Source organism: Syngnathus floridae, chromosome 2 (assembly GCF_059516105.1).
Source record: "Syngnathus floridae isolate MCC-2025c chromosome 2, RoL_Sflo_1.0, whole genome shotgun sequence".
NCBI classification, from domain to species: Eukaryota; Metazoa; Chordata; class Actinopteri; order Syngnathiformes; family Syngnathidae; genus Syngnathus; species Syngnathus floridae.
The window spans coordinates 694,077-765,804 of NC_142414.1; the positions used below are offsets into that span (position 1 = coordinate 694,077).

The window sequence follows — 71,728 nt, forward strand, 5'->3', positions numbered from 1 at the left end:
TTATGCATTGGCATAATGGTGTGCACTCAAAATAGATTTAAATAAATTAAATATTTCTTCTGCCCACTCCCTTTTAAACAAGTTAACTCTGCCCACGTCCATTGACGTCTTGTCTGCGTCACGTGACCACGACGTAGCGACGTCATATAGTAACCGCTGTTTTGATCAGTAGACTTAGTTATTATGCGTTGACATAATGGCGCACTGGTTAGCATGGCCACCTCTTAAGCATGATGTTGCGGGTTCGACGCCTGATCAATGTTAGCATGGAGTGAGCTGAAGTGCATGGCGCTGAAGATTTGAATCTTTGAAATGCGCTGAGGTCTGACATATCAGGCAGAATGGTTTGCCATCACGTTCAACAAAAAATAGAAACTTTCCCACTCTGATTAAAACGTCCTGTGTTCATCTACGTATTTTCGTTTTGCTGTGCATCTTTTCCCTGCCATTTCGAGAGCCCAATTGACACTCATAGTTTAAAGAAATGTGTTTGCCCATCCTACTTTGTGGAATTTCACCACATGCGCTTATGACCAAAATACCAAATTGAACTCAAGTGAAGCCAACACGCACAACCCCCCCCCCCCCCCCCCCCCCACACACACACACACACAAATGTTGATATGAACATAAAAGAGCCGCATGCGGTTCGGGAGTTGCGGCTTGGCCAAACCTGTACTATACAACTTTATTTGTATAAAATTTTCACAACAGCTGTCACACAAACAAAGCGGGAAAAAACGAAGACGTGCGTGTTCCGCCCACGCTGGATTTATTTGCACCTTTGAAAAGACACCGTATTGCCGCAGATGTGGCAAAGAGTACTTTTGGGCATCTGAGACGGAAGGATGTCCAAAGCATCACGTCACCTGCTCTGGTAGGCATGGTGGTGGGACGTTGAGGTCAACCGCTTTGGGGTTGGCTGAATCTTTGATCGCAGGATGCCACACACTTGAAGACAGAAGCAGAAAAGCAGAGCTAAATGCAAAATGTACTCACCGGTGACTCCAATTTTTTTCCCCCCTGAAGAAACAGCTGGACGGGTGGCCCGGGCTGGCCAGTGGGACTCTTGTTATTCTGACCCTTTTTAGTGCGCGTTTGGGGCAACAACCGTTTTTTGTGGCGCTCTCTTCTGGTTCAAAAGTGCCCTGCATGTGAATTTGCTTTTCCTGCCTTCTGATTGGATGAGCGCCGGTGTGACGCGGTGCCTCTGTCACCGTGGCGGGGGGTATACGTTGGCATCGGAGCGTCTGCCAACGTCTGAGACCGGCTGGCAGTGTATCGGAGGTGTCGAGTGCGGTGCCGCTGGAGCTCACTCACCAGCTGGTGTTAGGGCCACAGAATGAAGGCCAAGGAGAAGAATAGAAAGAGAAACAGAAACTTCTCCTCCAATTGTTTGATTTGTCTCTTCTGAGCTTCGATGAATTCTTTCAGCTCTTTGTTCCTCTAGGACGGACAAATGGAAAGTGGCATTCAAAAGCCAGTAAGCGTGCAAGTAAGTGCCGGGCTGGCTTTGGGCCCTTACCTGTTGCGCGCTGTGCAGCAGATCCATTCTCTCTTGGAGGATGCAAGCGTCGCGCTCCCTCAACTCGCACATCAGGGCTCGCTTCCATTGGTCCACGGCGCTCCTAAGCTCTTCTCTCTGATCCGCCGTCAGCACGTCATTCACGCCAGCGTGGCTGGCTTTTTCGCCGTCCGTGGCGGGGCAGTCCCGCTGCGGTAGCGCCTCGTACAACATGGCCTCCAGCTCCAGGATCCTCTGGGCCGCAATCCTCGTCCATCAGTGGTCCGGCGGGAGATTTGAGGGCGGCTTACCTTATGAGCCTGGTCCATGGAACACTTCCTGAAGTCCAACTCTTCATCCAGGTAGCCCTTCTGCTTGCAGAACATAGAAGAGCCCAAAGGCACAGCGTCAACAAGCTTCTTTCAGCGCAAAGCCTTCCAAAAGTCACATTTGAGCCGCCGAGTCTCGTGGAGTGCGAACATAAGGAGTTCGACATACACTTACGGCGTTATAGCCCAGGATGTCCAGCTTCTTCATCAGATCACTGATGACGATGTCCGGGGGAAAGGCGCAAGGAGCAATGTAAGGTGTTCTGGGACCTCGGGTTAAGGTTAGGGTTGCGAGGGACGCCTTACGTACGCTCACGCCCTCGGCCTCGCAGTAGATCTGCAAAGGGCTGAGGCCGTCTGGGAAACGGACTTGCAGAAACTTCAAGACGGGGGAGCGCCACTCCCTCTCCTGAAAGGCAGAGGCATGCATCCGTCCGTCCGTCCGTCCGTCACATCTCTGGCCTCAACACGCTTGTGCGAGTCTTCCCACCTCCAGCTCCAGGATGCGGAACTCAAGCAGTTCGTTTTGGTCTCGGATATCCTGGATGTGCTCTTTCAGACGCGCTTCTTCCGCCTCCATCCGCCTGACCTGAAAAGACAGTCAGACCTCATCTGCGGGGCTTCCCGACGGGTGTGACGCCAAGCGACTCCGCCCAGCGCCTTTCTTTCCGTCACCTTTTTGGCCAACTGCTGATTGCTCTGACGCAGCAGCTGCTTCTCCTCCACCCACTTGACATTCTAGAAGAGACAAACGCGTGGACAGCTTTGGAATGTTGTGTCATTTTCATCCACAAATTCTTTGGTTGACTGGAAAATGACATTTGCTTTTCTCCGCATTTTCCCAGCCACATTCGGGGGGGGGGTTGGTCCAGTAATGCCAGACGAATGAGTGACTGAAGAATGTAGCTATTTTGTCTGAGAAAAAGGTGTGCTCATTGATGAGCTTACCTGTCCTTGTTGCTTCAGCGCTGACTCCAGATCTGCTACTCTGCTTTGATAGTGACCCATTTCTACCATCAGCTTTTCTCTGGTCTGAAAGGAGGAGGAGGGAGGCTCCTCCTCCTCCTTTCAGACCAGAGAACACCCGAGGCTGGGTGAGAACGGGGAGGCTGCGACCCGGCCGGGGGTTGCGGGAAGGGGCGCCACCTTGATCTCCTTCTCGGCGTCGTAGTCCCCTTCGCTGGTCTGGGCTAGCAGAGCGTAGGCTCGTTGCAGCGCTTGATATTCTTGCGTCAGCTGGCGGTAGCGAAGCTCCGCCTCTTCATGCACACACCAATGCAACACAGCACTAGTACCAGAATCAGTCAGACCGGCGACAAAGCACCCGCGACGCAAAGACGAGTCCGATTCCAGGCTGAAGAGGAATGTTTGGTGCCAATACGCTGGCAGAAATGGCGGGCTACCTCTTCGGGTTCCGTGTCGGGGGTTCTGTCGGTGTGAAAAGACAAGGACGATCCGTCCGAGTCCACCAACACGTCTTCGTCGTAGCCGTAAAATGTTTCGATGACCTGCGGGCGCGGAAGCAAACATCTCTCTGAACAAACTGAAGCGACACCTCACGATGAATCGACGAGAGGAACGATAGCGAGAAAAAGGCCATTTCATCTTGCGCAACACCAAGCAGCCGCAAACAAACAGACCCACCTTGCAGGACCTCACGCTTTGTTCCTCCTCAGAGATTCTCGACGTCGGTATCGTAGCAGCAAATCTCTCTCCTGTCGACACAAATAATCCGCCTTTGAGATTCTTTGGATGCAAAGGGAACGAACGGCTCCGGCGCAGAAACAAACGCGACTCACAATGACATTTCTGACATGAGCTCCTGTCTCCAGAGCCTGAAAAACACGTCACCGGCGATGATTGGAGGGACGCCCGTCTTTTCCAAAAGTGACAACTACAGGGTGTGTCAGGGTTTTCCAGATTATCTTTATCGTATCATTATGTTGCTTTGACTTTGACTGCAACCTGTAATAAATAATATTATTTATCCCTTATTTATCCCTATCGCTTATCCCTTCCTACACAAAGTCGTAAAACACCCCTTGCTATGTTTTGACTAGAGGTCAAGGGCTTCCTCTATTCAATCCACTCTTACACCCACCCTGTTTCTCTTAATTAAAATGCTCGTGCAGGAGCCGAGAGTCAGACTTCATTCGTACAACGGATGGACTCTCCACCTGCAGGTGTCCAAAAGAACTTACTTGTCTCCCGTGTGGTTCTTGCAAAATAAGTTGGAGCGAGCGCAACTCTAACAGGGTGCATTTTGCCACTAGCTGCCTACGGACAATGATGTCGCGCTCGCGGCTCATGGTTGACGGGCTGAGCAGCCGGGCAAGTCCGTCGTTTTCAGCGCACAGCGAGTGGCAAAGGCGCTGACAAAACGGGAGCTTTGAGCTGCTGAAAACGGCAAAACAAGTCTAAAGCGTGTTCAAACGCGTGCGCACAATGCTCCTGCTTGAAAGGTCGGAATTTAAGGGGCCAATTTTTTTGGATGGCGGCCGCCGGCCAAGCTTTGGACGCAAAAGGTTTCCTGGCGACAGCGAGCGAGCGTGGCGCTGCCGTACGTGCACCGAGTCGCCTGCCTGAAGACCTTGGACAAGTCGTCGATGATGTGCCGCTGCTCCACAACTTGAAGGAACTCCATTTCACCGTCCTGCTGGCCGCAACCGCGGTCCAGGTCATTGAGCGAACTAGGCCTTCTCTGTGGAACACAAATGCAGTGGACTCTGTTGGCACGCCGCCGTTGTCCGCGTCGACTTACCAAGCTTGCCATCTCCTCGTTCTCCTGGGTGACAAAGCGCACTTTGTTTTCAAGGCGACACAGCACCAGCGAGAGTTCTTCATTCTTCCTGCTCAGGCGTTTGTTTTTGTACAGGAGTGGCAGAAACTGGCTTTCTGTTTCTCTCAGTCGCTTTAGCTGCAAGCATGAAGTGCGGGATGTGAAAGACGCACAACACGCGGGCCAGAACGTATCCATTCCTTTTGCATCGGTTTGAACGGAATCGTGGCTTTGGCTCCCAATAAAAGACATCTACCAGGCAACCGACTCGACGCGCCGCTCAACTAATAAGCAAGCGCAATGGGTGCCTCGCTGGATGGCGCGCATCAAACGTAGCGCAAACCTTCAAGCGTGCCGTCAATAAATTACCAGTTCATTGCGCTCTTCAGAAAGCAGGGCGTTTCGATCCTCCAGGTTCCTGATGACTGCGCTGAGCTCAGCGATTTTCAGATGAAACCGTCGCGTGTCCCGATCCTCCTGAGACTGAAAACGCCCCGCGCAACACACACACACAAGCACTCGTTCAAAGTTCAAAACTGTTTTTGTGCTACCTTCCTCCAGCAACGAACTAAGTCATGCGTACTGCAAGTGTGTGATGAGGTGGCTTACGCAATGAAGAGGATTGCTAGTAGCGGCGTTGACCCCACTTCCAGGGTAGTTTAGGCCCGCCCTTTGGGAATCCCTCAGGGCAGCGATCTGCTGCTCGGCAGCCTGAGTCTGCAGCTGAAGGCGGTGGACGTGGCCGGCCCCAGGGCTTCATCCAAAACACTAACCGCTCTGTCTTTCAGCTTGATCTCATCCGTCTGGATGTACAAACGGGGAGCGCTCAGGCAGGCGGGCAAACTCATTTGCCAGAATTGTGACAAAAACAAAGAGAGCAACCGGCCAATTTTTTTTCTTGAATCGACTAGAACACCTTTGCTGTGACAAAAGCGAAGCGAGCAACCGGACATTTTCTTCTTGTGAAATAGAATAGAATATAATGCCTTAGGTGTCATTGCACTGCAGGTATACAACGAAATTGGGAACATAGCCACGCACCGCGCATCTGATCAGTCCTACCAGTCGGCGGATCTCCCTCTCGCAGTCTCTCTTGGTTCGGCTCAGCTCCTCCCGATGCTGGTGATGAGCCGATCGGAGCTCGGCCGCTCGGGACTGCCAGGCCTGCTGGGCCGCTGCCAGGGCTTCTTCCGCGCTCCTGGTGGAGGCGACACCGCTCGGTCTCCCGACACCGCCGCGTCTCCTCCACCTCCGCCAGCAAAGCGCCCCCCCTCCTCACCTGAGCAGACATTGCGCCACACCGGGCCGTTGAGACCGCAACGGAGCGCCGCGACGCTTACTGGGGACAAGCTACACAATACGGTAGCGGCCGCATCGAAGCCCGACGTGGCGTGCGGATAGTCAGACACGGATAGAGCGGATCACCTTGTCCATGGAGCCGTCCCTCAGGCTGAGGACCAAGGCATTCAGTCGCTGGATCTCTCCATCTTTGATTTTGATCACTCTCATCAGCTCCATTTCATGCTGCCGCAGTAATGTCTCCCTGGTAATGGCTAACTCTTTCTGCTTCTCCTCATGGAGTTTGCTTTTGAGTTCCGTCATGGCGGCGGTGGCACGGTGGTGCTCCGCCCGCAGGTCCTGACTTCTCTCTCTCTCCAGACAGCTGACCTGACATGACTTAGACTTAGACAAACTTTATTGTCATCTTGTCTGCACATGGTGCATACAAAACGAAATTCCGTTGCATACGTCTTACAACAAAGTAGTAATATTGCAGTTGAATAGAAGTAACATATCCTATGAAAATATATATATATACATATACTATATATATATATATATATATATATATATATATATTAAAAATAAGTATAAAGTGCAGCAGTGATAATTATGCAATAGTGCAAGTAGGCAAAACAGTATTCAAGAGTGTGCAGAGGAATGCTAAACCATGTATTAAACTTCTATTTAAAGGGTTTATACAAGTTCAGTAAAGTTGGTAGTGCGAGATAGTGCAAGATAGAGGTCCGTAGTGTCATAAAGTACAGTTCTGTGAATGTGTGATGCAGAGTTCAGTTTAGAGCTCAACAGTTCTAGTGTTCAACAGTCTGATGACAGCAGGGAAAAAGCTGTTGCAGAACCTGGTGGACCTGCAGCGGATGCTGCAAACCTCTTCCCAGAGGGCAGCAGGGAGAACAGTCCATGGTGGGGGTGTGATGGGTCATTGATGATGTTACGGGCACGGGACATGCAGCGCTGAGATGAAATGTCCTGAATGGAGGGAAGAGGAGCCCCTATGATCCTCTCTGCTGTCCTCACCACTCTCCTCACGTTCTTCCAATCGGAGGCGGTGCAGCCTCCACACCACACAGAGAGACAGCTTGTCAGAATGCTCTCTATGGTGCTCCTGTAGAACGTCCTCATGATGGGTGGGGGCAGGTGGGCTCTCCTCATCCTCCGCTGTAAGTACAAGCGCTTCTGTGCCCTCTTGACCAGTGCCGTAGTGTTCATAGTCCAGGTGAGGTCTTCTGTGATGTGGACCCCCAGGAATTTGGTGGTGCTGACCACCTCCACAGCTGAGCTGTTGATGATCAGTGGAGCGTGGTGAGGCTGTTTTTTCCTGAAGTCGACGATGATCTCCTTCATCTTCTCCTCATTCAGGATCAGGCTGTTTTCTCTGCACCAGCCCACCAGCTGCTCCACCTCCTCTCTGTAGTCCAGGTCGTTGTTGTCTCTGATGAGCCCCACCACCGTTGTGTCGTCTGCTGACTTCACGATGTGATTGGTGGTGAACCTGAGGACGCAGTCGTGTGTCATCAAGGTGAACAGCAGGGGGCTCAGGACGCAGCCCTGAAGGGAGCCTGTGCTGAGGGTGATGACATCAGAGGTGTTCTGTCCGACCCGGACTGACTGAGGTCTGTTGCTGAGGAAGTCTAGCAGCCAGTTGCGAAGGGGGGTGTTGAAGCCCAGGTGTTCCAATTTTCCTACCAGATGCTGTGGGATGATGGTGTTAAACGCTGAGCTGAAGTCCAGGAACAGCCTCCGCACATGGGTGTTCTTCTCCTCCAGGTGAGCCAGGCTCAGGTGAAGAACGGAGGAGATGGCGTCCTGAGTGGAGCGGTTTTGCCGGTCGGCAAACTGGAACGGGTCAAATAATAGGGGGAGTCTGGAAACGATGTGACCTTTAAGCAGCCTTTCGAAGCACTTCATCATAACCGGAGTCAGTGCAACAGGCCAGTAATCATTAAATGAGGTGATTTGAGGTTTCTTCGGCACCGGAATGATGGAGGCAGTCTTAAAGCACGCCGGCACTGTGGCTTGGCCCAGCGAGGTGTTAAAAATGTCTGTGATGACCCCAGCCAGATGACTTGCACATTCCCTGAACACACGCCCAGGAATGTTGTCGGGGCCAGGGGCCTTACAGGGGTTGACTCTCCTCAGGGTCTTCAACACATCGGCGGAGTCAAGGCAGAGTACCTCCTCTTCCTGATGGGGGACAGTTTTAACTGCTGGAGTGCCGTTTAGTGCCTCGAACCTCCCAAAGAAGTTATTTAGACCATTTAGAAAGTCAGCATCAACTACACCCACCGGGGGGGGGGAGAGTGAGTTGTAGTCTGTAATCGCCCGTATGCCTTGCCACATACTCCTGATGTTTTTGACGTCGTGGAAACGATCCTGAAATTTTCGACTGCGGTCTCGCTTCGCTATCCTGATGGCACGGTTCAAGTTGGCTCTCGCTGTCCTCAGTGTCTCCTTGTCGCCAGACTTGAAGGCAGAGTTCCGCGCTCGTAGCGTTTGACGTACCTCCTCAGTCATCCAGGGTCGTTGGTTGCCCCGGGTGATGATATTCTTAGTGGTGCTGACGTCCTCGGTGCATTTGTTGATGTAGGCTGACACAGTCATGGCACACGCATGTCTAATCTACATCGGGAAAACTGGGAGGGAGGGAGGGAGGCAGGCAGGGAGGCAGGCAGGGAGGCAGGCAGTGTCTGTCTGTTGAGGTTTTCACCTTGTTCTTCTCCTGCTGAAGTTCTAACTGGACGTCCATCAGTTTGGTTCTCAGCTCGTCATTGGCGGCCTGAAGGGCGTCCGTTCGCTCCGCCTTGGCCCGCCCTGCCGGAGCTCGTTTGGACATCTCTTACTCGAGTCTCGCCCGGTCGTCAGTCAGAGATCACAACATTTGTACCTGGAGAGCACAAACGCAGCGCTGTTTTCCACTGGCTTCGAACTCAACTTCAATCGGTACCGTAACTTACAACATCATAAACATAGAACTAGCTTGACTTATTCATTGAATAAATGCATTTGGTTCTTCAAAACTGCATCACGCAACATAGCGTGACCGAGACGGCCGTTATCCACCTGCGTGAAGTTATTTGGTGAAATGAATGAGATGTTTAAGACACCATCGTTCTGTCTCTATGTAGATGAAGGGAAATAATCGATTGCTGAAGGTCCAAAGGTGTTGTGATAAACAAATAAACATATTAGTGATTAGTGACATATTTGTGATAAACATATTAGGCAGGATAATCACATATGTTAACGTGACTGCCCACACTGTATTTATTTATGGTTATTTGTTAAATCGAGTACTGTTAGACATGAAATAGGAAGTGTTTAACATAAATGGAAGACGAAAGGGGTACTCACCATTGTAGCTCCTGCTGGTCAATGATACGAGCCTCTTCTTGCAGTGGAAAACATACAGCCAACAAACACCGTGGAACCTAAAGGAATGAAATTAAACATTAACATTTAGCCTCAACCAACATTCACAGATACAACGCAACGCAAACTACACAAACGTAAATCTTTTTAAACACAATGAGTTGTACTTACCGTGTACGCTCTAGACGGTCCACTTGCAAGCAGAAAATAAAGATATTTCTGTTGATAATCGTCGTGTTTGTATCCGGTGTCTCGCTCAAGGCCATTGCACCCACAGATTTGAATTTTGGCGAGAGTTCAGCCTATTGACGTCATTTCCGCGGTGTAATACCCGCATATCTGAAACGGCAAAGTTAAGAGTAGAGTTAAATAAAGTTTTTAGTCAACGCAATAATTTACAACCGTTGACCAGTCGAAATAATCGTCGAAATTTGGCGTCTGTGGCTGGAAGCAGACGCCGAGTTCGACATTCCTCCCAAACGCCACACTCCCTCGCTTTTCAGGGCTAAAAAAAAACAGTTGTAATTACCTTGTACGCTCTAGACGGTCAAGTTGCAAGCTGAAAACAAAAATATTTGCCTTGTTAGTCATCGTGTTACTAACCGCTGTGTCTTGTTTGCCAGAATTGCCGCTTTCCTACTTCCTGTTGCAAGCCACGCCCACGGATTATAATTTTGCCGTGAGTTCCGCCTATTGACGTCATGTCCGCGTCACATGACTGCGACGTAATATTATCTAAAACTGTTTGTGCGGTATTGTGTTGTTCTGTGCGGTATTGTGTTATTCTGTGTGGCGTCGTGTTGTTCTGTGCGGCGTCGTGTTGTTCAGTGCGACGTCGTGTTGTTCAGTGCAGCATGGTGTTGTTCAGTAAGGCATGGTGTTGTTCAGTGCGGCATGGTGTTGTTCAGTGCGGCATAATGTTGTTCAGTGCGGCATAATGTTGTTCAGTGCGGCATGGTGTTGTTCAGTGCGGCATGGTGTTGTTCAGTGCGGCATGGTGTTGTTCAGTGCGGCATAATGTTGTTCAGTGCGCCATAATGTCGTTCAGTGCGGCATGGTGTTGTTCAGTGCGGGATGGTGTTGTTCAGTGCAGGATGGTGTTGTTCAGTGCGGCATGGTGTTCTTTGCGGCAAGGTGTTGTTCAGTGCGGGATGGTGTTGTTCAGTGCGGCATGGTGTTGTTCAGTGCGGCATAATGTTGTTCAGTGCGGCATGGTGTTGTTCAGTGCGGCATGGTGTTGTTCAGTGCGGCATGGTGTTGTTCAGTGCGGCATGGTGTTGTTCAGTGCGGAATGGTGTTGTTCAGTGCAGCATGGTGTTGTTCAGTCCGGGATGGTGTTGTTCAATGCGGGATGGTGTTGTTCAGTGCGGGGTGGTGTTGTTCAGTGCGGGATGGTGTTGTTCAGTGCGGCATGGTGTTGTTCAATGCGGCATGGTGTTGTTCAGTGCGGGATGGTGTTGTTCATTGCGGCATGGTGTTGTTCAGTGCGGCATGGTGTTGTTCAGTGCGGCATGGTGTTGTTCAGTGCGGCATGGTGTTGTTCAGTGCGGCATAATGTTGTTCAGTGCGGCATGGTGTTGCTCAGTGCAGGATGGTGTTGTTCAGTGCGGCAAGGTGTTGTTCAATGAAGGATCGTGTTGTTCAGTGCAGCATAATGTTGTTCAGTGCAGCATGGTGTTGTTCAGTGCGGCATGGTGTTGTTCAATGCGGCATGGTGTTGTTCACTGCGGGATGGTGTTGTTCAATGCGGGATCGTGTTGTTCAGTGCAGCATAATGTTGTTCAGTGCGGCATGGTGTTGTTCAGTGCGGCATGGTGTTGTTCAGTGCGACATAATGTTGTTTAGTGCGGCATAATGTTGTTCAGTGCGGCATAATGTTGTTCAGTGCGGCATGGTGTTGTTCAGTGCGGCATGGTGTTGTTCAGTGCGGCATGGTGTTGTTCAGTGCAGGATGGTGTTGTTCAGTGCGGCATGGTGTTGTTCAATGCGGCATGGTGTTGTTCAGTGCGGGGTGGTGTTGTTCAGTGCGGGATGGTGTTGTTCAGTGCGGCATGGTGTTGTTCAGTGCGGCATGGTGTTGTTCAGTGCGGCATGGTGTTGTTCAGTGCGGCATGGTGTTGTTCAGTGCAGGATGGTGTTGTTCAATGCGGGATCGTGTTGTTCAGTGCGGAATGGTGTTGTTCAGTGCGGCATGGTGTTGTTCAGTGCGGCATAATGTTGTTCAGTGCGGCATGGTGTTGTTCAGTGCGGCATGGTGTTGTTCAGTGCGGCATGGTGTTGTTCAGTGCGGCATGGTGTTGTTCAGTGCGGCATAATGTTGTCCAGTGCGCCATAATGTTGTTCAGTGCGGCATGGTGTTGTTCAGTGCGGGATGGTGTTGTTCAGTGCGGCATGGTGTTGTTCAATGCGGCATGGTGTTGTTCAGTGCGGGATGGTGTTGTTCAGTGCAGGATGGTGTTGTTCAGTGCGGCATGGTGTTGTTCAATGCGTCAGTGCGGCATAATGTTGTTCAGTGCGGCATGGTGTTGTTCAGTGCGGCATGGTGTTGTTCAGTGCGGCATGGTGTTGTTCAGTGCAGGGTGGTGTTGTTCAGTGCGGCATGGTGTTGTTCAATGCGGCATGGTGTTGTTCAGTGCGGGATGGTGTTGTTCAGTGCAGGATGGTGTTGTTCAGTGCGGCATGGTGTTGTTCAGTGCGGAATGGTGCTGTTCAGTGCGGCATGGTGTTGTTCAGTGCGGCATGGTGTTGTTCAGTGCAGGATGGTGTTGTTCAATGCGGGATCGTGTTGTTCAGTGCGGCATGGTGTTGTTCAGTGCGGCATGGTGTTGTTCAGTGCGGCATAATGTTGTTCAGTGCGGCATGGTGTTGTTCAGTGCGGCATGGTGTTGTTCAGTGCGGCATGGTGTTGTTCAGTGCGGCATAATGTTGTCCAGTGCGCCATAATGTTGTTCAGTGCGGCATGGTGTTGTTCAGTGCGGGATGGTGTTGTTCAGTGCGGCATGGTGTTGTTCAATGCGGCATGGTGTTGTTCAGTGCGGGATGGTGTTGTTCAGTGCAGGATGGTGTTGTTCAGTGCGGCATGGTGTTGTTCAGTGCGGCATGGTGTTGTTCAGTGCGGCATGGTGTTGTTCAGTGCGGCATGGTGTTGTTCAGTGCGGCATGGTGTTGTTCAGTGCGGCATGGTGTTGTTCAGTGCGGCATGGTGTTGTTCAGTGCGGAATGGTGTTGTTCAATGCGGGATCGTGTTGTTCAGTGCGGGGTGGTGTTGTTCAGTGCAGGATGGTGTTGTTCAGTGCAGGATGGTGTTGTTCAGTGCGGCATGGTGTTGTTCAATGCAGGATCGTGTTGTTCAGTGCAGCATAATGTTGTTCAGTGCAGCATGGTGTTGTTCAGTGCGGCATGGTGTTGTTCAATGCGGCATGGTGTTGTTCAGTGCGGGATGGTGTTGTTCAGTGCGGCATGGTGTTTTTCAGTGCGGCATAATGTTGTTCAGTGCAGCATGGTGTTGTTCAGTGCGGCATGGTGTTGTTCAGTGCGACATAATGTTGTTCAGTGCGGCATAATGTTGTTCAGTGCAGCATGGTGTTGTTCAGTGCGGCATGGTGTTGTTCAGTGCGGCATGGTGTTGTTCAGTGCGGCATGGTGTTGTTCAGTGCAGGATGGTGTTGTTCAGTGCAGGATGGTGTTGTTCAATGCGGCATGGTGTTGGTCAGTGCGGGATGGTGTTGTTCAGTGCAGGATGGTGTTGTTCAGTGGGCATGGTGTTGTTCAGTGCGGAATGGTGTTGTTCAGTGCGGCATGGTGTTGTTCAGTGCGGCATGGTGTTGTTCAGTGCAGGATGGTGTTGTTCAATGCGGGATGGTGTTGTTCAGTGCGGGATGGTGTTGTTCAGTGCAGGATGGTGTTGTTCAGTGCGGCATGGTGTTGTTCAATGCGGCATGGTGTTGTTCAGTGCAGGATGGTGTTGTTCAGTGCGGCATGGTGTTGTTCAATGCGGCATGGTGTTGTTCAATGCGGCATGGTGTTGTTCAGTGCGGCATGGTGTTGTTCAGTGCGGCATGGTGTTGTTCAGTGCAGCGTAATGTTGTTCAGTGCGGCATGGTGTTGTTCAGTGCGGAATGGTGTTGTTCAGTGCGGCATGGTGTTGTTCAGTGCGGGATGGTGTTGTTCAGTGCGGCATGGTGTTGTTCAGTGCGGCATGGTGTTGTTCAGTGCGGGATGGTGTTGTTCATTGCGGCATGGTGTTGTTCAGTGCGGCATGGTGTTGTTCAGTGCGGCATGGTGTTGTTCAGTGCGGGATGGTGTTCAATGCGGGATCGTGTTGTTCAGTGCGGCATGGTGTTGTTCAGTGCGGCATGGTGTTGTTCAGTGCGGCATGGTGTTGTTCAGTGCGGCATGGTGTTGTTCATTTCGGCATAATGTTGTTCAGTGCGGCATAATGTTGTTTAGTGCGGCATGGTGTTGTTCAGTGCGGGATGGTGTTGTTCAGTGCGTTATAATGTTGTTCAGTGCGGCATGGTGTTGTTCAGTGCGGCATGGTGTTGTTCAGTGCGGCATGGTGTTGTTCAGTGCGGCATAATGTTGTTCAGTGCGGCATAATGTTGTTCAATGCGGCATGGTGTTGTTCAGTGCGGGATGGTGTTGTTCAGTGCGGGATGGTGTTGTTCAGTGCGGCATGGTGTTCAATGCGGAATGGTGTTGTTCAGTGCAGGATGGTGTTGTTCAGTGCGGCATGGTGTTGTTCAGTGCGGCATAATGTTGTTCAGTGCGGCATGGTGTTGTTCAGTGCGGCATGGTGTTGTTCAGTGCGGCATGGTGTTGTTCAGTGCGGCATGGTGTTGTTCAGTGCGGCATAATGTTGTTCAGTGCGGCATGGTGTTGTTCAGTGCGGCATGGTGTTGTTCAGTGCGGAATGGTGTTGTTCAGTGCGGCATGGTGTTGTTCAGTGCGGCATGGTGTTGTTCAGTGCGGCATGGTGTTGTTCAGTGCGGCATGGTGTTGTTCAGTGCGGGATGGTGTTCAATGCGGGATCGTGTTGTTCAGTGCGGCATGGTGTTGTTCAGTGCGGCATGGTGTTGTTCAGTGCGGCATGGTGTTGTTCAGTGCGGCATGGTGTTGTTCATTTCGGCATAATGTTGTTCAGTGCGGCATAATGTTGTTTAGTGCGGCATGGTGTTGTTCAGTGCGGGATGGTGTTGTTCAGTGCGTTATAATGTTGTTCAGTGCGGCATGGTGTTGTTCAGTGCGGCATGGTGTTGTTCAGTGCGGCATGGTGTTGTTCAGTGCGGCATAATGTTGTTCAGTGCGGCATAATGTTGTTCAGTGCGGCATGGTGTTGTTCAGTGCGGGATGGTGTTGTTCAGTGCGGGATGGTGTTGTTCAGTGCGGCATGGTGTTCAATGCGGAATGGTGTTGTTCAGTGCAGGATGGTGTTGTTCAGTGCGGCATGGTGTTGTTCAGTGCGGCATAATGTTGTTCAGTGCGGCATGGTGTTGTTCAGTGCGGCATGGTGTTGTTCAGTGCGGCATGGTGTTGTTCAGTGCGGCATGGTGTTGTTCAGTGCGGCATAATGTTGTTCAGTGCGGCATGGTGTTGTTCAGTGCGGCATGGTGTTGTTCAGTGCGGCATAATGTTCAGTGCGGCATAATGTTGTTCAGTGCGGCATGGTGTTGTTCAGTGCGGGATGGTGTTGTTCAGTGCAGGATGGTGTTGTTCAGTGCGGCATGGTGTCGTTCAGTGCGGCATGGTGTCTTTCAGTGCGGCATGGTGTCGTTCAGTGAGGCATGGTGTTGTTCAGTGCGGCATGGTGTTGTTTAGTGCGGCATGGTGTTGTTCAGTGCGGGATGGTGTTGTTCAGTGTGGCATGGTGTTCAGTGCGGCATGGTGTTGTTCAGTGCGGTATCGTGTTTCTCAGTGCGGTATCGTGTTGTTCAGTGCAGTATCGTTGTGTTGTTCGTATTGTGTTGTGTTGTTCGTAATGTGTTGTGTTGTTCGTATTGTGTTGTGTTATTCATATTGTGTTGTTCATATTGTGTTGAGTTGTTCGTATTGTGTTGTGTTGTTCGTATTGTGTTGCCTTTAACACTTAGCCTCTAACACTTAGCCTCTAACACTTAGCCTCTAGCATCTAGAAGGTAAATAAATAGGAAGGAAGGACTCACCGGTGACGTCTTCGCCCACGTCCAAGCGTTGTACTTTGTATTTTCATCCTTCTGACAGTGGAAAACATAGCCAACAAACACCGTGGAACCTAAACGAATGAAAGAAAACTATCATTTGGCCACAACCAACATTCACAGATACAACACAATGTGACGTGCGGGGTTGAGGTTAAAGGTTGAGTGAAGGGCCCTCGTTTTAAACTACTTTTTTTGAAAAGGATTGGGAACAAGTAAGACGTATTTAATTTATTTAATGGGAAGTAGTAAGAGCTATTGAATTTAATCTATGTATTATATTCTATTGTATTGTATTCTGTTGTATTCTTTTGGATTGTATTCACACTAACCCCACTAAAACTTCAGCCCACAAAAACTCGCCTCTGGCGCCTAGCCTCTGGCACTTAGCCTCTAACACTTAGCCTTTAACACTTAGCCTTTAACACTTAGCCTTTAACACTTAGCCTTTAACACTTAGCCTAGAAGGTGAATAAATAGGGTTAAAGGTTGAGTGAAGGGCCCTCGTTTTAAACTACTGTTTTGAAAAGGAGTGGGAACAAGTAAGACGTATTTAATTTATTTAATGGGAAGTAGTAAGACTTATTAAATTTATTTAATCTACTTTTCTTCCCAGGCAAAATTTGATGTGCTGCAATTCCAAATTTCCAAAGTGAATGAAGGAATGAAGTCCTTTAAATTATGATTTTGTATAAATACTAGGCATTAACACAAAATCGACGGCACAAAATGGGCAGACTTTACTTGTTTGAAAAGGACTGGTTACAAGACAGACTTTTTTAATTTATTTAATGGGAAGAAGACTTATTTAGTTTAATTGATCTATTTTTGTTCCCTGGCAAAATTCGATTTGCTGCAATTCCAAATTTCCAAAGTGAATGAAGGAAAGAAGTCGTTTAAATTATGATTTTGTTTAAATACTAGGCATAGACACAAAATCTACGGCACAAAATGGGCAGACTTTACTTGTTTGAAGAGGACTGGTTACAAGACAGACTTTTCTGATTTATTTAATGGGAAGAAGACTTATTTAGTTTATTTAATCTATTTTTGTTCCCTGGCAAAATTGGATTTGCTGAAACTGTATTTTGCCAAATCTTGCCTTGAGACCTGATAGGAAGTATTAAACGCTTAGTTAAATCAATACAAGTTGGTAATAAGAGCGAGTAATGTTGGTTGAACCGATGAATGAAGGTTGAAAGCAATTTAAATTATGACTTTGTATAAATACTAGATATTAACAGAACATCTACTGCGCGAAATGGGCAGAGTTTACTTGTTTGAGAAGGAGTGGCTTATTCAAAACTAAGATTTATTTAATCTGTTTGTTCCCAGGCAAAATTGGATGTGATGCAATTCCAAATTTCACCACATGATGGTGCCCAATTTTGACTTCATAGGACATATTAAACACTTAGCTTGTTATTATGTTCAAGGTAATCAGATTTGTTTATTATTCTAATGGCCTCTTCAAAACTATTCTGGATTACTACTTTGGATCTATTCTACATTACTTGGCAACAACATACTCTGTAACAGATTAGGCAGTATAATCATATATGTTAACTTGAGAGTGCCCACACTCAATCTACTTATCGTGATGTGTTAAATCAATTACTGTTAGACATTATTTGTCTGATAATCTACCAAATCTTTGAATTGAAGAATTTGTGATTTAATTAATAGCTTGTTCAGGGTAATCAGACTTGTATATAATTCTAATGGCCTTCTTTTGAAAACTATTCTGAATTACAACTTTGGATCTTATATTACTTTGCAACAATCTACTCGGTGACAGATTAGGCAGTATAATCACATATGTTAACTTCAGTGCCCACACTGTATTTATTTATGGTTATTTGTTAAATCAAGTACTGTTAGACATGAAATAGGAAGTGTTTAACATAAATGTTATGGCTACTCACCATTGTAGCTCGCTCCTGGTCAATGATACGAGCCTCTTCTTGCAGTGGAAAACTTGCAGCCAACAAACACCGTGGAACCTAAAAGAATGAAATTAAACATTAACATTTCGCCTCGACCAATTTTCACACGTACAACGCAACGCGGCTACACTTCTGCTATTACAAACGTAAATCTCCTTAAACACAATGAGTGTTACTTACCGTGTACGCTCTAGACGGTCCAGTTGCAAGCAGAAAATAAAGATATTTCCGTTGATAATCGTCGCTGCTCAGTGGCTCACGGCCATCGCGCCAACAGATTTGAATTTTGGCGGAGGTTCGGGCAATTACGTCATATCCGCGGCACATGACTGCGACGTAATACCCGCTTATCTGAAACGGCAGTTAAAAGTAGAGTTACATCAAGTTTTCTTGGAACCTAAACGAATGAAAGAAAACTATCATTTGGCCACAACCAACATTCACAGATACAACACAACGTGCGGGGTTGAGGTTAAAGATTGAGTGAAGGGCCCTCGTTTTAAACTACTGTTTTGAAAAGGAGTGGGAACAAGTAAGACGTATTTAATTTATTTAATGGGAAGTAGTAAGACTTATTAAATTTATTTAATCTACTTTTCTTCCCAGGCAAAATTTGATGTGCTGCAATTCCAAATTTCCAAAGTGAATGAAGGAATGAAGTCCTTTAAATTATGATTTTGTATAAATACTAGGCATTAACACAAAATCGACGGCACAAAATGGGCAGACTTTACTTGTTTGAAAAGGACTGGTTACAAGACAGACTTTTTTTAATTTATTTAATGGGAAGAAGACTTATTTAGTTTAATTGATCTATTTTTGTTCCCTGGCAAAATTCGATTTGCTGCAATTCCAAATTTCCAAAGTGAATGAAGGAAAGAAGTCGTTTAAATTATGATTTTGTTTAAATACTAGGCATAGACACAAAATCTACGGCACAAAATGGGCAGACTTTACTTGTTTGAAGAGGACTGGTTACAAGACAGACTTTTCTGATTTATTTAATGGGAAGAAGACTTATTTAGTTTATTTAATCTATTTTTGTTCCCTGGCAAAATTGGATTTGCTGAAATTGTATTTTGCCAAATCTTGCCTTGAGACCTGATAGGAAGTATTAAACGCTTAGTTAAATCAATACAAGTTGGTAATAAGAGCGAGTAATGTTGGTTGAACCGATGAATGAAGGTTGAAAGCAATTTAAATTATGACTTTGTATAAATACTAGATATTAACAGAACATCTACTGCGCGAAATGGGCAGAGTTTACTTGTTTGAGAAGGAGTGGCTTATTCAAAACTAAGATTTATTTAATCTGTTTGTTCCCAGGCAAAATTGGATGTGATGCAATTCCAAATTTCACCACATGATGGTGCCCAATTTTGACTTCATAGGACATATTAAACACTTAGCTTGTTATTATGTTCAAGGTAATCAGATTTGTTTATTATTCTAATGGCCTCTTCAAAACTATTCTGGATTACTACTTTGGATCTATTCTACATTACTTGGCAACAACATACTCTGTAACAGATTAGGCAGTATAATCATATATGTTAACTTGAGAGTGCCCACACTCAATCTACTTATCGTGATGTGTTAAATCAATTACTGTTAGACATTATTTGTCTGATAATCTACCAAATCTTTGAATTGAAGAATTTGTGATTTAATTAATAGCTTGTTCAGGGTAATCAGACTTGTATATAATTCTAATGGCCTTCTTTTGAAAACTATTCTGAATTACAACTTTGGATCTTATATTACTTTGCAACAATCTACTCGGTGACAGATTAGGCAGTATAATCACATATGTTAACTTCAGTGCCCACACTGTATTTATTTATGGTTATTTGTTAAATCAAGTACTGTTAGACATGAAATAGGAAGTGTTTAACATAAATGTTATGGCTACTCACCATTGTAGCTCGCTCCTGGTCAATGATACGAGCCTCTTCTTGCAGTGGAAAACTTGCAGCCAACAAACACCGTGGAACCTAAAGGAATGAAATTAAACATTAACATTTCGCCTCTACCAATTTTCACACGTACAACGCAACGCGGCTACACTTCTGCTATTACAAACGTAAATCTCCTTAAACACAATGAGTGTTACTTACCGTGTACGCTCTAGACGGTCCAGTTGCAAGCAGAAAATAAAGATATTTCCGTTGATAATCGTCGCTGCTCAGTGGCTCACGGCCATCGCGCCAACAGATTTGAATTTTGGCGGAGGTTCGGGCAATTACGTCATATCCGCGGCACATGACTGCGACGTAATACCCGCTTATCTGAAACGGCAGTTAAAAGTAGAGTTACATCAAGTTTTCTTGGAACCTAAACGAATGAAAGAAAACTATCATTTGGCCACAACCAACATTCACAGATACAACACAACGTGCGGGGTTGAGGTTAAAGATTGAGTGAAGGGCCCTCGTTTTAAACTACTGTTTTGAAAAGGAGTGGGAACAAGTAAGACGTATTTAATTTATTTAATGGGAAGTAGTAAGACTTATTAAATTTATTTAATCTACTTTTCTTCCCAGGCAAAATTTGATGTGCTGCAATTCCAAATTTCCAAAGTGAATGAAGGAATGAAGTCCTTTAAATTATGATTTTGTATAAATACTAGGCATTAACACAAAATCGACGGCACAAAATGGGCAGACTTTACTTGTTTGAAAAGGACTGGTTACAAGACAGACTTTTTTAATTTATTTAATGGGAAGAAGACTTATTTAGTTTAATTGATCTATTTTTGTTCCCTGGCAAAATTCGATTTGCTGCAATTCCAAATTTCCAAAGTGAATGAAGGAAAGAAGTCGTTTAAATTATGATTTTGTTTAAATACTAGGCATAGACACAAAATCTACGGCACAAAATGGGCAGACTTTACTTGTTTGAAGAGGACTGGTTACAAGACAGACTTTTCTGATTTATTTAATGGGAAGAAGACTTATTTAGTTTATTTAATCTATTTTTGTTCCCTGGCAAAATTGGATTTGCTGAAACTGTATTTTGCCAAATCTTGCCTTGAGACCTGATAGGAAGTATTAAACGCTTAGTTAAATCAATACAAGTTGGTAATAAGAGCGAGTAATGTTGGTTGAACCGATGAATGAAGGTTGAAAGCAATTTAAATTATGACTTTGTATAAATACTAGATAATAACAGAACATCTACTGCGCGAAATGGGCAGAGTTTACTTGTTTGAGAAGGAGTGGCTTATTCAAAACTAAGATTTATTTAATCTGTTTGTTCCCAGGCAAAATTGGATGTGATGCAATTCCAAATTTCACCACATGATGGTGCCCAATTTTGACTTCATAGGACATATTAAACACTTAGCTTGTTATTATGTTCAAGGTAATCAGATTTGTTTATTATTCTAATGGCCTCTTCAAAACTATTCTGGATTACTACTTTGGATCTATTCTACATTACTTGGCAACAACATACTCTGTAACAGATTAGGCAGTATAATCATATATGTTAACTTGAGAGTGCCCACACTCAATCTACTTATCGTGATGTGTTAAATCAATTACTGTTAGACATTATTTGTCTGATAATCTACCAAATCTTTGAATTGAAGAATTTGTGATTTAATTAATAGCTTGTTCAGGGTAATCAGACTTGTATATAATTCTAATGGCCTTCTTTTGAAAACTATTCTGAATTACAACTTTGGATCTTATATTACTTTGCAACAATCTACTCGGTGACAGATTAGGCAGTATAATCACATATGTTAACTTCAGTGCCCACACTGTATTTATTTATGGTTATTTGTTAAATCAAGTACTGTTAGACATGAAATAGGAAGTGTTTAACATAAATGTTATGGCTACTCACCATTGTAGCTCGCTCCTGGTCAATGATATGAGCCTCTTCTTGCAGTGGAAAACTTGCAGCCAACAAACACCGTGGAACCTAAAGGAATGAAATTAAACATTAACATTTCGCCTGGACCAACATTCACACGTACAACGCAACGCGGCTACACTTCTGCTATTACAAAGGTAAATCTCCTTAAACACAACGAGTGTTACTTACCGTGTACGCTCTAGGCAAAATTGGATGTGATGCAATTCCAAATCTATCTGAAACGGCAGTTAAAAGTAGAGTTACATCAAGTTTTCTTTTTTAATCAACACAATCATTTACAACCGTTGACCAGAAAGAATCGTCGAAATTCGACGTCCCCCACAAACGCCACGCTCACTCGCTTTTCAGGGCAACAAAAGTACTTCTTTTTAAAAACGATGAGTTGTACTTACCGTGTACGCTCTGGACGGTCCAGTTGCAAGCAGAAAATAAAAATATTTCTCTTGTTAGTCGTATGTTACCATCCGCTGTGTCTTTGTCAACATCGCCGCCATTTTCCTACTTCCTGCTGCGAGCCACGCCCACGGATTTAAATTTGGGCGGAAGCTCTTTCCATTGGCGTCGTTTTCGCGTATAGCAAATCCGATTGGTTGGGAAGGGGGCACGGTTATGCAGCCGAGGGGTCCTGTGATCGGTGGGATGTAAAGTAGGCGTCGACGTCACGTCCGCGTCACGTGACCACGACGTGGCAGACGTCATATAGCAACCGCTGTTTTGTTTAGTAGACTTACAGTTGTTATGCATTGACATAATGGCGCACACACCAAATAGATTTAAATAAATTAAATAATTCTTCTGCCCACTCTCTTTTAAGTTTAAGTTAACTCTCCCCGCGGATTTGAATTCCGGCGAAAGTTACGCCCATCGACGTCACGTATGTCACGTGACCACGACGTGGCAGATGTCATATAGCAACCGCTGTTTTGTTTAGTAGATTTACAGTTGTTATGCATTGGCATAATGGTGTGCACTCAAAATAGATTTAAATAAATTAAATATTTCTTCTGCCCACTCCCTTTTAAACAAGTTAACTCTGCCCACGTCCATTGACGTCTTGTCTGCGTCACGTGACCACGACGTAGCGACGTCATATAGTAACCGCTGTTTTGATCAGTAGACTTAGTTATTATGCGTTGACATAATGGCGCACTGGTTAGCATGGCCACCTCTTAAGCATGATGTTGCGGGTTCGACGCCTGATCAATGTTAGCATGGAGTGAGCTGAAGTGCATGGCGCTGAAGATTTGAATCTTTGAAATGCGCTGAGGTCTGACATATCAGGCAGAATGGTTTGCCATCACGTTCAACAAAAAATAGAAACTTTCCCACTCTGATTAAAACGTCCTGTGTTCATCTACGTATTTTCGTTTTGCTGTGCATCTTTTCCCTGCCATTTCGAGAGCCCAATTGACACTCATAGTTTAAAGAAATGTGTTTGCCCATCCTACTTTGTGGAATTTCACCACATGCGCTTATGACCAAAATACCAAATTGAACTCAAGTGAAGCCAACACGCACAACCCCCCCCCCCCCCACACACACACACACACACACACAAATGTTGATATGAACATAAAAGAGCCGCATGCGGTTCGGGAGTTGCGGCTTGGCCAAACCTGTACTATACAACTTTATTTGTATAAAATTTTCACAACAGCTGTCACACAAACAAAGCGGGAAAAAACGAAGACGTGCGTGTTCCGCCCACGCTGGATTTATTTGCACCTTTGAAAAGACACCGTATTGCCGCAGATGTGGCAAAGAGTACTTTTGGGCATCTGAGACGGAAGGATGTCCAAAGCATCACGTCACCTGCTCTGGTAGGCATGGTGGTGGGACGTTGAGGTCAACCGCTTTGGGGTTGGCTGAATCTTTGATCGCAGGATGCCACACACTTGAAGACAGAAGCAGAAAAGCAGAGCTAAATGCAAAATGTACTCACCGGTGACTCCAATTTTTTTCCCCCCTGAAGAAACAGCTGGACGGGTGGCCCGGGCTGGCCAGTGGGACTCTTGTTATTCTGACCCTTTTTAGTGCGCGTTTGGGGCAACAACCGTTTTTTGTGGCGCTCTCTTCTGGTTCAAAAGTGCCCTGCATGTGAATTTGCTTTTCCTGCCTTCTGATTGGATGAGCGCCGGTGTGACGCGGTGCCTCTGTCACCGTGGCGGGGGGTATACGTTGGCATCGGAGCGTCTGCCAACGTCTGAGACCGGCTGGCAGTGTATCGGAGGTGTCGAGTGCGGTGCCGCTGGAGCTCACTCACCAGCTGGTGTTAGGGCCACAGAATGAAGGCCAAGGAGAAGAATAGAAAGAGAAACAGAAACTTCTCCTCCAATTGTTTGATTTGTCTCTTCTGAGCTTCGATGAATTCTTTCAGCTCTTTGTTCCTCTAGGACGGACAAATGGAAAGTGGCATTCAAAAGCCAGTAAGCGTGCAAGTAAGTGCCGGGCTGGCTTTGGGCCCTTACCTGTTGCGCGCTGTGCAGCAGATCCATTCTCTCTTGGAGGATGCAAGCGTCGCGCTCCCTCAACTCGCACATCAGGGCTCGCTTCCATTGGTCCACGGCGCTCCTAAGCTCTTCTCTCTGATCCGCCGTCAGCACGTCATTCACGCCAGCGTGGCTGGCTTTTTCGCCGTCCGTGGCGGGGCAGTCCCGCTGCGGTAGCGCCTCGTACAACATGGCCTCCAGCTCCAGGATCCTCTGGGCCGCAATCCTCGTCCATCAGTGGTCCGGCGGGAGATTTGAGGGCGGCTTACCTTATGAGCCTGGTCCATGGAACACTTCCTGAAGTCCAACTCTTCATCCAGGTAGCCCTTCTGCTTGCAGAACATAGAAGAGCCCAAAGGCACAGCGTCAACAAGCTTCTTTCAGCGCAAAGCCTTCCAAAAGTCACATTTGAGCCGCCGAGTCTCGTGGAGTGCGAACATAAGGAGTTCGACATACACTTACGGCGTTATAGCCCAGGATGTCCAGCTTCTTCATCAGATCACTGATGACGATGTCCGGGGGAAAGGCGCAAGGAGCAATGTAAGGTGTTGTGGGACCTCGGGTTAAGGTTAGGGTTGCGAGGGACGCCTTACGTACGCTCACGCCCTCGGCCTCGCAGTAGATCTGCAAAGGGCTGAGGCCGTCTGGGAAACGGACTTGCAGAAACTTCAAGACGGGGGAGCGCCACTCCCTCTCCTGAAAGGCAGAGGCATGCATCCGTCCGTCCGTCCGTCCGTCCGTCACATCTCTGGCCTCAACACGCTTGTGCGAGTCTTCCCACCTCCAGCTCCAGGATGCGGAACTCAAGCAGTTCGTTTTGGTCTCGGATATCCTGGATGTGCTCTTTCAGACGCGCTTCTTCCGCCTCCATCCGCCTGACCTGAAAAGACAGTCAGACCTCATCTGCGGGGCTTCCCGACGGGTGTGACGCCAAGCGACTCCGCCCAGCGCCTTTCTTTCCGTCACCTTTTCGGCCAACTGCTGATTGCTCTGACGCAGCAGCTGCTTCTCCTCCACCCACTTGACATTCTAGAAGAGACAAACGCGTGGACAGCTTTGGAATGTTGTGTCATTTTCATCCACAAATTCTTTGGTTGACTGGAAAATGACATTTGCTTTTCTCCGCATTTTCCCAGCCACATTCGGGGGGGGGGTTGGTCCAGTAATGCCAGACGAATGAGTGACTGAAGAATGTAGCTATTTTGTCTGAGAAAAAGGTGTGCTCATTGATGAGCTTACCTGTCCTTGTTGCTTCAGCGCTGACTCCAGATCTGCTACTCTGCTTTGATAGTGACCCATTTCTACCATCAGCTTTTCTCTGGTCTGAAAGGAGGAGGAGGGAGGCTCCTCCTCCTCCTTTCAGACCAGAGAACACCCGAGGCTGGGTGAGAACGGGGAGGCTGCGACCCGGCCGGGGGTTGCGGGAAGGGGCGCCACCTTGATCTCCTTCTCGGCGTCGTAGTCCCCTTCGCTGGTCTGGGCTAGCAGAGCGTAGGCTCGTTGCAGCGCTTGATATTCTTGCGTCAGCTGGCGGTAGCGAAGCTCCGCCTCTTCATGCACACACCAATGCAACACAGCACTAGTACCAGAATCAGTCAGACCGGCGACAAAGCACCCGCGACGCAAAGACGAGTCCGATTCCAGGCTGAAGAGGAATGTTTGGTGCCAATACGCTGGCAGAAATGGCGGGCTACCTCTTCGGGTTCCGTGTCGGGGGTTCTGTCGGTGTGAAAAGACAAGGACGATCCGTCCGAGTCCACCAACACGTCTTCGTCGTAGCCGTAAAATGTTTCGATGACCTGCGGGCGCGGAAGCAAACATCTCTCTGAACAAACTGAAGCGACACCTCACGATGAATCGACGAGAGGAACGATAGCGAGAAAAAGGCCATTTCATCTTGCGCAACACCAAGCAGCCGCAAACAAACAGACCCACCTTGCAGGACCTCACGCTTTGTTCCTCCTCAGAGATTCTCGACGTCGGTATCGTAGCAGCAAATCTCTCTCCTGTCGACACAAATAATCCGCCTTTGAGATTCTTTGGATGCAAAGGGAACGAACGGCTCCGGCGCAGAAACAAACGCGACTCACAATGACATTTCTGACATGAGCTCCTGTCTCCAGAGCCTGAAAAACACGTCACCGGCGATGATTGGAGGGACGCTCGTCTTTTCCAAAAGTGACAACTACAGGGTGTGTCAGGGTTTTCCAGATTATCTTTATCGTATCATTATGTTGCTTTGACTTTGACTGCAACCTGTAATAAATAATATTATTTATCCCTTATTTATCCCTATCGCTTATCCCTTCCTACACAAAGTCGTAAAACACCCCTTGCTATGTTTTGACTAGAGGTCAAGGGCTTCCTCTATTCAATCCACTCTTACACCCACCCTGTTTCTCTTAATTAAAATGCTCGTGCAGGAGCCGAGAGTCAGACTTCATTCGTACAACGGATGGACTCTCCACCTGCAGGTGTCCAAAAGAACTTACTTGTCTCCCGTGTGGTTCTTGCAAAATAAGTTGGAGCGAGCGCAACTCTAACAGGGTGCATTTTGCCACTAGCTGCCTACGGACAATGATGTCGCGCTCGCGGCTCATGGTTGACGGGCTGAGCAGCCGGGCAAGTCCGTCGTTTTCAGCGCACAGCGAGTGGCAAAGGCGCTGACAAAACGGGAGCTTTGAGCTGCTGAAAACGGCAAAACAAGTCTAAAGCGTGTTCAAACGCGTGCGCACAATGCTCCTGCTTGAAAGGTCGGAATTTAAGGGGCCAATTTTTTGGATGGCGGCCGCCGGCCAAGCTTTGGACGCAAAAGGTTTCCTGGCGACAGCGAGCGAGCGTGGCGCTGCCGTACGTGCACCGAGTCGCCTGCCTGAAGACCTTGGACAAGTCGTCGATGATGTGCCGCTGCTCCACAACTTGAAGGAACTCCATTTCACCGTCCTGCTGGCCGCAACCGCGGTCCAGGTCATTGAGCGAACTAGGCCTTCTCTGTGGAACACAAATGCAGTGGACTCTGTTGGCACGCCGCCGTTGTCCGCGTCGACTTACCAAGCTTGCCATCTCCTCGTTCTCCTGGGTGACAAAGCGCACTTTGTTTTCAAGGCGACACAGCACCAGCGAGAGTTCTTCATTCTTCCTGCTCAGGCGTTTGTTTTTGTACAGGAGTGGCAGAAACTGGCTTTCTGTTTCTCTCAGTCGCTTTAGCTGCAAGCATGAAGTGCGGGATGTGAAAGACGCACAACACGCGGGCCAGAACGTATCCATTCCTTTTGCATCGGTTTGAACGGAATCGTGGCTTTGGCTCCCAATAAAAGACATCTACCAGGCAACCGACTCGACGCGCCGCTCAACTAATAAGCAAGCGCAATGGGTGCCTCGCTGGATGGCGCGCATCAAACGTAGCGCAAACCTTCAAGCGTGCCGTCAATAAATTACCAGTTCATTGCGCTCTTCAGAAAGCAGGGCGTTTCGATCCTCCAGGTTCCTGATGACTGCGCTGAGCTCAGCGATTTTCAGATGAAACCGTCGCGTGTCCCGATCCTCCTGAGACTGAAAACGCCCCGCAACACACACACACAAGCACTCGTTCAAAGTTCAAAACTGTTTTTGTGCTACCTTCCTCCAGCAACGAACTAAGTCATGCGTACTGCAAGTGTGTGATGAGGTGGCTTACGCAATGAAGAGGATTGCTAGTAGCGGCGTTGACCCCACTTCCAGGGTAGTTTAGGCCCGCCCTTTGGGAATCCCTCAGGGCAGCGATCTGCTGCTCGGCAGCCTGAGTCTGCAGCTGAAGGCGGTGGACGTGGCCGGCCCCAGGGCTTCATCCAAAACACTAACCGCTCTGTCTTTCAGCTTGATCTCATCCGTCTGGATGTACAAACGGGGAGCGCTCAGGCAGGCGGGCAAACTCATTTGCCAGAATTGTGACAAAAACAAAGAGAGCAACCGGCCAATTTTTTTTCTTGAATCGACTAGAACACCTTTGCTGTGACAAAAGCGAAGCGAGCAACCGGACATTTTCTTCTTGTGAAATAGAATAGAATAGAATAGAATGCCTTAGGTGTCATTGCACTGCAGGTATACAACGAAATTGGGAACATAGCCACGCACCGCGCATCTGATCAGTCCTACCAGTCGGCGGATCTCCCTCTCGCAGTCTCTCTTGGTTCGGCTCAGCTCCTCCCGATGCTGGTGATGAGCCGATCGGAGCTCGGCCGCTCGGGACTGCCAGGCCTGCTGGGCCGCTGCCAGGGCTTCTTCCGCGCTCCTGGTGGAGGCGACACCGCTCGGTCTCCCGACACCGCCGCGTCTCCTCCACCTCCGCCAGCAAAGCGCCCCCCCTCCTCACCTGAGCAGACATTGCGCCACACCGGGCCGTTGAGACCGCAACGGAGCGCCGCGACGCTTACTGGGGACAAGCTACACAATACGGTAGCGGCCGCATCGAAGCCCGACGTGGCGTGCGGATAGTCAGACACGGATAGAGCGGATCACCTTGTCCATGGAGCCGTCCCTCAGGCTGAGGACCAAGGCATTCAGTCGCTGGATCTCTCCATCTTTGATTTTGATCACTCTCATCAGCTCCATTTCATGCTGCCGCAGTAATGTCTCCCTGGTAATGGCTAACTCTTTCTGCTTCTCCTCATGGAGTTTGCTTTTGAGTTCCGTCATGGCGGCGGTGGCACGGTGGTGCTCCGCCCGCAGGTCCTGACTTCTCTCTCTCTCCAGACAGCTGACCTGACATGACTTAGACTTAGACTTAGACAAACTTTATTGTCATCTTGTCTGCACATGGTGCATACAAAACGAAATTCCGTTGCATACGTCTTACAACAAAGTAGTGATATTGCAGTTGAATAGAAGTAACATATCCTATGAAAATATATATATATACATATACTATATATATATATATATATATTAAAAATAAGTATAAAGTGCAGCAGTGATAATTATGCAATAGTGCAAGTAGGCAAAACAGTATTCAAGAGTGTGCAGAGGAATGCTAAACCATGTATTAAACTTCTATTTAAAGGGTTTATACAAGTTCAGTAAAGTTGGTAGTGCGAGATAGTGCAAGATAGAGGTCCGTAGTGTCATAAAGTACAGTTCTGTGAATGTGTGATGCAGAGTTCAGTTTAGAGCTCAACAGTTCTAGTGTTCAACAGTCTGATGACAGCAGGGAAAAAGCTGTTGCAGAACCTGGTGGACCTGCAGCGGATGCTGCAAACCTCTTCCCAGAGGGCAGCAGGGAGAACAGTCCATGGTGGGGGTGTGATGGGTCATTGATGATGTTACGGGCACGGGACATGCAGCGCTGAGATGAAATGTCCTGAATGGAGGGAAGAGGAGCCCCTATGATCCTCTCTGCTGTCCTCACCACTCTCCTCACGTTCTTCCAATCGGAGGCGGTGCAGCCTCCACACCACACAGAGAGACAGCTTGTCAGAATGCTCTCTATGGTGCTCCTGTAGAACGTCCTCATGATGGGTGGGGGCAGGTGGGCTCTCCTCATCCTCCGCTGTAAGTACAAGCGCTTCTGTGCCCTCTTGACCAGTGCCGTAGTGTTCATAGTCCAGGTGAGGTCTTCTGTGATGTGGACCCCCAGGAATTTGGTGGTGCTGACCACCTCCACAGCTGAGCTGTTGATGATCAGTGGAGCGTGGTGAGGCTGTTTTTTCCTGAAGTCGACGATGATCTCCTTCATCTTCTCCTCATTCAGGATCAGGCTGTTTTCTCTGCACCAGCCCACCAGCTGCTCCACCTCCTCTCTGTAGTCCAGGTCGTTGTTGTCTCTGATGAGCCCCACCACCGTTGTGTCGTCTGCTGACTTCACGATGTGATTGGTGGTGAACCTGAGGACGCAGTCGTGTGTCATCAGGGTGAACAGCAGGGGGCTCAGGACGCAGCCCTGAAGGGAGCCTGTGCTGAGGGTGATGACATCAGAGGTGTTCTGTCCGACCCGGACTGACTGAGGTCTGTTGCTGAGGAAGTCTAGCAGCCAGTTGCGAAGGGGGGTGTTGAAGCCCAGGTGTTCCAATTTTCCTACCAGATGCTGTGGGATGATGGTGTTAAACGCTGAGCTGAAGTCCAGGAACAGCCTCCGCACATGGGTGTTCTTCTCCTCCAGGTGAGCCAGGCTCAGGTGAAGAACGGAGGAGATGGCGTCCTGAGTGGAGCGGTTTTGCCGGTCGGCAAACTGGAACGGGTCAAATAATAGGGGGAGTCTGGAAACGATGTGACCTTTAAGCAGCCTTTCGAAGCACTTCATCATAACCGGAGTCAGTGCAACAGGCCAATCAGGTCAATCATTAAATGAGGTGATTTGAGGTTTCTTCGGCACCGGAATGATGGAGGCAGTCTTAAAGCACGCCGGCACTGTGGCTTGGCCCAGCGAGGTGTTAAAAATGTCTGTGATGACCCCAGCCAGATGACTTGCACATTCCCTGAACACACGCCCAGGAATGTTGTCGGGGCCAGGGGCCTTACAGGGGTTGACTCTCCTCAGGGTCTTCAACACATCGGCGGAGTCAAGGCAGAGTACCTCCTCTTCCTGATGGGGGACAGTTTTAACTGCTGGAGTGCCGTTTAGTGCCTCGAACCTCCCAAAGAAGTTATTTAGACCATTTAGAAAGTCAGCATCAACTACACCCACCGGGGGGGGGGGGAGAGTGAGTTGTAGTCTGTAATCGCCCGTATGCCTTGCCACATACTCCTGATGTTTTTGACGTCGTGGAAACGATCCTGAAATTTTCGACTGCGGTCTCGCTTCGCTATCCTGATGGCACGGTTCAAGTTGGCTCTCGCTGTCCTCAGTGTCTCCTTGTCGCCAGACTTGAAGGCAGAGTTCCGCGCTCGTAGCGTTTGACGTACCTCCTCAGTCATCCAGGGTCGTTGGTTGCCCCGGGTGATGATATTCTTAGTGGTGCTGACGTCCTCGGTGCATTTGTTGATGTAGGCTGACACAGTCATGGCACACGCATGTCTAATCTACATCGGGAAAACTGGGAGGGAGGGAGGGAGGCAGGCAGGGAGGCAGGCAGGGAGGCAGGCAGTGTCTGTCTGTTGAGGTTTTCACCTTGTTCTTCTCCTGCTGAAGTTCTAACTGGACGTCCATCAGTTTGGTTCTCAGCTCGTCATTGGCGGCCTGAAGGGCGTCCGTTCGCTCCGCCTTGGCCCGCCCTGCCGGAGCTCGTTTGGACATCTCTTACTCGAGTCTCGCCCGGTCGTCAGTCAGAGATCACAACATTTGTACCTGGAGAGCACAAACGCAGCGCTGTTTTCCACTGGCTTCGAACTCAACTTCAATCGGTACCGTAACTTACAACATCATAAACATAGAACTAGCTTGACTTATTCATTGAATAAATGCATTTGGTTCTTCAAAACTGCATCACGCAACATAGCGTGACCGAGACGGCCGTTATCCACCTGCGTGAAGTTATTTGGTGAAATGAATGAGATGTTTAAGACACCATCGTTCTGTCTCTATGTAGATGAAGGGAAATAATCGATTGCTGAAGGTCCAAAGGTGTTGTGATAAACAAATAAACATATTAGTGATTAGTGACATATTTGTGATAAACATATTAGGCAGGATAATCACATATGTTAACGTGACTGCCCACACTGTATTTATTTATGGTTATTTGTTAAATCGAGTACTGTTAGACATGAAATAGGAAGTGTTTAACATAAATGGAAGACGAAAGGGGTACTCACCATTGTAGCTCCTGCTGGTCAATGATACGAGCCTCTTCTTGCAGTGGAAAACATACAGCCAACAAACACCGTGGAACCTAAAGGAATGAAATTAAACATTAACATTTAGCCTCAACCAACATTCACAGATACAACGCAACGCAAACTACACAAACGTAAATCTTTTTAAACACAATGAGTTGTACTTACCGTGTACGCTCTAGACGGTCCACTTGCAAGCAGAAAATAAAGATATTTCTGTTGATAATCGTCGTGTTTGTATCCGGTGTCTCGCTCAAGGCCATTGCGCCCACAGATTTGAATTTTGGCGAGAGTTCAGCCTATTGACGTCATTTCCGCGGTGTAATACCCGCATATCTGAAACGGCAAAGTTAAGAGTAGAGTTAAATAAAGTTTTTAGTCAACGCAATAATTTACAACCGTTGACCAGTCGAAATAATCGTCGGAATTTGGCGTCTGTGGCTGGAAGCAGACGCCGAGTTCGACATTCCTCCCAAACGCCACACTCCCTCGCTTTTCAGGGCTAAAAAAAAACAGTTGTAATTACCTTGTACGCTCTAGACGGTCAAGTAGCAAGCTGAAAACAAAAATATTTGCCTTGTTAGTCATCGTGTTACTAACCGCTGTGTCTTGTTTGCCAGAATTGCCGCTTTCCTACTTCCTGTTGCAAGCCACGCCCACGGATTATACTTTTGCCGTGAGTTCCGCCTATTGACGTCATGTCCGCGTCACATGACTGCGACGTAATATTATCTAAAACTGTTTGTGCGGTATTGTGTTGTTCTGTGCGGTATTGTGTTATTCTGTGTGGCGTCGTGTTGTTCTGTGCGGCGTCGTGTTGTTCAGTGTGACGTCGTGTTGTTTAGTGCGGCATGGTGTTGTTCAGTAAGGCATGGTGTTGTTCAGTGCGGCATGGTGTTGTTCAGTGCGGCATAATGTTGTTCAGTGCGGCATAATGTTGTTCAGTGCGGCATGGTGTTGTTCAGTGCGGCATGGTGTTGTTCAGTGCGGCATAATGTTGTTCAGTGCGCCATAATGTCGTTCAGTGCGGCATGGTGTTGTTCAGTGCGGGATGGTGTTGTTCAGTGCAGGATGGTGTTGTTCAGTGCGGCATGGTGTTCAATGCGGCATGGTGTTGTTCAGTGCGGGATGGTGTTGTTCAGTGCGGCATGGTGTTGTTCAGTGCGGCATAATGTTGTTCAGTGCGGCATGGTGTTGTTCAGTGCGGCATGGTGTTGTTCAGTGCGGCATGGTGTTGTTCAGTGCGGCATGGTGTTGTTCAGTGCGGAATGGTGTTGTTCAGTGCAGAATGGTGTTGTTCAGTCCGGGATGGTGTTGTTCAATGCGGGATGGTGTTGTTCAGTGCGGGGTGGTGTTGTTCAGTGCGGCATGGTGTTGTTCAGTGCGGCATGGTGTTGTTCAATGCGGCATGGTGTTGTTCAGTGCGGGATGGTGTTGTTCATTGCGGCATGGTGTTGTTCAGTGCGGCATGGTGTTGTTCAGTGCGGCATGGTGTTGTTCAGTGCGGCGTGGTGTTGTTCAGTGCGGCATAATGTTGTTCAGTGCGGCATGGTGTTGTTCAGTGCAGGATGGTGTTGTTCAGTGCGGCATGGTGTTGTTCAATGCAGGATCGTGTTGTTCAGTGCAGCATAATGTTGTTCAGTGCAGCATGGTGTTGTTCAGTGCGGCATGGTGTTGTTCAATGCGGCATGGTGTTGTTCACTGCGGGATGGTGTTGTTCAATGCGGGATCGTGTTTTTCAGTGCGGCATAATGTTGTTCAGTGCGGCATGGTGTTGTTCAGTGCGGCATGGTGTTGTTCAGTGCGACATAATGTTGTTTAGTGCGGCATAATGTTGTTCAGTGCGGCATAATGTTGTTCAGTGCGGCATGGTGTTGTTCAGTGCGGCATGGTGTTGTTCAGTGCGGCATGGTGTTGTTCAGTGCAGGATGGTGTTGTTCAGTGCGGCATGGTGTTGTTCAATGCGGCATGGTGTTGTTCAGTGCGGGATGGTGTTGTTCAGTGCGGGATGGTGTTGTTCAGTGCGGCATGGTGTTGTTCAGTGCGGAATGGTGTTGTTCAGTGCGGCATGGTGTTGTTCAGTGCGGCATGGTGTTGTTCAGTGCAGGATGGTGTTGTTCAATGCGGGATCGTGTTGTTCAGTGCGGCATGGTGTTGTTCAGTGCGGCATGGTGTTGTTCAGTGCGGCATAATGTTGTTCAGTGCGGCATGGTGTTGTTCAGTGCGGCATGGTGTTGTTCAGTGCGGCATGGTGTTGTTCAGTGCGGCATGGTGTTGTTCAGTGCGGCATAATGTTGTCCAGTGCGCCATAATGTTGTTCAGTGCGGCATGGTGTTGTTCAGTGCGGGATGGTGTTGTTCAGTGCGGCATGGTGTTGTTCAATGCGGCATGGTGTTGTTCAGTGCGGGATGGTGTTGTTCAGTGCAGGATGGTGTTGTTCAGTGCGGCATGGTGTTGTTCAATGCGTCAGTGCGGCATAATGTTGTTCAGTGCGGCATGGTGTTGTTCAGTGCGGCATGGTGTTGTTCAGTGCGGCATGGTGTTGTTCAGTGCAGGATGGTGTTGTTCAGTGCGGCATGGTGTTGTTCAATGCGGCATGGTGTTGTTCAGTGCGGGATGGTGTTGTTCAGTGCAGGATGGTGTTGTTCAGTGCGGCATGGTGTTGTTCAGTGCGGAATGGTGCTGTTCAGTGCGGCATGGTGTTGTTCAGTGCGGCATGGTGTTGTTCAGTGCAGGATGGTGTTGTTCAATGCGGGATCGTGTTGTTCAGTGCGGCATGGTGTTGTTCAGTGCAGCATGGTGTTGTTCAGTGCGGCATAATGTTGTTCAGTGCGGCATGGTGTTGTTCAGTGCGGCATGGTGTTGTTCAGTGCGGCATGGTGTTGTTCAGTGCGGCATGGTGTTGTTCAGTGCGGCATGGTGTTGTTCAGTGCGGCATAATGTTGTCCAGTGCGCCATAATGTTGTTCAGTGCGGCATGGTGTTGTTCAGTGCGGGATGGTGTTGTTCAGTGCGGCATGGTGTTGTTCAATGCGGCATGGTGTTGTTCAGTGCGGGATGGTGTTGTTCAGTGCAGGATGGTGTTGTTCAGTGCGGCATGGTGTTGTTCAATGCGGCATGGTGTTGTTCAGTGCGGGATGGTGTTGTTCAGTGCGGCATGGTGTTGTTCAGTGCGGCATGGTGTTGTTCAGTGCGGCATGGTGTTGTTCAGTGTGGCATGGTGTTGTTCAGTGCGGCATGGTGTTGTTCAGTGCGGCATGGTGTTGTTCAGTGCGGAATGGTGTTGTTCAGTGCGGCATGGTGTTGTTCAGTGCGGGATGGTGTTGTTCAATGCGGGATCGTGTTGTTCAGTGCGGGGTGGTGTTGTTCAGTGCAGGATGGTGTTGTTCAGTGCAGGATGGTGTTGTTCAGTGCGGCATGGTGTTGTTCAATGCAGGATCGTGTTGTTCAGTGCAGCATAATGTTGTTCAGTGCAGCATGGTGTTGTTCAGTGCGGCATGGTGTTGTTCAATGCGGCATGGTGTTGTTCAGTGCGGGATGGTGTTGTTCAGTGCGGCATGGTGTTTTTCAGTGCGGCATAATGTTGTTCAGTGCAGCATGGTGTTGTTCAGTGCGGCATGGTGTTGTTCAGTGCGACATAATGTTGTTCAGTGCGGCATAATGTTGTTCAGTGCGGCATGGTGTTGTTCAGTGCGGCATGGTGTTGTTCAGTGCGGCATGGTGTTGTTCAGTGCGGCATGGTGTTGTTCAGTGCAGGATGGTGTTGTTCAGTGCAGGATGGTGTTGTTCAATGCGGCATGGTGTTGTTCAGTGCGGGATGGTGTTGTTCAGTGCAGGATGGTGTTGTTCAGTGGGCATGGTGTTGTTCAGTGCGGAATGGTGTTGTTCAGTGCGGCATGGTGTTGTTCAGTGCGGCATGGTGTTGTTCAGTGCAGGATGGTGTTGTTCAATGCGGGATGGTGTTGTTCAGTGCGGGATGGTGTTGTTCAGTGCAGGATGGTGTTGTTCAGTGCGGCATGGTGTTGTTCAATGCGGCATGGTGTTGTTCAGTGCAGGATGGTGTTGTTCAGTGCGGCATGGTGTTGTTCAATGCGGCATGGTGTTGTTCAATGCGGCATGGTGTTGTTCAGTGCGGCATGGTGTTGTTCAGTGCGGCATGGTGTTGTTCAGTGCGGCGTAATGTTGTTCAGTGCGGCATGGTGTTGTTCAGTGCGGAATGGTGTTGTTCAGTGCGGCATGGTGTTGTTCAGTGCGGGATGGTGTTGTTCAGTGCGGCATGGTGTTGTTCAGTGCGGCATGGTGTTGTTCAGTGCGGGATGGTGTTGTTCATTGCGGCATGGTGTTGTTCAGTGCGGCATGGTGTTGTTCAGTGCGGCATGGTGTTGTTCAGTGCGGAATAATGTTGTTCAGTGCGGCATAATGTTGTTCAGTGCGGCATGGTGTTGTTCAGTGCGGGATGGTGTTGTTCAGTGCGGGATGGTGTTGTTCAGTGCGGCATGGTGTTGTTCAATGCGGGATCGTGTTGTTCAGTGCGGCATGGTGTTGTTCAGTGCGGCATGGTGTTGTTCAGTGCGGCATGGTGTTGTTCAGTGCGGCATGGTGTTGTTCAGTGCGGCATAATGTTGTTCAGTGCGGCATGGTGTTGTTCAGTGCGGGATGGTGTTGTTCAGTGCGGCATGGTGTTGTTCAGTGCGGCATGGTGTTGTTCAGTGCGGCATGGTGTTGTTCAGTGCGGCATGGTGTTGTTCAGTGCGGGATGGTGTTCAATGCGGGATCGTGTTGTTCAGTGCGGCATGGTGTTGTTCAGTGCGGCATGGTGTTGTTCAGTGCGGCATGGTGTTGTTCAGTGCGGCATGGTGTTGTTCATTTCGGCATAATGTTGTTCAGTGCGGCATAATGTTGTTTAGTGCGGCATGGTGTTGTTCAGTGCGGGATGGTGTTGTTCAGTGCGTTATAATGTTGTTCAGTGCGGCATGGTGTTGTTCAGTGCGGCATGGTGTTGTTCAGTGCGGCATGGTGTTGTTCAGTGCGGCATAATGTTGTTCAGTGCGGCATAATGTTGTTCAGTGCGGCATGGTGTTGTTCAGTGCGGGATGGTGTTGTTCAGTGCGGGATGGTGTTGTTCAGTGCAGCATGGTGTTCAATGCGGAATGGTGTTGTTCAGTGCAGGATGGTGTTGTTCAGTGCGGCATGGTGTTGTTCAGTGCGGCATAATGTTGTTCAGTGCGGCATGGTGTTGTTCAGTGCGGCATGGTGTTGTTCAGTGCGGCATGGTGTTGTTCAGTGCGGCATGGTGTCGTTCAGTGCGGCATAATGTTCAGTGCGGCATAATGTTGTTCAGTGCGGCATGGTGTTGTTCAGTGCGGGATGGTGTTGTTCAGTGCAGGATGGTGTTGTTCAGTGCGGCATGGTGTTCAGTGCGGGATGGTGTCTTTCAGTGCGGCATGGTGTCGTTCAGTGCGGCATGGTGTCTTTCAGTGCGGCATGGTGTCGTTCAGTGAGGCATGGTGTTGTTCAGTGCGGCATGGTGTTATTTAGTGCGGCATGGTGTTGTTCAGTGCGGGATGGTGTTGTTCAGTGTGGCATGGTGTTCAGTGCGGCATGGTGTTGTTCAGTGTGGTATCGTGTTGTTCAGTGCGGTATCGTGTTGTTCAGTGCAGTATCGTTGTGTTGTTCGTATTGTGTTGTGTTGTTCGTAATGTGTTGTGTTGTTCGTATTGTGTTGTGTTATTCATATTGTGTTGTTCATATTGTGTTGAGTTGTTCGTATTGTGTTGTGTTGTTCGTATTGTGTTGCCTTTAACACTTAGCCTCTAACACTTAGCCTCTAACACTTAGCCTCTAGCATCTAGAAGGTAAATAAATAGGAAGGAAGGACTCACCGGTGACGTCTTCGCCCACGTCCAAGCGTTGTACTTTGTATTTTCATCCTTCTGACAGTGGAAAACATAGCCAACAAACACCGTGGAACCTAAACGAATGAAAGAAAACTATCATTTGGCCACAACCAACATTCACAGATACAACACAATGTGACGTGCGGGGTTGAGGTTAAAGGTTGAGTGAAGGGCCCTCGTTTTAAACTACTTTTTTGAAAAGGATTGGGAACAAGTAAGACGTATTTAATGTATTTAATGGGAAGTAGTAAGAGCTATTGAATTTAATCTATGTATTATATTCTATTGTATTGTATTCTGTTGTATTCTTTTGGATTGTATTCACACTAACCCCACTAAAACTTCAGCCCACAAAAACTCGCCTCTGGCGCCTAGCCTCTGGCACTTAGCCTCTAACACTTAGCCTTTAACACTTAGCCTTTAACACTTAGCCTTTAACACTTAGCCTTTAACACTTAGCCTAGAAGGTGAATAAATAGGGTTAAAGGTTGAGTGAAGGGACCTCGTTTTAAACTACTTTTTTGAAAAGGAGTGGGAACAAGTAAGACGTATTTAATTTATTTAATGGGAAGTAGTAAGACTTATTAAATTTATTTAATCTACTTTTCTTCCCAGGCAAAATTTGATGTGCTGCAATTCCAAATTTCCAAAGTGAATGAAGGAATGAAGTCCTTTAAATTATGATTTTGTATAAATACTAGGCATTAACACAAAATCGACGGCACAAAATGGGCAGACTTTACTTGTTTGAAAAGGACTGGTTACAAGACAGACTTTTTTAATTTATTTAATGGGAAGAAGACTTATTTAGTTTAATTGATCTATTTTTGTTCCCTGGCAAAATTCGATTTGCTGCAATTCCAAATTTCCAAAGTGAATGAAGGAAAGAAGTCGTTTAAATTATGATTTTGTTTAAATACTAGGCATAGACACAAAATCTACGGCACAAAATGGGCAGACTTTACTTGTTTGAAGAGGACTGGTTACAAGACAGACTTTTCTGATTTATTTAATGGGAAGAAGACTTATTTAGTTTATTTAATCTATTTTTGTTCCCTGGCAAAATTGGATTTGCTGAAATTGTATTTTGCCAAATCTTGCCTTGAGACCTGATAGGAAGTATTAAACGCTTAGTTAAATCAATACAAGTTGGTAATAAGAGCGAGTAATGTTGGTTGAACCGATGAATGAAGGTTGAAAGCAATTTAAATTATGACTTTGTATAAATACTAGATATTAACAGAACATCTACTGCGCGAAATGGGCAGAGTTTACTTGTTTGAGAAGGAGTGGCTTATTCAAAACTAAGATTTATTTAATCTGTTTGTTCCCAGGCAAAATTGGATGTGATGCAATTCCAAATTTCACCACATGATGGTGCCCAATTTTGACTTCATAGGACATATTAAACACTTAGCTTGTTATTATGTTCAAGGTAATCAGATTTGTTTATTATTCTAATGGCCTCTTCAAAACTATTCTGGATTACTACTTTGGATCTATTCTACATTACTTGGCAACAACATACTCTGTAACAGATTAGGCAGTATAATCATATATGTTAACTTGAGAGTGCCCACACTCAATCTACTTATCGTGATGTGTTAAATCAATTACTGTTAGACATTATTTGTCTGATAATCTACCAAATCTTTGAATTGAAGAATTTGTGATTTAATTAATAGCTTGTTCAGGGTAATCAGACTTGTATATAATTCTAATGGCCTTCTTTTGAAAACTATTCTGAATTACAACTTTGGATCTTATATTACTTTGCAACAATCTACTCGGTGACAGATTAGGCAGTATAATCACATATGTTAACTTCAGTGCCCACACTGTATTTATTTATGGTTATTTGTTAAATCAAGTACTGTTAGACATGAAATAGGAAGTGTTTAACATAAATGTTATGGCTACTCACCATTGTAGCTCGCTCCTGGTCAATGATACGAGCCTCTTCTTGCAGTGGAAAACTTGCAGCCAACAAACACCGTGGAACCTAAAAGAATGAAATTAAACATTAACATTTCGCCTCGACCAATTTTCACACGTACAACGCAACGCGGCTACACTTCTGCTATTACAAACGTAAATCTCCTTAAACACAATGAGTGTTACTTACCGTGTACGCTCTAGACGGTCCAGTTGCAAGCAGAAAATAAAGATATTTCCGTTGATAATCGTCGCTGCTCAGTGGCTCACGGCCATCGCGCCAACAGATTTGAATTTTGGCGGAGGTTCGGGCAATTACGTCATATCCGCGGCACATGACTGCGACGTAATACCCGCTTATCTGAAACGGCAGTTAAAAGTAGAGTTACATCAAGTTTTCTTGGAACCTAAACGAATGAAAGAAAACTATCATTTGGCCACAACCAACATTCACAGATACAACACAACGTGCGGGGTTGAGGTTAAAGATTGAGTGAAGGGCCCTCGTTTTAAACTACTGTTTTGAAAAGGAGTGGGAACAAGTAAGACGTATTTAATTTATTTAATGGGAAGTAGTAAGACTTATTAAATTTATTTAATCTACTTTTCTTCCCAGGCAAAATTTGATGTGCTGCAATTCCAAATTTCCAAAGTGAATGAAGGAATGAAGTCCTTTAAATTATGATTTTGTATAAATACTAGGCATTAACACAAAATCGACGGCACAAAATGGGCAGACTTTACTTGTTTGAAAAGGACTGGTTACAAGACAGACTTTTTTAATTTATTTAATGGGAAGAAGACTTATTTAGTTTAATTGATCTATTTTTGTTCCCTGGCAAAATTCGATTTGCTGCAATTCCAAATTTCCAAAGTGAATGAAGGAAAGAAGTCGTTTAAATTATGATTTTGTTTAAATACTAGGCATAGACACAAAATCTACGGCACAAAATGGGCAGACTTTACTTGTTTGAAGAGGACTGGTTACAAGACAGACTTTTCTGATTTATTTAATGGGAAGAAGACTTATTTAGTTTATTTAATCTATTTTTGTTCCCTGGCAAAATTGGATTTGCTGAAACTGTATTTTGCCAAATCTTGCCTTGAGACCTGATAGGAAGTATTAAAGGCTTAGTTAAATCAATACAAGTTGGTAATAAGAGCGAGTAATGTTGGTTGAACCGATGAATGAAGGTTGAAAGCAATTTAAATTATGACTTTGTATAAATACTAGATATTAACAGAACATCTACTGCGCGAAATGGGCAGAGTTTACTTGTTTGAGAAGGAGTGGTTTATTCAAAACTAAGATTTATTTAATCTGTTTTTCCCAGGCAAAATTGGATGTGATGCAATTCTAAATTTCACCACATGATGGTGCCCAATTTTGACTTCATAGGACATATTAAACACTTAGCTTGTTATTATGTTCAAGGTAATCAGATTTGTTTATTATTCTAATGGCCTCTTCAAAACTATTCTGGATTACTACTTTGGATCTATTCTACATTACTTGGCAACAACATACTCTGTAAAAGATTAGGCAGTATAATCATATATGTTAATTTGAGAGTGCCCACACTCAATCTACTTATCGTGATGTGTTAAATCAATTACTGTTAGACATTATTTGTCTGATAATCTACCAAATCTTTGAATTGAAGAATTTGTGATTTAATTAATAGCTTGTTCAGGGTAATCAGACTTGGATATAATTCTAATGGCCTTCTTTTGAAAACTATTCTGAATTACAACTTTGGATCTTATATTACTTTGCAACAATCTACTCGGTGACAGATTAGGCAGTATAATCACATATGTTAACTTCAGTGCCCACACTGTATTTATTTATGGTTATTTGTTAAATCAAGTACTGTTAGACATGAAATAGGAAGTGTTTAACATAAATGTTATGGCTACTCACCATTGTAGCTCGCTCCTGGTCAATGATATGAGCCTCTTCTTGCAGTGGAAAACTTGCAGCCAACAAACACCGTGGAACCTAAAGGAATGAAATTAAACATTAACATTTCGCCTGGACCAACATTCACACGTACAACGCAACGCGGCTACACTTCTGCTATTACAAACGTAAATCTCCTTAAACACAACGAGTGTTACTTACCGTGTACGCTCTAGGCAAAATTGGATGTGATGCAATTCCAAATCTATCTGAAACGGCAGTTAAAAGTAGAGTTACATCAAGTTTTCTTTTTTAATCAACACAATCATTTACAACCGTTGACCAGAAAGAATCGTCGAAATTCGACGTCCCCCACAAACGCCACGCTCACTCGCTTTTCAGGGCAACAAAAGTACTTCTTTTTAAAAACGATGAGTTGTACTTACCGTGTACGCTCTGGACGGTCCAGTTGCAAGCAGAAAATAAAAATATTTCTCTTGTTAGTCGTATGTTACCATCCGCTGTGTCTTTGTCAACATCGCCGCCATTTTCCTACTTCCTGCTGCGAGCCACGCCCACGGATTTAAATTTGGGCGGAAGCTCTTTCCATTGGCGTCGTTTTCGCGTATAGCAAATCCGATTGGTTGGGAAGGGGGCACGGTTATGCAGCCGAGGGGTCCTGTGATCGGTGGGATGTAAAGTAGGCGTCGACGTCACGTCCGCGTCACGTGACCACGACGTGGCAGACGTCATATAGCAACCGCTGTTTTGTTTAGTAGACTTACAGTTGTTATGCATTGACATAATGGCGCACACACCAAATAGATTTAAATAAATTAAATAATTCTTCTGCCCACTCTCTTTTAAACAAGTTAACTCTCCCCGCGGATTTGAATTCCGGCGAAAGTTACGCCCATCGACGTCACGTATGTCACGTGACCACGACGTGGCAGATGTCATATAGCAACCGCTGTTTTGTTTAGTAGATTTACAGTTGTTATGCATTGGCATAATGGTGTGCACTCAAAATAGATTTAAATAAATTAAATATTTCTTCTGCCCACTCCCTTTTAAACAAGTTAACTCTGCCCACGTCCATTGACGTCTTGTCTGCGTCACGTGACCACGACGTAGCGACGTCATATAGTAACCGCTGTTTTGATCAGTAGACTTAGTTATTATGCGTTGACATAATGGCGCACTGGTTAGCATGGCCACCTCTTAAGCATGATGTTGCGGGTTCGACGCCTGATCAATGTTAGCATGGAGTGAGCTGAAGTGCATGGCGCTGAAGATTTGAATCTTTGAAATGCGCTGAGGTCTGACATATCAGGCAGAATGGTTTGCCATCACGTTCAACAAAAAATAGAAACTTTCCCACTCTGATTAAAACGTCCTGCGTTCATCTACGTATTTTCGTTTTGCTGTGCATCTTTTCCCTGCCATTTCGAGAGCCCAATTGACACTCATAGTTTAAAGAAATGTGTTTGCCCATCCTACTTTGTGGAATTTCACCACATGCGCTTTTGACCAAAATACCAAATTGAACTCAAGTGAAGCCAACACGCACAACCCCCCCCCCCCCACACACACACACACACACACAAATGTTGATATGAACATAAAAGAGCCGCATGCGGTTCGGGAGTTGCGGCTTGGCCAAACCTGTACTATACAACTTTATTTGTATAAAATTTTCACAACAGCTGTCACACAAACAAAGCGGGAAAAACCGAAGACGTGCGTGTTCCGCCCACGCTGGATTTATTTGCACCTTTGAAAAGACACCGTATTGCCGCAGATGTGGCAAAGAGTACTTTTGGGCATCTGAGACGGAAGGATGTCCAAAGCATCACGTCACCTGCTCTGGTAGGCATGGTGGTGGGACGTTGAGGTCAACCGCTTTGGGGTTGGCTGAATCTTTGATCGCAGGATGCCACACACTTGAAGACAGAAGCAGAAAAGCAGAGCTAAATGCAAAATGTACTCACCGGTGACTCCAATTTTTTTCCCCCCTGAAGAAACAGCTGGACGGGTGGCCCCGGCTGGCCAGTGGGACTCTTGTTATTCTGACCCTTTTTAGTGCGCGTTTGGGGCAACAACCGTTTTTTGTGGCGCTCTCTTCTGGTTCAAAAGTGCCCTGCATGTGAATTTGCTTTTCCTGCCTTCTGATTGGATGAGCGCCGGTGTGATGCGGTGCCTCTGTCACCGTGGCGGGGGGTATACGTTGGCATCGGAGCGTCTGCCAACGTCTGAGACCGGCTGGCAGTGTATCGGAGGTGTCGAGTGCGGTGCCGCTGGAGCTCACTCACCAGCTGGTGTTAGGGCCACAGAATGAAGGCCAAGGAGAAGAATAGAAAGAGAAACAGAAACTTCTCCTCCAATTGTTTGATTTGTCTCTTCTGAGCTTCGATGAATTCTTTCAGCTCTTTGTTCCTCTAGGACGGACAAATGGAAAGTGGCATTCAAAAGCCAGTAAGCGTGCAAGTAAGTGCCGGGCTGGCTTTGGGCCCTTACCTGTTGCGCGCTGTGCAGCAGATCCATTCTCTCTTGGAGGATGCAAGCGTCGCGCTCCCTCAACTCGCACATCAGGGCTCGCTTCCATTGGTCCACGGCGCTCCTAAGCTCTTCTCTCTGATCCGCCGTCAGCACGTCATTCACGCCAGCGTGGCTGGCTTTTTCGCCGTCCGTGGCGGGGCAGTCCCGCTGCGGTAGCGCCTCGTACAACATGGCCTCCAGCTCCAGGATCCTCTGGGCCGCAATCCTCGTCCATCAGTGGTCCGGCGGGAGATTTGAGGGAGGCTTACCTTATGAGCCTGGTCCATGGAACACTTCCTGAAGTCCAACTCTTCATCCAGGTAGCCCTTCTGCTTGCAGAACATAGAAGAGCCCAAAGGCACAGCGTCAACAAGCTTCTTTCAGCGCAAAGCCTTCCAAAAGTCACATTTGAGCCGCCGAGTCTCGTGGAGTGCGAACATAAGGAGTTCGACATACACTTACGGCGTTATAGCCCAGGATGTCCAGCTTCTTCATCAGATCACTGATGACGATGTCCGGGGGAAAGGCGCAAGGAGCAATGTAAGGTGTTCTGGGACCTCGGGTTAAGGTTAGGGTTGCGAGGGACGCCTTACGTACGCTCACGCCCTCGGCCTCGCAGTAGATCTGCAAAGGGCTGAGGCCGTCTGGGAAACGGACTTGCAGAAACTTCAAGACGGGGGAGCGCCACTCCCTCTCCTGAAAGGCAGAGGCATGCATCCGTCCGTCCGTCCGTCCGTCCGTCCGTCACATCTCTGGCCTCAACACGCTTGTGCGAGTCTTCCCACCTCCAGCTCCAGGATGCGGAACTCAAGCAGTTCGTTTTGGTCTCGGATATCCTGGATGTGCTCTTTCAGACGCGCTTCTTCCGCCTCCATCCGCCTGACCTGAAAAGACAGTCAGACCTCATCTGCGGGGCTTCCCGACGGGTGTGACGCCAAGCGACTCCGCCCAGCGCCTTTCTTTCCGTCACCTTTTCGGCCAACTGCTGATTGCTCTGACGCAGCAGCTGCTTCTCCTCCACCCACTTGACATTCTAGAAGAGACAAACGCGTGGACAGCTTTGGAATGTTGTGTCATTTTCATCCACAAATTCTTTGGTTGACTGGAAAATGACATTTGCTTTTCTCCGCATTTTCCCAGCCACATTCGGGGGGGGGGTTGGTCCAGTAATGCCAGACGAATGAGTGACTGAAGAATGTAGCTATTTTGTCTGAGAAAAAGGTGTGCTCATTGATGAGCTTACCTGTCCTTGCTGCTTCAGCGCTGACTCCAGATCTGCTACTCTGCTTTGATAGTGACCCATTTCTACCATCAGCTTTTCTCTGGTCTGAAAGGAGGAGGAGGGAGGCTCCTCCTCCTCCTTTCAGACCAGAGAACACCCGAGGCTGGGTGAGAACGGGGAGGCTGCGACCCGGCCGGGGGTTGCGGGAAGGGGCGCCACCTTGATCTCCTTCTCGGCGTCGTAGTCCCCTTCGCTGGTCTGGGCTAGCAGAGCGTAGGCTCGTTGCAGCGCTTGATATTCTTGCGTCAGCTGGCGGTAGCGAAGCTCCGCCTCTTCATGCACACACCAATGCAACACAGCACTAGTACCAGAATCAGTCAGACCGGCGACAAAGCACCCGCGACGCAAAGACGAGTCCGATTCCAGGCTGAAGAGGAATGTTTGGTGCCAATACGCTGGCAGAAATGGCGGGCTACCTCTTCGGGTTCCGTGTCGGGGGTTCTGTCGGTGTGAAAAGACAAGGACGATCCGTCCGAGTCCACCAACACGTCTTCGTCGTAGCCGTAAAATGTTTCGATGACCTGCGGGCGCGGAAGCAAACATCTCTCTGAACAAACTGAAGCGACACCTCACGATGAATCGACGAGAGGAACGATAGCGAGAAAAAGGCCATTTCATCTTGCGCAACACCAAGCAGCCGCAAACAAACAGACCCACCTTGCAGGACCTCACGCTTTGTTCCTCCTCAGAGATTCTCGACGTCGGTATCGTAGCAGCAAATCTCTCTCCTGTCGACACAAATAATCCGCCTTTGAGATTCTTTGGATGCAAAGGGAACGAACGGCTCCGGCGCAGAAACAAACGCGACTCACAATGACATTTCTGACATGAGCTCCTGTCTCCAGAGCCTGAAAAACACGTCACCGGCGATGATTGGAGGGACGCTCGTCTTTTCCAAAAGTGACAACTACAGGGTGTGTCAGGGTTTTCCAGATTATCTTTATCGTATCATTATGTTGCTTTGACTTTGACTGCAACCTGTAATAAATAATATTATTTATCCCTTATTTATCCCTATCGCTTATCCCTTCCTACACAAAGTCGTAAAACACCCCTTGCTATGTTTTGACTAGAGGTCAAGGGCTTCCTCTATTCAATCCACTCTTACACCCACCCTGTTTCTCTTAATTAAAATGCTCGTGCAGGAGCCGAGAGTCAGACTTCATTCGTACAACGGATGGACTCTCCACCTGCAGGTGTCCAAAAGAACTTACTTGTCTCCCATGTGGTTCTTGCAAAATAAGTTGGAGCGAGCGCAACTCTAACAGGGTGCATTTTGCCACTAGCTGCCTACGGACAATGATGTCGCGCTCGCGGCTCATGGTTGACGGGCTGAGCAGCCGGGCAAGTCCGTCGTTTTCAGCGCACAGCGAGTGGCAAAGGCGCTGACAAAACGGGAGCTTTGAGCTGCTGAAAACGGCAAAACAAGTTGTCATGTAACATGGGGGCAGAGATGGTGCAAATGGTAGAATATGGATTGTTCACAGGAATAAATTGGCAGAGCTGAAATTCCAAATTTGTCCAAAAGATGGCGCCAGACCAAAACGTGAGACCAAAAGAGGAGCCAATAAGCTAAACATGGTAAAATAGAAATAAAAAGAGTAGCACGGTGTCAGAGGGTGAGTCACGCATAGAAGCACAAATGTGATTTTTATTTTTGATTCTTTTGCTTGGCTAAAAATGTATTCTGTAACCGCTTTAAGCAATATTATTTGTCAATTCGATCAAGAGACCCGTCACTATGAGAATAGTGGCGTGACATAAATTGTTTGGAGAAGCACAAATGTGATTTTTATTTTGATTCTTTTGCTTGGCTAAAAATGTATTCTGTAACCGCTTTAAGCAATATTATTTGTCAATTCGATCAAGAGACCCGTCACTATGAGAATAGTGGCGTGACATAAATTGTTTGGAGAAGCACAAATGTGATTTTTATTTTTGATTCTTTTGCTTGGCTAAAAATGTATACTGTAACCGCTTTAAGCAATATTATTTGTCAATTCGATTAAGAGACCCGTCACTATGAGAATAGTGGCGTGACATAAATTGTTTAGAAAAGTAGGTCAAGGGTTTGGATTTTTATTGTAGAGTAAATTGAAGCGTAACTTTAAAAAGTTATTTTTATGTAGGAGAAAGAGAAGAAAAGGGGAAGTGAAAGGTTTTGCCACTAGCTGTGCATTTGGTGGAAAGTACTGCGTGGTCAGGGCGGAAACAGCTGCTGAAGGCCACAGATAACCAAGCGTGGGGAAACTGGCCAGTTCCCTCTATAGGCGTGAGAAAGCTGGCCAGTCCCTCTATAGGCGTGAGAAAGCTGGCCAGTCCCTTCTATAGGCGTGGGAAAACTGGGCAGTCTTACCCTATAGGGAAAGTACAGGAGAAAAGAAAGGGGAGGGGGGGGACCGAGCGGTCTATAAAAGATCCGGCAGAAACAGCTCAGGGCTCTTTCCCCCAAAAGAGCGCTTATACGTGAAGAGGCCCGGAGGAGTTTCAAGATTTTTTTCCAAAGTCCCGAAGATCTTTGTGTGAGACGCAGGATCACTGGACTGAAATTAACTTGGATTTACTCCCAAAAATTGGACTGGAGATAGGTGAGAGGGATTTTTATATTTTATGTATTTAAGCGAGAGGGGGGAATAGTCATCGGGCCGCCGGTTCCCTCGTGGCCAGCCTGTTTCCCTAATTCGGATTTTAGAAGCAAGATCGAACTGATCACTCGACTTTGCTTCCACCAAAAATAGCACGTAGCTGGTATTTACCTCTTCCCTTTTTTATGAACTGTGTTTTGCAATCGAATTGTTCTGGGATTGAATGATTTTATTAACACGGGTATCAGTGAGTGAAATTGTTCAGTTTCTGGAGTAATTGAGATTTGTAATTCTATTCCATGTTTTTTTCCAATAAATGTGTTTTGTATATTACTTACTTCGTTGTGCGCGGATTTGTACTGAATATGCAACCGAAGGCTCAGGCCCGTTTCCCCTTTTTTGACGGGCCGCGTAAAAAGGAACTTTGAACAAATTAGAGACTTGAATAACTTCCGTAGTTATTTGAGCCACGAGTGAATTGCGATCCGTTCGAAAGTTATTTCTTCTGAATAAATTAAAGGAAGTGTTAAATCAGATTATTGGGTTGTGTAGAATGGAAAGTTATTTAACTATTTGAAAGGCTCAGGCCCGCTTCCCCTTTTTGACGGGCCGCGTAAAAAGTAACTCTGAGCAAGTTAGAGAATTAAAAAACTTTTGTAAATATTTAACGGAAGAGTTGATTTCATTAAAAGTGAATTCGGTTGAGAAATTACTTCCTCTAAATAACATAACGACGACGATTGAAACAAATCAGTGAAGTTGGCGGAGGATAAAAGTATTTCAACTGTCCGTCGGGCGCGGCCCAGTTCCCCTTTTTGTCGGGCCGCGTCAAAAGCTAAATGGGACACGATCAAAAAGTAGACTTGCCTTCCAAATTAATTATTGGGCAAATCTAAATAGAGCACGACATTTTTATTCGGTTTAAGAAAGTTGCTATTCTTTTTGAAGCAATTAAGTGGGGTGAAGAACTCCGAAGGTCAAGTGCTAGATCTACGTATAGGAAGTTAGAATTAATCATATAAAGTGCATTAATTTTCTCCTTAAATGCTATTATTGTCACACTTTTATTAATTCGATTCTTTTTCGAATGAAAAAGTTGGTCGGCTCGCTGCATGAGCGACCAAGTGGAACGGACCCATATCAACATTTACTTCGGCAAAAACTAGTGCTTGGGTGCGCTAAACAAACGAATCCCTGAGGTTTTAACAAAGACATCTAAAAAATATCCGTAACAAAATAAGAACTTCAAACACTAGCGGGGAGCCATCAATACGATGCGGTCACTTCGAAGTCTTGCCTCGAATTGAGTTACTCGGCTCGAGCTTCGGGTGACTTGAGAGGGATTGGCGTCGTACAGAAATTAGATTGATTCCGGTGGAGTTAATTTAACTCGGGTGGTTAGATTACGGACGAATCTCCGAACCCGGCTAAAACAAACCCGTTACCGGGAAGCCGGGGGCACCTTAATACAAGAGGTGCGTTTGACATTTTGGCGCCCAACGTGGGGCTTGTGATTAAAAGTTTAGAAAAAATAAAAATAAGAAAATAGAAGAACATTTTTTTTTTTTTGTTTTGCTCACAGCTCCAAAACGAACCTGTGTGGAGTTTTCCAGTTTTTTCTTCCCAGAAGCTGTTTTAATTCCACTCACTGATACAAATAAATGTCAGAACGGCCTTGAGTGACATAAGTACAGTCTCTTTAAGGAATAGAGTTTCCTAGAAAAGAACCTTGATAGCACGGGGGGATTAGAACTGTATTGTGTCATAGTAAACGGTGACCGTAGCCCCTCAGCACATTACTTTAGGCATGAGTAAGGAGGAGTTCCTCCACAGCTTGTACTTGTATGGGGTGCTGAAAGTAATGTTTGTAGTATACGCAGAGTATGCGGCAGAACTTGCAAAAGAAAGAGGGGCCGGTACATGGGCACGGATATTGGGTATAAATACAGAAGATGAACCAGTTGACGAGGAGCCTGCGAATGTTTTAGATTTCATGCCAAAACCAAAGCCGAGGAGGAGTCAGACAATTAGGAGACCGACAGAAGAGAGGGCTTTTTATTTTGAAAGATAAAAAAGAAAGAAAAGAAGGCTTTTCTCCCCTCTTCTTTTTCCCTTTTTCCTTCTTAATTTCATTATATAATATATACTAATTTCCCCCTTACAAGATTTTTGTTGCTGAATTCCTTTTGTGGATTACAAATTTTTTGTTCCAAGACACATTGTGGATTACAAAATTTTTTTTTTTGTTCCAAGACACATTGTGGATTACAAAATTTTTTTTTTTTGTTCCTGGACACACTGTGGATTACAAGATTTTTGTTGCTGAATTCCTTTTGTGGATTACAAATTTTTTGTTCCAAGACACATTGTGGATTACAAAATTTTTTTTTTTGTTCCTGGACACACTGTGGATTACAAGATTTTTGTTGCTGAATTCCTTTTGTGGATTACAAATTTTTTTGTTCCGGGACACACTGTGGATTACAAGATTTTTGTTGCTGAATTCCTTTTGTGGATTACAAAAATTTTTTTTTTGTTCCTGGACACACTGTGGATTACAAGATTTTTGTTGCTGAATTCCTTTTGTGGATTACAAAAATTTTTTTTTTGTTCCACGACACATTGTGGATTACAAAAATTTTTTGTTCCCGGACGCATCAAAGGATTACGGACTTCTGCCCGCTGAACTCACAGATGGATTTTCCCTCTTTCCGCCCTTTCCCTTTTTCCGCTTGTTGAGGACTACAATTGAAGCTCACCAGGGATAGTAAACGGCCAAGACGATTCTTCTAAGGCTTGTATGGTTTATGATTCTTAACTGTTGGCGACCCTCTGTGACTTACAGGTTCCCAAGAATTGTAGGGCTGAATGGTTTAGGACTGATGATTAGTCGTCAGTTCCTGTTCGCTACAATAACGTTTGAATTACAATTTGCTTTTGAGTATACCCTTGTTAGGATTTCCTGTCAGTAAAAGAACCTGGTGGGAAAAAAAAAAAAAAAAAAAAAAGAAAAAGGAAAAAACGTGCATCCCACCGTTGAGAGCATCAATAAGTGAGGCAAGAGTTCTCATATTGGTGTTCTGAGTAGAGGCGACGCAAAGGGCGCCGCTGAGTAACTAAGAGCTGAATCGACCCTGTTCCGAGTGCGCACGGAAAGGCTTCGAAAGGAGACAGCTCGACCCTACAACTGGAAAAACTGCTATTCATTGAAAAGATGGCTAGCAGTGGAAGAGGACTGGACCTCGAACCTGGTAATCCTATGGAAGGAACCAGAAAGGAGGGGTCTAATCCGGACCCTTTGAGACGACATGAAGAACCAGCATGTGTAATATTGTATGGAGGAGGCTTGGAGAAGTGGCCTCAGAAATGGACTGAATACATAGTGGGATCTAACCCGTCAATAGAGGCGGAATGCCTCTCGACGCGGATGAAAGAAGCCATCGAGAAAGATGGAAGATTTTTTGCCGAGCAGCCAGGAGAAGATGGACTCTCAATAATAGTGTCAGCCCACCCTGAAAGGGGCTACACTCGAAGAGAAGCACCTGACTGGTGTGAATGGGGGGCAAAAATGGTGGAGGAATGTAATATGATAAAAATAATAAGCACAAGCACAGATCTGGACTCAATAGTGAAAATGCTGACCAACGAATCTGGCATCCAGAGCGAGCTTGCAACTCCATTACCTGGAGAGGTGCAGGCAGTGCCTCGCTATTACGAGTGCATGCAGCACCTGGCGAGGATGAGAAGTATTTTGGAGAAAAAGACGAATCAACCGGTATTCTCCAGTGAAGAAGAAGAGGAAGTGCCTAACGAAGAAGGGCTGGGCACGAGCAGAGACACAGAGGAGGTATGGGAGGCCAAGGACACCAGGCGCGGAGGCGCCTTTGCACCGAAGCTCAATCCCCTTATTAGAAAAGACCCCCTACCGTCTTTGCCGGAAGAATCAACCAAGAAAGTGATTGTGGGCAACGGAGTGCTGATGTGCCAGTTTGTCGGAGATATTTGGTCACTGACAGGAGACGCCCTCATTGTTTTTACCAACGACAAATTCCGTGCCTGGAACCAGACCTTTGATTCACGGCTGAGGTTGATGGCCGGTGAAAAATATATTGAGGACCTACAAGATGCAAGACGACAAATGGAACATGACCCGGAGGATCTTACCTTCATCTTCACAAGTGGGGGAAGATCAAAATACCACATGATAATACATGCCGTCGTGCAGAAGTGGAGTGCAGACCTGGACCAGCAGGACTACCTGAAGATGATGACAAAAATTCTGGAGAAAGCGGTGGATGCTGCCATCGAGAGGGGAGCCAGAAGAATAGTTACGGAAGTGAATGGCGTCAGATCTGGACGGATGTCATGGAAAATTGCAGAAACAGCAATTGCAGGGGCTTATAAGCTGCAGATAGCCACCCCGATCACAGCGGTGGAAGGGCTGGAGTTTGTGTTGGCAATATCAGCCTCTCAAAGAAGAGAGAGGGAATTAGTAGCTCTGGAAGCCACATATGACCAAGCTCTACTGGTGGCTCGGAAAGAGCAGAAAATGGAACAGCAAACACAACAGAAGGTGACAGTCCTGCCCCATCCATCGGTCAGAGTAATTCGAACCGAAGAGGAAAAAGGGGCAGCCTCAAGTTTTACCCCAGTATTGCAAGTAAGGACCGTACGGTCAAGGACACCATCCCCAACGGCAGGGGATGAGGACGAGACCGTGGCCAACAAAATCAACCCAGAGATAACTAGACCAGGGGGGCCGGATCCGGCACCAACCGAGGTCCCGGCTCCAGAGAAACCACCTCAGGAAAGAGGGAGAAGAATGGCCAGAGAGAAGAGAGTGGTTTTAAAATCAAACCGAAAAGTGGCTGGTACCTCTTACCGAGCACGCCTGACGTCTACTCCCAAAAATAGACCCTCCACGGTTCAGGGCCCACGTCAACAAATAGGATCGAGGAACACCGAAGTTGGGGCCACTGAACATGCTCATACATCCAACGAGGAAGAGGGTGATAATGATGGAGAGGGAGAAGGCAGGGAGGCGGCCACCTCAAGTGATGACGTGGTCTCCGAAGAGGAAGATCAGGCTTCGGTGATGTCGGCAGTGGGCCCTCCTGATCCTAATGACCCCCCACCGAGAGTTGTGCTAGGAGCAACCCGGAAAGGAGCCAAAAAGCAACAGCCAGTGCTAAGCATTTTCCAGGCTTCGGAAAGGCTGGCAAGGGAAGTTCAATTAGGATGGGTGGAAACCAAGGATGGAAGGAAAACCTACATCCCAGAAGTCAAACAGAAAGAATACCCTTTCCCGCCGGCCTGGTGGGAAAAAATAGAAAGAAATTTAGACGTCCCGGTGAAACTAACTTACAGGGAGGCAATGAATGTGTTAAACACACCAGCCTACCACACTCTAGTAAGTTACACAGATTTGACAAAAAATTTTAGGGAAGGCTTTGTGACCGTAATGTATGACGTATTGTTGCGGAGGATGAAGCAGGGTGTGTATGATGCCGCTCAAGCAGAACTGAGAGCGTGTGAAGATTTGGACACACACACTGTTAATCCCGCAATGTCCACACAAACCAACACAATTGGAAACTTCACCCAACAAACTCAGCCGAGCACCACGCAACTGGGAGTGACTTATTTGGAAAATACAGGGATGCCTGGAAATGACCTGGAAAGAGAGACACGAGCCTTTAAAACTCTGAAAGGAATGGTGCGCGTAAAGTACCAAAAGGAAAGCGTCAAAGAATATTTATTGGCAACCTGGCCAGTAATTAAAGACGGTCCGGGCGGAGAGTTGTCAAAGAAGTTGTGGCTACAATATATTACAGCCGAGCCCATTGGAAGGGATGAGACAGCCCAGGAAGCCTACCAGAGGTGGGTGGATGATGAAGAAGACGACGAAGATGCACATATAACCAGAGCTAAAGAAGCATTAAAACAGGGTCTCACCTTGCTGAATGTGTGGCATAAGTTGAAGCAAGTGATAAGCCCAAACAGATACGTGCGAGTATTGAGAGCAGTAACCGAGGACAAGGACACCACTTTTGTGAAGCTGGGTGCGGAGGCAACTCTGGCACGAATCGAAGAATCCATAAAGAAATGGGACAGAGTAACAAAACACTACATGGAGAGACAAAAGCCGAATCCATCGGGCAGCACTCGCACTCGCACAGAGGATACACAAGCAGGTCGGAAACCACCACCACGGCCAACTTATGGGAAGGGGCAAAAATTTAATGATAATCAGAGACAGAACACCCAAAATAATCCCAAACCACTTTATGGTAAAGTGAACTCAACTGGTTATGTGGCAAAAGATGTGTATGACAAAATGTCACCAGAAGAAAGGAAGGCCCTGGCAGAGGCTCGCAAGGCTGCGGCCCCTGCTGGGCCCAGAAAATAAGTGAAAACGAGGCGCGGGTCACCCTGTCAGGCGTGTACAGAGAGGGAGACAATCTCTACACTGATATTGATGGAGCTCCATATTTGGTAGATACCGGAGCCGAGGTGTCGATGACCCGCAAAGCCTTGAAAGTGATAGGACACCTAACTGTTATGATGGCAGATGGATCAGTGACCAACATGCCGATTGGAGTCTGGAAAAGAATCGTTTGGGTGAAAGGGCCCCACAATTTGCTGACATTGAGAGACGCCGAAGATCTGAAAAAACCAGCACATCAGCGTCAGCCAGTAAAAGCAAGGTTGGAAAACATCAAAGCAAAAACAGTCCGAGTGGGTCCAACTAAAACCATGCCACTGAATGAGTGGTACAAACCTGTGGATGTGGATTCCGTCCGGGTCCAATTGGTCCAAAACAGCGACCTGTCTCCAGATGGGAAGCAGAAATTGACCGCTATATTGGAGAAGGCAGCTGTGGCGCATTTCAAGAACGACTGTGGTGACCTTGGATCAAAATACATCCACACAATTGAAGGAGGAGTACATCCACCGGTGAGACAATATCCCTTGAATCCCGAAGCAGTGGCTGAAATGGAAACAATCGTAAAGGAACTCCTACAGCTTGGCATCATTCGGGAAGAATCAAATCCAGTGACCAACAGCCCAATTCAGGCAGTGAAAAAACCAGAGGCGTCAGGGGGAGGATGGAGGCCAGTTATAAACTTTAAAGCTCTTAACCGCCGGACGGTGGCTAATCGAGCGAGCCTCATAAATCCCCAGGCATCCCTAAAGACTTTAAGAGTGAAGAAATACAAATCATGCATTGATTTAGCAAACGGGTTCTTTTCACTACGACTGGCCAAAACATCACAAGGAAAAACAGCATTCACGCACAAAGGGAAATCATACGTGTGGCAAAGATTGCCACAAGGATACAAAAACTCCCCAAATGTGTTTCAATCAGCGGTTTTACAAGTTCTGAGTGGTTTGGATGTTACGGTGTACATCGATGATGTGTTCGTTTCAAATGACGAAGAGGAGGAACATTTGGACTTGCTGCAGAAAGTGGTGGAACGAGTCTCCGCAGCCGGCCTCAAGCTGAATCTCAAGAAATGCCAACTAGCCCGATTCCAAGTGGATTACTTGGGATTTCAAGTGACTGAAAACCTAGGAATCTCAGAAGGATTTCGACAGAAAATCGAACAGATCTCGCCCCCGAGATCAGAAACAGAGTTGCAGCGAATACTTGGACTGTGCAATTATGTGCGGGATCATGTTCCTCACTATCAGAAGCATGCAAGGCCACTGTACAGCCGCTTGAAGAAAACTCCGGAGGGCCAAAAACCAACAAAGTGGCAGTGGTCAGACAGTGACAATCAGAACTTGAATAATTTGAAACAGGCCGTCCGAGAAGCCGTGCGGCTGGAGCCACGAAGTTTGACAGTAAGACTGGTCGCAAAGGTGCAGTGCGAAGAAAATGATGCAATGGTGTCGGTCAGCAACGAAGGTGCCGGTTTGGTGGCCTTGTGGACCTACACCCTGTCCAGCGTCGAGAAAAAATTCCCCCAGGAGGAGAAAGAACTTGCAGTGTTGGCAAGGTACTGGAGTAATTTAAAAGACCTGGCCCAAGGACAAGGTATCAAAGTACAGACGGGAAGTAACGTGCATCGTTTTCTAAGAAAGACTACAATCGAGAGCACTAAAGCGACCAACATCCGATGGGGCAGATGGGAGGACATCCTACTAGACCCCGACTTGGAAATTGGACCAACTACAACCTCCACAAAGAAGCCGATACTCAAAAAGAGCATGGATGAAGAGAAGCCCTATGAATGGACTCTTTACACCGATGGGTCAAAAAAGGAAGGAGAGCAGAATGCCCACTGGGGTTTTATTCTGAAGCAAAATGGAGTGGAGCGTTGCCGCCGCAAAGGAAAGACACCCGGCAGCGCACAAGCAGGAGAGGCCACGGCAGTGCTGGAAGGACTGTTAGAAGCGGAAAAAAATCACGCTGGACGCGTAAGACTTATAACTGACAGTCATTATTGCGCGCAAGCTCTCAAATTCGATCTAGCCATTTGGGAAGAGAATGGCTTTGAGGGCGCGAAAGGAAAACTAGTGGCCCACTATGAAGTGTGGAAAAAAATAGCCGAGTTACGGCTAAATTTGAGTCTGGATGTGGTTCACCAGAAATCTCATGTAAAAGAAGGAGCTCATTGGAGAGGGAATAACGAAGTTGATCGATACGTCCAGGAAAGAAGAATAATAGTTGTAGGAGCAGAAAAATGGGACAAGACCCCTCGCGGAAAAGTGGTCCCAGACAAGAGCGTGAGGCAAGTCGTGTCGGCAGTGCATGAAGCACTAGGCCACGCGGGTCCACTGCCTACGCGGAAAGAGTTAGAGAAGCTGGAACTCTGGGTCCCTGACCGAATGATTCGTGCGGTTCTGCGGGATTGTAATCCGTGCAACAAATACAACGCAGGGCGAAGAGGACGACGCACGGACGGATTGACGATCAGGAGTACTGTGCCGTGGGGCTCGGTTTGTATGGACGTAGCTGGCCCCATGGGAATAAGTGGCGCAAAGGGTGAGAAATACCTAGTTGTGCTGGTTGACTCGATGTCAGGACACGTCGGGCTGAAAGCAGTAAGAAAAGCCAATGCAAACAGTGTGATCAAGACACTAGAAGACGGGTGCATGTGGCTAGGAATCCCAAGAGAGTTGAGAACAGACAATGGAACTCATTTCAAAAACGCCCAGGTGGACGAGTGGTGTCGTAGGTGGGGAATAGTCAGAGTCTATTCGCCCCCTTACACGCCACAAGCAAACGGGGTGGCTGAAAGAAGTATAGGTCTAGTCAAAACCTGGTTGGGAAAAAATGCAAACGGGAAAGAGTGGAGTACTAAACTACTTGATTTGGTTGCAGACCTGAACGGGAGGAGTAGGAGCAGCCGGCCCTCCCCGTCCGAAGAACTCAATCAACGACTCTTTGTGTCCCAGGAAGTGGGCAGAACCCAAGACGGCTCGTCCCAGAATAAAGAGAAGTGCCAGTTCAGTGTTGGACAGAAGGTGTGGATCAAGTCGAGGGACCTGAACAGCAAAACAGCGGTGAAGGCCAAGTACGACTGCTCGGACATCGTCAGTGAAGTGTTGGATAAAAACACAGTACGTTTGAGGAAGAAAGGTATCCAAGGAGTTGAACAGCTGAAGCCGTTATCGGCTGACCCAATTCAAGCCAAGAAGTAATCCAAAGAAAACATATGGCAACGGACTACAGAACAATCCCGGCCTTCGTGCGCATGGCCGCACACAAGGGTGCGGTCATCGTAAGAAGAACACCAAATGGGATCCAGACCGGAAGGGCCCTAAATCTGGTGAGATTGGCCAAGCGGGGTTGCACACCCGGTGGACCAGAACATTTTCACTGGACATGGGTCGACGAAGCTTGTGTCATTTGTTTGACACCCAACTTGTTGCCTACTATGTGGTCAGGAGTAGGCTTCATGATGCCACCTGTACTGACCACCGAAGTAAGAGAGCTGGAATTTGCCCAGAGAAATGAGGACAAGCTTCCAGTCAAAGTATTAGATGCCATGGTATGCCACCAGTGTCGAATTACCATCTTGGCACGAATGGTGTTTTTTTCACAGTGGGAGATCGGACCAACTACGGATGTACGGGCTCGACAAATTAGCTCGTGCACGTGTGTGTGGGACGGCGATGAGCTGAAATATTGCCTCATGTGTTTAGATCGCATGACAAGAGGAAAATTATTGAAAGTCGGAGAAGCAGAGGGATGGCAAATCACCAGGGCAATGACCCCCCTGGCGACCCTCTATCCAGTGTTGGGAGGAGCATCTTGGCCGGCGTATGATAATAATCAGGCTATGAAGAACCTTTATGCAGCCTTGGGCCATTGTTGGCCGTGGCCAGGGCCGGACGGCCAGCCTGCCCCCAACAGTTGTACAGGAAAGGCCAACGAAATGGCCTTGTTTGCTCGTGCGTCGGTCCTTTCGGCAGGGGGGAAAGCCGCCCTGGGAGACCTGCTAGAAGGACCTTGGAGGCCCATGACTTGGGCTCGGGCTATAGCCCAGTTGGTGGCGTGCAAGGACGCACCATTGGTCAAAGTGGAGGCAGCCCCTGCGGAAACAAGCCCGACCGTGAGCAACATGTACTGCTATCGAAGTGTTTTGGACACGAGTAACAAAGACTTCCAGTATGTGACGAAAAAAGGAATGTACTGTTTTGCCCCTGGGAATAAAGTCGGATCAGTCCTTATAGTGAATGAGGGTGAAGCAGCACTGGTAGGGATTACAGTGAAAATGGCAATCATTCCCTACGAAGGAATATATTCCCTGGGAATCAAATTGGAGGCCAAAAGGCTTGGCCAGCTTGCAGTCATGGGAAACATCGGGCCCCAAGTACGGGATATTCCTAGTGAACAAATACAAACAAGGGAAGAGCCAGACACAGTAGCAGCGATGGAACCTCGAGGAAAGGCCAAACAGACGGATGACCTTGACCGGTCAGAAGCAAAAGAATGGGAAGAAGATCCCGGCCAGGGCTTGGCACAGAAAAGTCCAGCTGTAGGGAACATGCTCCGGTCAGTGTTGAGGGAGGAGAATAACGTTGAAAAAGGCAGCACTGAAGTGGAAATTCAACCAACTTCTCTCCCGCCAGAACCGGGAGTCCAAGTGGAAATTCAACCAACTTCTCTCCCGCCAGAACCGGGAGTCCAAGTGGAAATTCAACCAACTTCTCTCCCGCCAGAACCGGGAATCCAAGTGGAAAGTCAAACCACTTCACTCCTGCCAGAAGCAGGAGTCCAAGTGGAGAGTCAAATCACCTCTGTCCCCCCGGAAACAGAAGTCCCGGGGGAAAACCTAGTAGCATGTCCAAAGGCAGAGGGCGGTGGCGTAAGTGACCGACCCGGGAAGATTCTACTGGACTGGACCCCCTTTGATTGGACGAAGTTGTATCCGGCAAATTGCCCTACTCCTGGTTGCGACGGGAGCGGTAGCGCCCGACCAGGGGCAACTCACCACCGCTCATTTAGATCTTGCCCGGTGTATGCGGGAAGCCTCGAGGTGTGTCCCACGCCTGGATGTGATGGAAAAGGAAACACCAGATGGGGTCCGGAGCGTCACCGCACCCTTAAGACATGTCCAGTGCTGGCAGAAATGAAGCGCAAAGCCGCCGAAACCAGGAAACAAGTCGGTAGCCAAGAGAACAACATGTCGAATGATGCGGTAGACACCAGGCCCGAGGAACCAGGACCGTCTGCATCCAATAGGCCGCTGGGAACGTTGGCTCAAAAGGCCTCCTATTATGCAGTGTGGTCCACTAAAACAGAACCCCAAAAGAAAAAAAGGGGTCGGGCCGCAGTAGAGGAACTGACTAGGCTGTGGAGCCGGCCAGATTCCAAGGGGGAGAACGACTGAAAAAAAAAAAAGAAGAAGGTGTACATATGTGTATATAAAAATGAGTGTGCATATAGCGGTGTATGTATACAGGTGTATATAGAAGTACTATAACAATGTATTGTTAATGGACTGTACATAACTACTAACAGAAAGAAAACCAGGAGACCGCCGGAAGAAGGGCCCAGCCAAAGAGGAGGACGGTTTCTTTGGCACAAGGGAGGAGTCAGGAAAGGAGGAGGGGCTGGAAGATCTCCTATAAAGCCAGAAGAGAAGAACCAGATCTTCATTCAGCCCTGAGGAGTGACCAACCATGAACTTCCCGCGCGGAGCAAAGAGAAGGAGAACAATGAGCCTGGAGAGTGGGGGGTCACCAATGACCCTCCCAGGCTACACGGATGATCCCGCTGGTGGCGACCTAGCGGGACCAGCGGTTGGGCTGAGCCCCGGGACCGGGGCTTCCACAGACAACGATGGAAAGAACTGGAGGAATCCGTTTTTTGTGGAGGAAGAGCAAGAGATTTATGCAAACCAGGGATGGATAGCTCTGGAGCCAATTTACGCGAATACAGTTCCCGTGAGCAGAAATCCAGAGCCGAACTTTGAAAGTCGAGGAGCAACTTTATTTGCAGACAGCGGGTATGAGATTCCCAGCGCTTCGCCTTTTTGCGACGAACCACCGAATCTACCCGACAACCCTCCAATGGATTGGAGCACAATTGGATGGAGACCATCTATTTTTCCTCAGCCGGCGATATCATGGAAGAAGACCCTGGTGACGGATTGGCTGACAGCTATAATACTTTCAGTCATTTTAACAAGCATCCTACTCAGCTTCACATTTTGGAAGAGCGCGGCCCGCTATGACCCAATGGAGATGATCAATGTCGAGTACGATGGAACGAAGCTCTTCAATCAAACCTGTTGGGCAGTGGACTTTGGAAGCGTCACCGTGAAATGGAATACATCCATAGCACCAGACATCGCTACCAGACAATATTGGACATCGGTGCTGCGACGACGAGAGAAGATGATCGCCTTGCCACTGGAACCAGGAGCAATTCCGCGCGCAGGAGACGAGGAGGAAAGACGGTTTAAGACAAAAAGGGAAATAGTGAGTGAAGTAACTCACTTTCCCGAACATTTGGGTCACGTGAATTGGACAGGGCAAATAAGAAGTAACATTAGTGCTTGTGATATGAGGTACTTCAAAGCGCCAGAAAACTTTGCTAACCTAACAATAAGCTTGATTTGCAAGAACAAACGTGAAGAGAAAATTGTTAAAAGAAATTGGATTTTGAAAATGGGCAAAGAGCATGCGGAATGGTATAGCAATGCCTCGTGTGTCCCGTTGCCCGAATCAAAAGGAGGGTATTGGGAAAAGAGTGGAAAGAGGCCGGATGAATTTTCATTCCCGGCCCCAATGAAAAACTCCACGTGCCGTGGCACTTATCCCGGATGGGAGCCGTGCTGGAGTTGTTTAGATTTGGTTTGCGAAAAAACTCAGGATTATTCAAGTAAGCGTCGCCTTAACCGGGTGCCGAGAAGTTTGTCCGACAGCCAGAAGTCAGTATTTTGGGACTGTCAGAGAGTTTTTAGTAGGTTAAATGCGTGTTACTTTAACGTGGGACAATTTTGTGAGAATAATTATCATGTGATAATGTGGGCCTTTAAATTCCAAAAAATGAAGTCCCCTGTCGCAGTGTCAACAAGGGGAGGGAGGAAGTTCAACCCAAATAAGGAACCAGTAGATTTTGAATTTTGGCTAAATAGTTCATTTCCATGGTTATGGCAGGTAGAAACACGGATGGCTGTGCCCAGCAGTTACCAGGGCAGACACCGGTTATACCCGTCAGCAAGGCACTTATGGGTTCAACGGTTACCCACTCCTGCCGATTTGTTGACGGTAACTCCGGGAGAATTTGACAGAATTGACCAATGTGTGGTGGGGAAAATTTATGCTGGATTGCATGGGAGGGATTGGACAGTTGGGAAGTCGCCAAGATGTGACCTGGATGAGATCAAGCGATCCGTCTTGGGCACCAGGTGGGTTCACAACTGTGCCAGTCTCTTAGCAAACAAAACAGTGAAAGGAATTTTACAGGCATGGTCTGAAATAAAAGTTCGAGACCCCGCCAAGACATGGTGGGGATTTAATGGGTATGAAATGAAGCAATGGGTTATACCCTGTTTAAATGTAACAACAAATTACTGGGTTCAATACCAATTTATGTCAACGGTATATTCAAAAGAGACTGATATCAAGCCCACAGGAATGTACTCCCCATATATTTATGTGAATCCTCGGCCCTGGGCGATGACTTGTAACACTGAGAAAACAAAATGTTTGATTACCTTAGCTCGTGAACAATGTGTTACACTGCCTAATTGGAAAGAATATTGTTTAGATAAATATCAAGATGAAGGATACAGGAGTGTAGAAGGAGCTTTGTGGGAGTACGTCTCGCCACAAAACAGGTGGAGGCGTCAGCCCGCTAGAAACCGGGCGCCTTGTAATACCTGGGTACAAAATGAAGGGTTGCTAAATTTAAGCGAGCCAGTGTCTATCCCCTATCGGCTGCCTGCGCTGATACAGATTGCTGAAGGGCGTGCGTTCCGAAAGAGTCTGTGTGAGGGGCGGCAGTTTATGGGTTTTGATTGGATTGGCCCCAATAGAATTTTTAATAACGGAACATGTTTCTCCCCTTCAGAGCATTGGATAAAATGTGGCCATGGAGAAAACATTCATGATTGCACTTGGTATGAGAAAATAGGGGCGGCGCTGCAGTCAGTAACAAGTGCCGCGGTTGAGGCCTTTGGTGATGTGGTCGCCGGTGCCTTGGAGGCAGTACTGGGGCCAATCTGGGCGTGGGTGCTAGTAGGGTTTGCATTGATAGGAATAGCAGCGACTCTGTGCATGGCCATAAAAGGAAGTATTAAGAAGATTTTATTCGACCCCCGCGAGAGTGGGGCGTCTTTAGTTAGGCAAATGACAGCCCACAAGAGGGGTGGTCGGAACGTCTTATTAAAAGGAGAAGTCGGGCGGCAGTAGGGCATTTGAGCCTGACAGCTCAGAGACCGGAACTTCAAGAGACAAAAGAGAAAAACAAAAAAGAGAACTAATAATGGCAACAAACAGCTCAAGTGGGTTCTTAAATCCAAGAGGGAGGCCAGGAGCGATGAGAGTGAGTAACGAAGTTCAATATTGGGTTTTATTTAGTATATGGACAGCCTACTGCTGTTCTGGGTCTTGGGATTTGCAACAACTCACTCGCCCCGTGATTTTGGTCATATCAATATTTAAGGTTTTGATTTTGAGATTTTTATACACAAGACACACGATGGGTTTGGGTCTTTTTGTAGTCTACATGCATGGCCGAATGTATGTTGACCCTAATACACCCAGAGGTATTGCCGAAATTGTATTGCTTATTTTGTGGAGTGTTTTGGAAGTGGTGTCAATTTTTGTTTATTATGTTGTTTTCGGGGTTGTCATATTAGAAGCAATATTAGTGATAGGAATGGCCATGTATGTTATAAAGATGGTAGCCAGACTTGACCAGCATGCCCGCACCTCTGTCGCGTGGAGATGGCGTACGGCCAAACTCGTACTCTGGTGCATAGTATGGGGGTCATTGTCTGTGTTACTTTGGACCGAAGTGGTGGACCAATTGGCAATGATAACCTGGTTTTTTACATACTCTGTTTTTTTTCCCCTCCCGCCCCGAGAGGCGGGAGGGCAGCCGCAGAGAAGCCCCTCTATTGTATAGAAGAGGGGCTGGCAGAGGGGTGATTGTTTGAAGTGTAACCTGAAAAATGTTAAAATTTGTGCTTCCATGTGTTACAGACTATACACCGTATTGCGGATGCACCTAAATGCATCCTATGCGGAATGACCAATATGAAATTGGCCTGGGTGATCGGGAGATCTTATATGGGAAGCTGTTGTTATCAGACCGGCTTTAGTTTGGCTTGGCTGGTCCCTGACGGTCTGTATGTAAAAGAGGGAGAGCAGTCCAGCTTGGACCATCTCGGCTGGGAAGGATGTGCGGATTTGATGACCACCGCGACTCTGCTCGAGACAACCACAGGGCCCCTGATGGCACGTACGGTTCTCGTGCATGGAGCAGGAAGAACCTACGGCACAATCTGGCCTTTGATTCACATGACCTGGCGTCAACAGAACGGCACCCGATGCGTCACTTCACATTGGCAATGTGGGCGCTGTTTGACAGTGAGCGCTCCTCATCGCTTTCTCCCGGCTGACTTTTACACGCACCCAAACGCAGGATATGGATTACACCGACCTATGGAGATGCCCGACGAGGCCCCTGTGGGGCTTGTCCGGCCTGCGCGTCGGGGAGGAGGACGGTGTGTTGGACATTGGACCCAGGATGGGTCTTACGTCCGGTGCAGAGAGCCATGTGAGGGTTGCGAGGGGCGTCGGGATCCAGACGGCAGCCGTACGTATGGAGGGCCTGGCTACAATAATGATCCTCCCCTCGACTCACCCATCAGCCCCGTACGGCTGATAAGCCCGCTGGATGTGGATGCAGCTCCGTCTGAGTCTGAGGACGACGATGAGGCTCGAGACGGAGGACGCGGGAGCGAGGCTGAGAATGGAGAGGCAGATGTCGAGAGTGTGGCCACAGAGGGATCGACACCACCGGAGCTGGGAGCTCTCGCCGAGGAGAACCACGCTGACGACGACAACGCTGCTGGTCGGTTGTCGCGCCTGATCAACGCCCTCGCAGAGATCGCCCGACAGGGAGACATGGCAGCGGCCTGCCCTACTTCAACGACCGCTGAGGTTGTGAATATCTCAGACGACGACGACATGGCTGAGTAGCTCTTGGGAATCAGGGATAGTTTATACCTGTTTTCAATCCAAGGGGAGGATGTCATGTAACATGGGGGCAGAGATGGTGCAAATGGTAGAATATGGATTGTTCACAGGAATAAATTGGCAGAGTTGAAATTCCAAATTTGTCCAAAAGATGGCGCCAGACCAAAACGTGAGACCAAAAGAGGAGCCAATAAGCTAAACATGGTAAAATAGAAATAAAAAGAGTAGCACGGTGTCAGAGGGTGAGTCACGCATAGAAGCACAAATGTGATTTTTATTTTTGATTCTTTTGCTTGGCTAAAAATGTATTCTGTAACCGCTTTAAGCAATATTATTTGTCAATTCGATCAAGAGACCCGTCACTATGAGAATAGTGGCGTGACATAAATTGTTTGGAGAAGCACAAATGTGATTTTTATTTTGATTCTTTTGCTTGGCTAAAAATGTATTCTGTAACCGCTTTAAGCAATATTATTTGTCAATTCGATCAAGAGACCCGTCACTATGAGAATAGTGGCGTGACATAAATTGTTTGGAGAAGCACAAATGTGATTTTTATTTTTGATTCTTTTGCTTGGCTAAAAATGTATACTGTAACCGCTTTAAGCAATATTATTTGTCAATTCGATTAAGAGACCCGTCACTATGAGAATAGTGGCGTGACATAAATTGTTTAGAAAAGTAGGTCAAGGGTTTGGATTTTTATTGTAGAGTAAATTGAAGCGTAACTTTAAAAAGTTATTTTTATGTAGGAGAAAGAGAAGAAAAGGGGAAGTGAAAGGTTTTGCCACTAGCTGTGCATTTGGTGGAAAGTACTGCGTGGTCAGGGCGGAAACAGCTGCTGAAGGCCACAGATAACCAAGCGTGGGGAAACTGGCCAGTTCCCTCTATAGGCGTGAGAAAGCTGGCCAGTCCCTCTATAGGCGTGAGAAAGCTGGCCAGTCCCTTCTATAGGCGTGGGAAAACTGGGCAGTCTTACCCTATAGGGAAAGTACAGGAGAAAAGAAAGGGGAGGGGGGGGACCGAGCGGTCTATAAAAGATCCGGCAGAAACAGCTCAGGGCTCTTTCCCCCAAAAGAGCGCTTATACGTGAAGAGGCCCGGAGGAGTTTCAAGATTTTTTTCCAAAGTCCCGAAGATCTTTGTGTGAGACGCAGGATCACTGGACTGAAATTAACTTGGATTTACTCCCAAAAATTGGACTGGAGATAGGTGAGAGGGATTTTTATATTTTATGTATTTAAGCGAGAGGGGGGAATAGTCATCGGGCCGCCGGTTCCCTCGTGGCCAGCCTGTTTCCCTAATTCGGATTTTAGAAGCAAGATCGAACTGATCACTCGACTTTGCTTCCACCAAAAATAGCACGTAGCTGGTATTTACCTCTTCCCTTTTTTATGAACTGTGTTTTGCAATCGAATTGTTCTGGGATTGAATGATTTTATTAACACGGGTATCAGTGAGTGAAATTGTTCAGTTTCTGGAGTAATTGAGATTTGTAATTCTATTCCATGTTTTTTTCCAATAAATGTGTTTTGTATATTACTTACTTCGTTGTGCGCGGATTTGTACTGAATATGCAACCGAAGGCTCAGGCCCGTTTCCCCTTTTTTGACGGGCCGCGTAAAAAGGAACTTTGAACAAATTAGAGACTTGAATAACTTCCGTAGTTATTTGAGCCACGAGTGAATTGCGATCCGTTCGAAAGTTATTTCGTCTGAATAAATTAAAGGAAGTGTTAAATCAGATTATTGGGTTGTGTAGAATGGAAAGTTATTTAACTATTTGAAAGGCTCAGGCCCGCTTCCCCTTTTTGACGGGCCGCGTAAAAAGTAACTCTGAGCAAGTTAGAGAATTAAAAAACTTTTGTAAATATTTAACGGAAGAGTTGATTTCATTAAAAGTGAATTCGGTTGAGAAATTACTTCCTCTAAATAACATAACGACGACGATTGAAACAAATCAGTGAAGTTGGCGGAGGATAAAAGTATTTCAACTGTCCGTCGGGCGCGGCCCAGTTCCCCTTTTTGTCGGGCCGCGTCAAAAGCTAAATGGGACACGATCAAAAAGTAGACTTGCCTTCCAAATTAATTATTGGGCAAATCTAAATAGAGCACGACATTTTTATTCGGTTTAAGAAAGTTGCTATTCTTTTTGAAGCAATTAAGTGGGGTGAAGAACTCCGAAGGTCAAGTGCTAGATCTACGTATAGGAAGTTAGAATTAATCATATAAAGTGCATTAATTTTCTTCTTAAATGCTATTATTGTCACACTTTTATTAATTCGATTCTTTTTCGAATGAAAAAGTTGGTCGGCTCGCTGCATGAGCGACCAAGTGGAACGGACCCATATCAACATTTACTTCGGCAAAAACTAGTGCTTGGGTGCGCTAAACAAACGAATCCCTGAGGTCTTAACAAAGACATCTAAAAAATATCCGTAACAAAATAAGAACTTCAAACACTAGCGGGGAGCCATCAATACGATGCGGTCACTTCGAAGTCTTGCCTCGAATTGAGTTACTCGGCTCGAGCTTCGGGTGACTTGAGAGGGATTGGCGTCGTACAGAAATTAGATTGATTCCGGTGGAGTTAATTTAACTCGGGTGGTTAGATTACGGACGAATCTCCGAACCCGGCTAAAACAAACCCGTTACCGGGAAGCCGGGGGCACCTTAATACAAGAGGTGCGTTTGACAAAGTCTAAAGCGTGTTCAAACGCGTGCGCACAATGCTCCTGCTTGAAAGGTCGGAATTTAAGGGGCCAATTTTTTGGATGGCGGCCGCCGGCCAAGCTTTGGACGCAAAAGGTTTCCTGGCGACAGCGAGCGAGCGTGGCGCTGCCGTACGTGCACCGAGTCGCCTGCCTGAAGACCTTGGACAAGTCGTCGATGATGTGCCGCTGCTCCACAACTTGAAGGAACTCCATTTCACCGTCCTGCTGGCCACAACCGCGGTCCAGGTCATTGAGCGAACTAGGCCTTCTCTGTGGAACACAAATGCAGTGGACTCTGTTGGCACGCCGCCGTTGTCCGCGTCGACTTACCAAGCTTGCCATCTCCTCGTTCTCCTGGGTGACAAAGCGCACTTTGTTTTCAAGGCGACACAGCACCAGCGAGAGTTCTTCATTCTTCCTGCTCAGGCAGTTTTTGTACAGGAGTGGCAGAAACTGGCTTTCTGTTTCTCTCAGTCGCTTTAGCTGCAAGCATGAAGTGCGGGATGTGAAAGACGCACAACACGCGGGCCAGAACGTATCCATTCCTTTTGCATCAGTTTGAACGGAATCGTGGCTTTGGCTCCCAATAAAAGACATCTACCAGGCAACCGACTCGACGCGCCGCTCAACTAATAAGCAAGCGCAATGGGTGCCTCGCTGGATGGCGCGCATCAAACGTAGCGCAAACCTTCAAGCGTGCCGTCAATAAATTACCAGTTCATTGCGCTCTTCAGAAAGCAGGGCGTTTCGATCCTCCAGGTTCCTGATGACTGCGCTGAGCTCAGCGATTTTCAGATGAAACCGTCGCGTGTCCCGATCCTCCTGAGACTGAAAACGCCCCGCAACACACACACACAAGCACTCGTTCAAAGTTCAAAACTGTTTTTGTGCTACCTTCCTCCAGCAACGAACTAAGTCATGCGTACTGCAAGTGTGTGATGAGGTGGCTTACGCAATGAAGAGGATTGCTAGTAGCGGCGTTGACCCCACTTCCAGGGTAGTTTAGGCCCGCCCTTTGGGAATCCCTCAGGGCAGCGATCTGCTGCTCGGCAGCCTGAGTCTGCAGCTGAAGGCGGTGGACGTGGCCGGCCCCAGGGCTTCATCCAAAACACTAACCGCTCTGTCTTTCAGCTTGATCTCATCCGTCTGGATGTACAAACGGGGAGCGCTCAGGCAGGCGGGCAAACTCATTTGCCAGAATTGTGACAAAAACAAAGAGAGCAACCGGCCGATTTTTTTTCTTGAATCGACTAGAACACCTTTGCTGTGACAAAAGCGAAGCGAGCAACCGGACATTTTCTTCTTGTGAAATAGAATAGAATAGAATAGAATGCCTTAGGTGTCATTGCACTGCAGGTATACAACGAAATTGGGAACATAGCCACGCACCACGCATCTGATCAGTCCTACCAGTCGGCGGATCTCCCTCTCGCAGTCTCTCTTGGTTCGGCTCAGCTCCTCCCGATGCTGGTGATGAGCCGATCGGAGCTCGGCCGCTCGGGACTGCCAGGCCTGCTGGGCCGCTGCCAGGGCTTCTTCCGCGCTCCTGGTGGAGGCGACACCGCTCGGTCTCCCGACACCGCCGCGTCTCCTCCACCTCCGCCAGCAAAGCGCCCCCCCTCCTCACCTGAGCAGACATTGCGCCACACCGGGCCGTTGAGACCGCAACGGAGCGCCGCGACGCTTACTGGGGACAAGCTACACAATACCGTAGCGGCCACATCGAAGCCCGACGTGGCGTGCGGATAGTCAGACACGGATAGAGCGGATCACCTTGTCCATGGAGCCGTCCCTCAGGCTGAGGACCAAGGCATTCAGTCGCTGGATCTCTCCATCTTTGATTTTGATCACTCTCATCAGCTCCATTTCATGCTGCCGCAGTAATGTCTCCCTGGTAATGGCTAACTCTTTCTGCTTCTCCTCATGGAGTTTGCTTTTGAGTTCCGTCATGGCGGCGGTGGCACGGTGGTGCTCCGCCCGCAGGTCCTGACTTCTCTCTCTCTCCAGACAGCTGACCTGACATGACTTAGACTTAGACTTAGACAAACTTTATTGTCATCTTGTCTGCACATGGTGCATACAAAACGAAATTCCGTTGCATACGTCTTACAACAAAGTAGTGATATTGCAGTTGAATAGAAGTAACATATCCTATGAAAATATATATATATACATATACTATATATATATATATATATATATATATTAAAAATAAGTATAAAGTGCAGCAGTGATAATTATGCAATAGTGCAAGTAGGCAAAACAGTATTCAAGAGTGTGCAGAGGAATGCTAAACCATGTATTAAACTTCTATTTAAAGGGTTTATACAAGTTCAGTAAAGTTGGTAGTGCGAGATAGTGCAAGATAGAGGTCCGTAGTGTCATAAAGTACAGTTCTGTGAATGTGTGATGCAGAGTTCAGTTTAGAGCTCAACAGTTCTAGTGTTCAACAGTCTGATGACAGCAGGGAAAAAGCTGTTGCAGAACCTGGTGGACCTGCAGCGGATGCTGCAAACCTCTTCCCAGAGGGCAGCAGGGAGAACAGTCCATGGTGGGGGTGTGATGGGTCATTGATGATGTTACGGGCACGGGACATGCAGCGCTGAGACTAAATGTCCTGAATGGAGGGAAGAGGAGCCCCTATGATCCTCTCTGCTGTCCTCACCACTCTCCTCACGTTCTTCCAATCGGAGGCGGTGCAGCCTCCACACCACACAGAGAGACAGCTTGTCAGAATGCTCTCTATGGTGCTCCTGTAGAACGTCCTCATGATGGGTGGGGGCAGGTGGGCTCTCCTCATCCTCCGCTGTAAGTACAAGCGCTTCTGTGCCCTCTTGACCAGTGCCGTAGTGTTCATAGTCCAGGTGAGGTCTTCTGTGATGTGGACCCCCAGGAATTTGGTGGTGCTGACCACCTCCACAGCTGAGCTGTTGATGATCAGTGGAGCGTGGTGAGGCTGTTTTTTCCTGAAGTCGACGATGATCTCCTTCATCTTCTCCTCATTCAGGATCAGGCTGTTTTCTCTGCACCAGCCCACCAGCTGCTCCACCTCCTCTCTGTAGTCCAGGTCGTTGTTGTCTCTGATGAGCCCCACCACCGTTGTGTCGTCTGCTGACTTCACGATGTGATTGGTGGTGAACCTGAGGACGCAGTCGTGTGTCATCAGGGTGAACAGCAGGGGGCTCAGGACGCAGCCCTGAAGGGAGCCTGTGCTGAGGGTGATGACATCAGAGGTGTTCTGTCCGACCCGGACTGACTGAGGTCTGTTGCTGAGGAAGTCTAGCAGCCAGTTGCGAAGGGGGGTGTTGAAGCCCAGGTGTTCCAATTTTCCTACCAGATGCTGTGGGATGATGGTGTCAAACGCTGAGCTGAAGTCCAGGAACAGCCTCCGCACATGGGTGTTCTTCTCCTCCAGGTGAGCCAGGCTCAGGTGAAGAACGGAGGAGATGGCGTCCTGAGTGGAGCGGTTTTGCCGGTCGGCAAACTGGAACGGGTCAAATAATAGGGGGAGTCTGGAAACGATGTGACCTTTAAGCAGCCTTTCGAAGCACTTCATCATAACCGGAGTCAGTGCAACAGGCCAATCAGGTCAATCATTAAATGAGGTTATTTGAGGTTTCTTCGGCACCGGAATGATGGAGGCAGTCTTAAAGCACGCCGGCACTGTGGCTTGGCCCAGCGAGGTGTTAAAAATGTCTGTGATGACCCCAGCCAGATGACTTGCACATTCCCTGAACACACGCCCAGGAATGTTGTCGGGGCCAGGGGCCTTACAGGGGTTGACTCTCCTCAGGGTCTTCAACACATCGGCGGAGTCAAGGCAGAGTACCTCCTCTTCCTGATGGGGGACAGTTTTAACTGCTGGAGTGCCGTTTAGTGCCTCGAACCTCCCAAAGAAGTTATTTAGACCATTTAGAAAGTCAGCATCAACTACACCCACCGGGGGGGGGGGGGGGGAGTGAGTTGTAGTCTGTAATCGCCCGTATGCCTTGCCACATACTCCTGATGTTTTTGACGTCGTGGAAACGATCCTGAAATTTTCGACTGCGGTCTCGCTTCGCTATCCTGATGGCACGGTTCAAGTTGGCTCTCGCTGTCCTCAGTGTCTCCTTGTCGCCAGACTTGAAGGCAGAGTTCCGCGCTCGTAGCGTTTGACGTACCTCCTCAGTCATCCAGGGTCGTTGGTTGCCCCGGGTGATGATATTCTTAGTGGTGCTGACGTCCTCGGTGCATTTGTTGATGTAGGCTGGCACAGTCATGGCACACGCATGTCTAATCTACATCGGGAAAACTGGGAGGGAGGGAGGGAGGCAGGCAGGGAGGCAGGCAGGGAGGCAGGCAGTGTCTGTCTGTTGAGGTTTTCACCTTGTTCTTCTCCTGCTGAAGTTCTAACTGGACGTCCATCAGTTTGGTTCTCAGCTCGTCATTGGCGGCCTGAAGGGCGTCCGTTCGCTCCGCCTTGGCCCGCCCTGCCGGAGCTCGTTTGGACATCTCTTACTCGAGTCTCGCCCGGTCGTCAGTCAGAGATCACAACATTTGTACCTGGAGAGCACAAACGCAGCGCTGTTTTCCACTGGCTTCGAACTCAACTTCAATCGGTACCGTAACTTACAACATCATAAACATAGAATTAGCTTGACTTATTCATTGAATAAATGCATTTGGTTCTTCAAAACTGCAT

General features: G+C 47.4%; 1 protein-coding gene across 2 annotated transcripts; it reads right to left on the minus strand.

Moving 5' to 3' along the window:
• Nucleotides 1-43,014: 43,014 nt before the first annotated feature.
• LOC148401221 (janus kinase and microtubule-interacting protein 3-like) lies at nt 43,015-44,122 on the minus strand. Of its 2 annotated transcripts, XM_088369394.1 has the most exons (3): nt 43,777-44,122; nt 43,572-43,697; nt 43,015-43,202 (listed from the first exon to the last, which is right to left on the minus strand). In XM_088369394.1, exons 1-2 carry the CDS (start codon nt 43,987-43,989, stop codon nt 43,581-43,583), a joined length of 330 nt encoding a protein of 109 aa, XP_088225520.1. In that variant the 5' UTR covers nt 43,990-44,122; the 3' UTR covers nt 43,015-43,202; nt 43,572-43,580. The 2 variants fall into 2 exon arrangements, with proteins under 2 accessions (XP_088225520.1, XP_088225519.1); XM_088369393.1 differs by having other exon boundaries at nt 43,015-43,697.
• Nucleotides 44,123-71,728: the final 27,606 nt, after the last annotated feature.

Excerpts from the sequence above, each read along its gene's own strand:
- LOC148401221 (XM_088369394.1), bottom strand. The coding sequence starts at position 43,989 with ATGTTGTACGAGGCGCTACCGCAGCGGGACTGCCCCGCCACGGACGGC. Across the intron at positions 43,698-43,776 it reads TGCTGCACAGCGCGCAACAG|AGGAACAAAGAGCTGAAAGA; the intron begins GTAAGGGCCCAA and ends TGTCCGTCCTAG.